The following is a 72,089-nucleotide window of genomic DNA, read 5'->3' as shown; positions in this document are numbered from 1 at the left end:
AGGCTGGGCCGTGGCCGCGCAGCTAAGCCGGGCCTCAGCAGGAGAACGCTGCAGCTGACAGGCCTTGAGACCGGTGACATTGGGCCCATCTGCCTGGATGTGAGGGGGCTTTCTCTGTGCTGTGCGGCTGGGCTAGACCCCTGTGCAGCTTGTGTGTGGGTTGACTCCGCACCTGCTTCCCTGCCTGCCGTGTAGTCGACCACTATCTGGATTGCCTGTTTGCTGCACGGAGCCCTTCCCCTCCCCTACCCCTCCAGTGCTCCTGCCACCATGACCACTGATTTGTGTGCGAACGTGCCACCTACTGGCCTCTACAGAAATCGGCACTGTGAGGGTCTATCCGTCATCGCCAACGATGACTCGAGTCAAGCTGCAGAGTACCAAGCAGAGCATGCCCAATCGCTATGCCGGCTCTGGGGTGCAGTCAGTGGATCCACTGAGTCAGGTCTCTGCTGGTCCAGACAACACTGTGTTGATGGCGGCAATCACGCAGTCCCGAGATCCACCGGAGGCCACAATTAGGACGGTAGGGTCGGACGTGATGTTGATCCGCCAAAATCTCAACAAGGAGGTGGACAGGATAATGGAGGCAGAAACCCGGATCTCAGCCAAGGAAGACACAGTTGCATCCCTCCACAAAAATGTGTCTGCTCTGAAATCCATCACCAAGGGTCTGGCGCTTATGGTGGAGGATGCCGATGGCAGAGCCCGGGGGAATTACCTCTGCTTTGTCGGCTTCCCTGAGGGCTGCGAAGACAATAATGTGGAACAATTCCTTACCACATGGATTATGGGCTGGATCCCTCAAACGCCTCTAACTAAGTGTTTTATTATTGAAAGTGCCTTGATGCAAAAACTCCGCCAGTGGCCAGGCCTCGGCCCATTATAGCTTGGTTTGTAAACTTCCATGACCGGGATGCAATCCTCTCACAAGCCAGATTGGTGGGCAAACTCCAATATGACTCCCATTACATTATAATCTTTCCTGACTACACAAGACTGGTGCAGCAACGTCGACAATCGTTTACGGCTGCTAAAGCTCCGCTGCGAGATCTCAAACTCCAATTTGCACTGCTCTTTCGGGCCTGGCTGAGAGTCATTTACAACTCACGTACACTTTTCTTTGACATTCCTGAGGAAGCTTTTGCCTGGGCAAACGAAAGACAGAAACTCAAACCAAACACCCCGCCACACCTTGAGTTGGAATAGTCCTCTGGGGAGGCCCCTCGACAGTTTCCCAAACCTAAAAGGAAACTAAACCGAAGATCACGCTTGCGGCGCCGCTTACACTCTCAAGGCGCTTCCAGCTCCTGGATAGATAGAGGTCAACGAAACTCATCACCATCTCTTCATAGAGACTGAGGGCCATAGACGACGTCCATATGTGGACCAGATGCACCAGTGAACTCTGACTCACTTTCCTTGTTTTCTTCACCTCTCTTGACTATATGATATTGGTGTTGGGGCCTGAGAGCTGAGACTTGTTTATTCACTATGCTGATGTCAGGTTCACGGGAGGTTTCCTCCTCGTGACCCTGTTGTAGCCCTCATGTCTCCCCCTTCCACACAACATTCTACCTTTAAACCTCATTATGCCTTGAGTAGGTGAGTATGCTGGCGACGTTGGACATCTAAGATGGCCACCAGTATACCCGCAGTTTAACGGTCTAGTCTTGATCCGACTGCTAGAGAAGCTCAGGTGAAGCGCGCACCAACATTCTATGGCGCACTTCACTGAGAGCTTTCCCGGGTTCAGACCTACCACTTACTGCATCGTGAAGAAGTCATTCAGGAATTGTTCTTGAGGGCGTCAGTTCATCGGCATCGGGTTCCGGAAGTTCAGAAATTCCAGGGTAGGGAATCCAGCTAGCCTATGCTCAAAAGAGAGCCAGTGAGCAGCGGACGGGTCTAAGGAAGTAGTGTTTCTTTTCCGAGACGCGTACCTCAAGCAACGAGAATTATATAGTGGGACTTAGTGCAGGAGCTAAGGTAGCGTATCTTTATTTTTGTCTACTGTAATATAGAATATATTGGAGATATTTTCACGATTTTCATCAAATATAACTTGCACATTATTTTTTGAGGAACTAGGTCAGATGTATATTCCTCGACAGTTTGAGACGGCATACGAGAAATTCATTAGTGCTGAAGTGCGTGTGAGCAGTATCACACGACTGAGTGCTAGTTTCCTGACAGCAGAGACAAATAAGTATTCTGCTATAACTGCAGTGCGTGTGAGGAGTATCACACTACTCAGTGTTTAATTCCTGGAGCTAGAAGAGATTACTGTTGACACGTAAGATTCCCTGTTCCACTGCCATGAACCGTTATTAAATTCATTCAGAGTCATTTGTTCGTACCAGTTTCTTGAATTAACTATAGAAGGAAGATCATAAAGGAATAAAGCTAGGACTCAACCCAAGTAAGTTAGAGAGAGTTAATGGAGTAGACAAAGGGTTAAATTCTCAGTGAATGTACACTTACCTTATCCTTTTCCTTGTTGAGAAACAGTCAAGAAGAATCCTGGCATCTCCTGTAAATAAAATAAGAAGCACTAAATAAAAGAATTTTCACCAATGAATACAATTAATCATCACAAGCAAAATTAGAAGAGAGGCAAGCCCACAGAAAGTTCCTGGTAAGATAAGTTATTATATTTGTACATACATGAGTTTAATGGTAAAGTAAAAGTATGATAGCAATGCATTTATCTACAATCTAATAAGAAGAAAGAAGATGAGTGTTGGACTTGGCCTTTTTCCCCCAAAATTTTTCGCTTTTTGCCCCCCTAATTTGAATGACTCCCCCATGGTATTAAATATGTATGGACCATGTGTGGTAAGAGTTGCCCTGTTGTGAAATTAAATGTTATTAAATGGTGTGCAGAAAAACAATCCCCATTTTAACAATGTACCTGACTAAAATGTACTGTGTTCTTAAAATGGATGCCATGGCCCTGGGTAGTGCCACCTGACTGCGTTAGGTCAGCGGTCTAGATAATATTACCCAGCTACCCCTAGCTTTTGGAGGGAAAGCCTAGCACCCAGGGTGCTCACCCCCTCAACTAGAACCAGTTTAGGCTAGATTTGCCAACATTCTAGAAGGTCCTGGCACTGCCTGGGAGGAGGGTATAAAGAGGGAGAAGTGCCACCAGAAAGTCAGTCAGCGCTGGGACAAGGAAGAGAGGGGACATGCTGTGAGGTGCTACCGCCACATGGGCCTGTGAGCTGGGCCCTGCACCCCTATAAATCCCCCTCTACTGTCCCCATGGGCCCCTGACAAGGGAGGGCCCCTATCCAGGTCACTGACGCTATTTGACCGGGTACCACGCCAGCGCTGTGTGAAGAAGCGCCCAGGAGGTGAGGAGTGTGCCCCTGAGAAGGACTGTGGGACTGTTCACCCCCCTGTGAGGTGTGCTGCCAGGTGCTGTGCTGCAATAGCGCTGTTTTGGGGAGGTTGATGCCCCCAAGGAAGCTGTGGCCCCTTTGGAAGCGCTGGGCTGTGAGGTGCCTACGGTGAAGGGCTGTGGACAGCTGACTGGCGTAAACTGCAGTATCGCCCCCTAAGCGCTGGGAGTCTAAAGACTGTTGCTGCCTGTGGAGCTGCATGGGGAGGATTGTGCCCCCAAGGGACTGTGCCCTGTGATTGGTGTGGCCCCCGAAGTGCTGTCGGCCCTGAGGATTGTGTGGGCTGAGGGAGGAGCTGTCCTCCGAGAAAAGCGCCCCTTTTGCTGTGGAGAAGAGCGACAGATAAATAATTAATTAAAAGGGAGCCTACCCCTTATTGCCGCCGATTTCACCGCCGCAGCCCGAGGAGTGTTGGCGCTGCCTTGCGCCGGTCGTAAATTGGTGAAAATCACCACCGCGGCCCGGCGCCGCCTTTAAGGGACCCCCACCGTTGTGGATACCGTTGCCGCGACCCCCGGTGTGAGGAGAGGGCTGCTGAAGTGCAGGGAGGGCCGCGCTAGGCCCTGAGGCCGTCAGGTTCCCCCATCACATGACGGGGGCCCGGCCGCGTCATCGGCCCGCCCCCGCCGCGCACTGATTGGCCTGCGCGGCCGTGACCTTTGAAGGCCGCGCAGGGATTGGCTATCGGCCGGGAAGGCCAGGAGAAGGGGAAACGAGGACCCGGGTGAAGCGCTGGTGTGGGGCCCCCGTGGACGAAGGGGGAGCCCCGAGGATCGAGCGACCAGAGCGGTCTGTGCCCGCGCTGGAGGGAGAAGCAGAGTCTAAGCCCCGGGTCCCCGTGAAGTAGGAGGGGGACCCGGGTGAAGCTCCGTTGCGGGGCCCCCGTGCCAAGGAGGGAGCCCCGAGAGAAGCGACCGGAGCGGGAGGCCACCCCGTCGGTCTGTGCCCCACGCGAGGGGCTGGTGAAGAAGGCGGGGCCGGGGCACACTGTCGGTGCCAGCCCCGCCTCCCGACCTGAGGCGCCCGGAGCAGAGCAGCTGCGAGGCTCCCGTCAGGATGAGGGAGCCCCGATTGAGCTGTCCAGGCCCCCGTGAGAGGAGGGGGGCCCGAGTGATGCCACAGGGAGGGAGGGGCCTCGAGGCACATTGCCGGTGCCTGCCCCCCTCCACGGAAAAGAGCCCTGCAGGGGAAGAGGACCCCCGGAGTAGCCCGGTGAGTGGGGCCTTAATTAAACTGTGTGGGGAGTGGAGAGGGCACCGGGGCACAGGGTCGGTGCTCGCCCCCTCCCCTCCCCCTCCCCCCCCAGGAGACATTGTAATTGAGCTCGTGGGCCCTAATTACACCAGAGCCCCCCGCGAGAAGTACCAGCCGGATTGCCAGGCCTCTGAACTGGGCCACGACATTAGTTAATCCCTGCCTGGGGTGACCAGGTGAAGGCCAGCTAGTGTAGGCCCTGGGATTTGTGTTAGTGTGGCAAGGCAGTGCTTTCGCTGAATTTCACGCCCAGTGTGTCAGTGTGGTTATGACCTAAGGGCACGCCCCCATATAGGTTGGCTTGAGTGGGCCGGGAGGGAACAGATTAGTAAGGGAGCCTTCATTAGATGAGGCACCAGTGTGGGTGGGTTAGGCTCATGCTCATGGGTTAATGCCTAACATCGCTCTATAATGTGTACGCTTAATGTTCATGCAGAGGATTGGCTGTTGTGTACACCCTGCTGTTTATGTTTATAGTGATGCCAACGTTCTGCCTGATGCTTGGAGAAGGTTCCATGCCAGTGGTTATTTCCCCTTGCCAAAGAGGAAACTTTGTTGTGCCTTTTAATACAGGTGTGCCCCTATGCTGGCCTGACGAGTTATTCCAGGCCCCTGGCTACGCCCCAAGTTTGTGAGCTGGAGTACTGATTTCTTACAGGTGCTCCTGTCTAATATGTGCTGTGATGCTCTGTTGTACTTCCCTTACAGGGGTGGGGTTTGGCGTTATAACGCATGAGGTGTATTTATGCATAATGTTAGAGTTTGCAATTACAGCCTACCCCGAGGATGAGAGCCTGAGTTGGCCCCGCCAGATTGGCCCCAGGTCTAGTGTTTAATTAACCATCCTTTTTCCTTTCAGCATGGACTTTGGACTCAACCCTTTTTGTCCCATGTAAATAATCCCCCACCGAAGTACTTGGCTCTGGTGCCAGTTGGCGCCTTGATGTGACTACCACTATTCTGTTCCTTTTTACCTTGCAGGTTGTAGACATCACTAAACGTAATCTTTTTCCAACCAAAGGTGGTGTTGTGACTCTTTTGTGGTGTGATTGGTGTGTCGTCTGTGGGTACTGCGTGAATGCTTCACATGTCCTCGAAGTTTGGCCTGCCCGCTTGATGCCATGCTACCCCTTGGAGATCTGGGTAACCCCCATTTCTTACATTGGTGGCAAGCGGTGGGATAGGACTTGTGTTTGCGCAGTACCACAGCGGCCACGGGTTACACTGCAAATAGAGCTTTGGATGTAATCCGAGCCTTGTTGTGGGGATTATTGTTGTTTGCTAAATTGCTTCCTCCTGAAAGAGTTTGACAATTGTGTCCCCTTGGTCCACTGTGGGTGTGTCCCGAGAGTCCTCGCCACAATGGGGTTGGTTTATGAGGAGGTGGAACTCATGGAGTACACCGAACAGGAGGTGATAGACTTCCTCCTGGAGAGAGGGATACCCCCAGTAGGGAACATTAGGAGGATTTTTTTTCTCTATGAGGCCCTCAAGAGGGGAGAGCCCTTAGAGATTGATGGGGACTTGTCTGACTACCCCCCCCCTGAGGTTTTGAAGGGTCAGTGGGTTAGAGACCAGAGAGAGGGCTCCCCATCCAGAACCCTGGGAGGTAATTGCTCCGATGAGGAGGAGGAAGAGTTTGAGAGGGCGGAGACGCCAGTAGCTGTGGAAGACACCAAAGATAGGGAGTCTCGCACTGGGTCCAGTCCCGGGGGCACTGCCCCATCCCTTTCCCTGTCCCCAGAAGAGTGGGTAGATAGGAGAGAAGAGAGGGAGTATCAGCTGGCGCTGGCAAAGCTCAGACATGCCGAGGGCTTAGCGCAGCTCAGGGTAGAAGAGCAGCGACTAGAGACTGAAAAAGTCCTAGCGCAGGAGAGGATGGCGGAGGCGGAGAGGGCCTTCGCCAGAGAGAGATCAGCTCAGGTGGGTAGGTTGTCCCCTGAGAGTGGTTTTAGGAGTCTGGATTCACCGAGAAGGGTGGGATCCAGTGGTGGCAGCGAGTGTAGGTCCAGTGCAAGGAGTCCCACTCCCGAAGCCCAGGAGACCGTGCCTGATTCCCCGGAAGAGGAGGACGGGTTAGTGTTCAGGGGAGGGGAAAGCTGTTCCATCAGTCCTGGGGAGAGTTCGAGGAGGAGTGTTGGACTGTACTGGAGGATTGGGTGGTGAGGAGAGCAGTGGAGGATTGGGAAGGGCTGTGCCATGCCGTTATCCGGGAGCACATGCTGAGGAGTTGTTTCCCAAGACTGCGCCACCATCTGTTGCAGTGCGGGTTCTCAGACCCCAGGGAACTTGCACGGGAGGCAGACCTCTGGGTAAGTGCCAGAGCGTCTGGGAAGGCTGAGGGGAGTGATCCTGAAGGGAGTGAGTCGGGGAGGTGTCCCGAGGTGCCCCAGCTGTGGTCACCGGGCCTGGAGTGTTCTTTAAGAGAACCCCAGGTTGGGAGGCTAGGCTGTCCCGATGTGCCATCCAGAGGGAGGGATCCCCTTATGTCAGGAGAACCCGGAGCATCAATAATCAGAGCTCCAGTGGTTCGGGGGTCTGACCAGTCACAGGGTTTAGATCCTGGACTGGGGGTTCAGGGTCAGGAGTTGCCTGGCCTGGAGGGTGGAATTCCTGTAATGCAGGTCCCTACCAAATTGACTCCCAGGGGTACCACTCCCATTGGGAGGGTGCGGAACTCTGGGAGGGAGTGCAGAGGGAGGAAGGTCTCTTCTCTGTCTCCAGCTCAGCCACAGGGCGCAGACCCCGGGTTGGGTGGCTAGGGACAGGAGTTGCCTGCCCTGGTGGGAGGGACATCTGTAACCAGAGTCCCCCCGGAAGTGACTCCCAGGGGTACTTCTCTGGGTAAGAGTGTGCGGAACTCTGGGAGGGGGTGCAGGGAGAGGGAGGACTCGCCCCTGTCACCGGTTCAACCTGAGGGTTTCAACTCCAGGTTGGGGAGAGAGTGGTTGTGTGAGGGTGTCCCCAGGCGTAGGAGATGGAGGAACCCTAGGAGGAGAAGTAGGGGGAGGGGAGCCTCGCCCCTAAGGGCTGGTCAGTCTGAGGGTGTAGACCCCAGATGGGTGGACCAGTGGCAATTTGGAGAGAGGAGAGTGGTTCAAGAGAATTACAAGCCTGAGGCTAGAGCCTCCCACTCTAGGAAGGAGAAACATCCCACTGGGGAACACCCGTGGGGTGGTTTTGTTAGTGAAGGGAGGGTTGCGAGAGAGAACCATTGGGTTCCAGAGTGGAGGAGAAACTGCGGGTGCTCCTGTAGTTGCAGGCCTGCGTCCACCTTTTTCCGCCTCAAGCAGGGAAGCCCATCAAGGCATTGATCAGTCTACCCTGGCTTTTGGCTGGGGGGAGTTGTGTTGGACTTGGTCTTTTTCCCCCAAAATTTTTCGCTTTTTGCCCCCCTAATTTGAATGACTCCCCCATGGTATTAAATATGTATGGACCATGTGTGGTAAGAGTTGCCCTGTTGTGAAATTAAATGTTATTAAATGGTGTGCAGAAAAACAATCCCCATTTTAACAATGTACCTGACTAAAATGTACTGTGTTCTTAAAATGGATGCCATGGCCCTGGGTAGTGCCACCTGACTGCGTTAGGTCAGCGGTCTAGATAATATTACCCAGCTACCCCTAGCTTTTGGAGGGAAAGCCTGGCACCCAGGGTGCTCACCCCCTCCCCTAGAACCAGTTTAGGCTAGATTTGCCAACATTCTAGAAGGTCCTGGCACTGCCTGGGAGGAGGGTATAAATAGGGAGAAGTGCCACCAGAAAGTCAGTCAGCGCTGGGACAAGGAAGAGAGGGGACCTGCTGTGAGGTGCTACCGCCACATGGGCCTGTGAGCTGGGCCCTGCACCCCTATAAATCCCCCTCTACTGTCTCCATGGGCCCCTGACAAGGGAGGGCCCCTATCCAGGTCACTGACGCTATTTGACCGGGTACCACGCCAGCGCTGTGTGAAGAAGCGCCCAGGAGGTGAGGAGGGTGCCCCTCAGAAGGACTGTGGGACTGTTCACTGCCCTGTGAGGTGTGCTGCCAGGTGCTGTGCTGCAATAGCGCTGTTTTGGGGAGGTTGATGCCCCCAAGGAAGCTGTGGCCCCTTTGGAAGCGCTGGGCTGTGAGGTGCCTACGGTGAAGGGCTGTGGACAGCTGACTGGCGTAAACTGCAGTATCGCCCCCTAAGCGCTGGGAGTCTAAAGACTGTTGCTGCCTGTGGAGCTGCATGGGGAGGATTGTGCCCCCAAGGGACTGTGCCCTGTGATTGGTGTGGCCCCCGAAGTGCTGTCGGCCCTGAGGATTGTGTGGGCTGAGGGAGGAGCTGTCCTCCGAGAAAAGCGCCCCTTTTGCTGTGGAGAAGAGCGACAGATAAATAATTAATTAAAAGGGAGCCTACCCCTTATTGCCGCCGATTTCACCGCCGCAGCCCGAGGAGTAATGGCGCTGCCTTGCGCCGGTCATAATTGGTGAAAATCCCCACCGCGGCCCGGCGCCGCCTTTAAGGGACCCCCACCGTTGTGGATACCGTTGCGGCGACCCCCGGTGTGAGGAGAGGGCCGCCGAAGTGCAGGGAGGGCCGCGCTAGGCCCTGAGGCCGTCAGGTTCTCCCATCACATGACGGGGGCCCGGCCGCGTCATCGGCCCGCCCCCGCCGCGCACTGATTGGCCTGCGCGGCCGTGACCTTTAAAGGCCGCGCAGGGATTGGCTATCGGCCGGGAAGGCCAGGAGAAGAGGAATCGAAGCCCCGGGTCCACGTGAGGTAGGAGGGGGACCCGGGTGAAGCGCTGGTGTGGGGCCCCCGTGGACGAAGGGGGAGCCCCGAGGATCGAGCGACTAGAGCGGTCTGTGCCCGCGCTGGAGGGAGAAGCAGAGTCTAAGCCCGGGTCCCCGTGAGGTAGGAGGGGGACCCGGTGAAGCTCCGTTGCGGGGCCCCCGTGCCAAGGAGGGAGCCCTGAGAGAAGCGACCGGAGCGGGAGGCCACCCCGTCGGTCTGTGCCCCACGCGAGGGGCCGGCGAAGAAGGCGGGGCCGGGGCACACTGTCGGTGCCAGCCCCGCCTCCCGACCTGAGGCGCCTGGAGCAGAGCAGCTGCGAGGCTCCCGTCAGGATGAGGGAGCCCCGATTGAGCTGTCCAGGCCCCCGTGAGAGGAGGGGGGCCCGAGTGATGCCACAGGGAGGGAGGGGCCTCGAGGCACATTGCCGGTGCCTGCCCCCCTCCACGGAAAAGAGCCCTGCAGGGGAAGAGGACCCCCGGAGTAGCCCGGTGAATGGGGCCTTAATTAAACTGTGTGGGGAGTGGAGAGGGCAACGGGGCACAGGGTCGGTGCTCGCCCCCCTCCCCCCCCCGGGAGACATTGTAATTGAGCTCGTGGGCCCTAATTACACCAGAGCCCCCCGCGAGAAGTACCAGCCGGATTGCCAGGCCTCTGAACTGGGCCACGACATTAGTTAATCCCTGCCTGGGGTGACCAGGTGAATGCCAGCTAGTGTAGGCCCTGGGATTTGTGTTAGTGTGGCAAGGCAGTGCTTTCGTTGAATTTCACGCCCAGTGTGTCAGTGTGGTTATGACCTAAGGGCACGGCCCCATATAGGTTGGCTTGAGTGGCTGGGAGGGAACAGATGCCTAAGGGAGCCTTCATTAGATGAGGCACCAGTGTGGAGGGTTAGGCTCATGCTCATGGGTTAATGCCTAACATCGCTCTATAATGTGTAAGTTTAATGTTCATGCAGAGGATTGGCTGTTGTGTACACCCTGCTGTTTATGTTTATAGTGATGCCAACGTTCTGCCTGATGCTTGGAGAAGGTTCCATGCCAGTGGTTATTTCCCCTTGCCAAAGAGGAAACTTTGTTGTGCCTTTTAATACAGGTGTGCCCCTATGCTGGCCTGACGAGTTATTCCAGGCCCCTGGCTACGTCCCAAGTTTGTGATCTGCAGTACTGATTTCTTACAGGTGCTCCTGTCTAATATGTGCTGTGATGCTCTGTTGTACTTCCCTTACAGGGGTGGGGTTTGGCGTTATAACGCATGAGGTGTATTTATGCATAATGTTAGAGTTTGCAATTACAGCCTACCCCCGAGGATGAGAGCCTGAGTTGGCCCCGCCAGATTGGCCCCAGGTCTAGTGTTTAATTAACCATCCTTTTTCCTTTCAGCATGGACTTTGGACTCAACCTTTTTTGTCCCATGTAAATAATCCCCCACTGAAGTACTTGGCTCTGGTGCCAGTTGGCGCCTTGATGTGACTACCACTATTCTGTTCCTTTTTACCTTGCAGGTTGGAGACATCACTAAACTTAATCTTTTTCCAACCAAAGGTGGTGTTGTGACTCTTTTGTGGTGTGATTGGTGTGTCGTCTGTGGGTACTGTGTGAATGCTTCACATGTCCTCGAAGTTTGGCCTGCCTGCTTGATGCCATGCTACCCCGTTGGAGATCTGGGTAACCCCCATTTCTTACAATGAGGCAGAGAACTACTGAAGAATTACGGGCAGTCTTTTCTCTATCCCATGCCCCTTTCCCCCCTTGGTACTTACGTGTAAAGGAATAATCAAACCTGACAGGGACGTATTGAGGGGATGTAGGAAGGTGGATATCTGACTATATGGTTACCTCAACTTTTTACCTAGTGTTTAGCTGGTTTTTGACTTAGTTGGCCTGGGATCCTGCTATTCAGGGCCCCAGGCTATCTGCTCTATCTGTAAAATGGACTCCATTTACTTTAGGTATATACTCGATTGGTAATTGGGTCAGCTTTGTGAGCACCTGTATAGTGTACCATAGGTACCCAGGGCATAGGTGCATCCAAGGCCTACCCGGGGCTGCAGCATGTATTATGCCACCACTGGCTGGCCATCCAAACTGACACCACAAGCTGATCACTCAGCTTGGGCAAGGTGGTGTAATCACCCCTTGCTTAGATATAGTATACCTATATCTAACGTTATATATAGACACATATATACCTATAAGTCACTCCTATGGCAGGCCTTGACAACCCTGAAGGCAGAGTGCTTGGTTTTATGTGAGAGGGTGCTCTAGCATGAGCTGAGCCCTTCTGCAGCTTCCGGAACCATGTCCTTATAGCTGTTCTATGATATAGCCATACCATATACTCTTAAGTGCATTATAATCCTCCCGGTTAATGCTAACTTTGGTTTGGCTTTATCAAAACATGTTGTGTAAGGTGTCAAACACTTTGGAATACTACCCCTCCCCCGCCAGTCCTGGCGGCGGGGGTAGCATTCCACCCTTCTAGAGGGAGAAGACATGTAGTTACTGTTTTACCCAGTTAAAGTTAAACAGAGCCTCAGCATCACAAAATGGATGCTGCTGCCACAGACACGAGTCTGACCTCCTGCAGCTGGACGAAATTCCCGTGAGGGAGGCCTGGACAATAGGTTTCCTGTCGAGGGAGGTGCTAGCACCTCCCCAGACAACCTGTAGTGTATTGGGGCAGGGTGGGTTCAATGGAAAGATGCTTGTCCATACACTGCCTGGGGCACACAAGGTGCTCAATGCATAGCCCGGTTCAAACCAGTTGTTGGGGCACTCCAGCCCCAGCTCTGGCGTTAAACTGGACAAAGGGAAAGGGGTGTAACGACCCCCTTCCCAGGTTCCACCCATAGGAGGGACCTAGCAGGTAATCCAGCCCCTTAGTTTATTATAAAGATATGAGCTGTGTCTAGAGACATTAGATTATCCTGGAAAGAAACTCTGAAACGAAACTCTTGGACCTTCGACGTTCCATATCGACTGGAAGACTGAAGACATCTCCCTTGTGGTCAAGGAGTGACCACCCTGTGCCAACAGGCACCACCAGTAACTTGCCAGTTTACTTTGTCGGCGCTCCCGCCAGAACCCGAGGACTCCGTGACTCAGGAACTGGACTTCCAGACTTCTCCGACTCCGATCCACCTTAACAGCAAAGCTGAGACCTGTGGCGGACACGAGAGACGTGGGCCCGGACACCCTGGACTACCTGCTCTTTGCTAACCGTGCAGCTTCTGAGGTACCCTTGAAGTCGTGCATTGGGGTTTGAGAAGCCCCTAGACCGGAGCAGCATTTGCACCGAAGCTCAGCCCTCCCCACTCCACGAGTGCTGCGTGGGGCCTGTGCCTGCATTTCAGCTCACCCCGTCTTCCCGGTTGCTAGCCCGTTGGCTAGTGAGCCCTATGAAGACTTCCTTTGGAAACAACACCCCTTGCCTGGTTGCTCCGGGCTTGCTCCAGCTTCCCTGCAAAGGAGAAGCTCCCCAGACCTTGCTGTTCTGACCTGAAGCCAATATTCCCATCCTACGTGGATTGCGTTTGCCAAGGCATGTTGAGTCCAATCCGGATACCGACACTGCAGTTGATGGAGCAAGGATTTGCCCGTAAAGCGCCTTGCTCGTATGCAAACCCTTGTCTAAACCGCATAATAATATTAACACCATTGTTCGTCATTTATAAAGTGTTTTCCCAACACGCGGGTGTCCCCAGGATGCTTGCTTGTTTGTTTTTCCGTACTAAAACGAAGCTTGCACTTAAAATGGCTGCTTCGCTGAGATTCAGTCTGCGCATGCGTCGGTCATACCCATGTGATGTGACGCACTCGCATTCTGGAGGGATTCTGTGCTCATGCGCACTGATGCAAAATATGGCCGCTTGTCTCTCACCACGCTCTCTGCTTGCTACTGCTGCTTTAGCCTATCTGTCTTTTCGCACTAATCCATAATGCTATAGTCATTATAAAGTAAGGGTTGGTTAGATTTTATCATGGTATACAGTGCGATCATTTTTATGTATGATTTTAATTTGTTTTCGCTTACTTTTCATGTACCGCGTCTTTGTGGGCTGGGGCATACATGAGCGACGCCATGCTGAGGCTCCTCTGAACCCTGTCAGCTGACCAGGGAGAGTCCTAACTGCGCAGAAGCTAAAGCTAGCCAGCTGGCTCCTGGAGCCCGATGCGCCTGGGAACCCATCCCGAAGATGCAAGATTACACCTTGAATTGTCATACACTGTTGCTATATGCTGGACTCTTGCATTGTCTTCTGTATTCCTATGCCTGGGAACGTGAACCAGGGGGGCGGGTGTGCAAAATTGAATAATTATGATGGGAACGTTGAATTCTAGGAGGTGGTAATGACCGCACCACCTCTCCTGACCAATCACAATGTGGGAAACTGTCACTTGCAACATTAGTGGGTGGTCTAAGGGTCCCCAAAACAGTATAATTGCCCTAGTTTAGCTTAGGAAAATTGTCCGACTTGTCCGAGTAGCAGACCTGTCACTGACCCTACGATCTCAATAGGTGCTCATTCTGAAAGTGCTGCGGAGCACTTTGTCCATACTTTCCACAATCTCCTAAGGGGTGGAAAATCCTAAGTGCTGGCGAAGCACTTTGCTGGGGAATTCGAAAATCCAATCGGGGTTTCTGGCGGATTACTTGCAGGAGGGGGTAACGCAGGCGTTGCTGTCCGGAGCTGTGGGTGTTGGTCGTACCCTGGGAGGCCCAGTCCTTTGACCTGAACCTGAGGGGTATCCTGTCCTTACTGTCCGTGAGCTGTACCTGCTCGCATTCTGGCATTCCTTTTCTGAGGGTCCCTGTCTTCCCAACTGACCCGTGGCCAGGGTTGGTCTTCAATCTGAACTAGGTAATTATTGATTGTGGGTTTGCGTATCTCTCTCTCTCTCTCTCTCTCTCTCTCTCTCTTTTGTCTGATCTGTTGAGGCATTCTTACCTGTGTTATTGCTCTATTGCCATTGCAAATATATGTGTCTGAATTTTAGTTGGTTCCTTCTCTCCCCCCTCCTTTAGAGATTCATTGATTTTATAAAGCAATAGCATGTTCCCGTTTTTCCCTTTCCTTTAGTGGTTTGCAGTGAACTTAGCAAGAATAGCTTAAATACTTAGGTTAAGTACATGTTCTAGGTCTCATCCCCATTCCTACGTTCTAGTATAAAATTGCAGTGACTAGTTTTGTTCTAAAAACTTCTACCTTTAGTTTCCCATATATCCTAATGGTCTTATTTTTGATGCAAAGTTACCTATTGGTGTTGATTTTAATGTTTGATATATTATTCTGTGTATCGCTTATTATCTTGGCATCTTCTCTTTGAATTCTTATATAAAGTTTCAAACTTCATCAGGTGTCTGTGGTCATTTTACAGAATTGTGGAAAGTATTTTTCTGATTATAAAGAGTACTTGATGTTAGGCCTGTCTACTATTTTCCCTAATAGCTCTAGGTCCGTCGAAGAATTGTGCCTGTGGTAAGTCGGGTACATGGTAAGCAGAGGTAAATCCAAACTTGATTACTCTTAGCAGCGTGCAGGAGGAGAAATCCTCACCCGGTTCACCCAAACAAATTAGTGTGATAATAAAAGGTTTTTTTTCACGCCAAGGGCCCAGTGCGTGTAAAAGAATTGGTAACTCGGGTGACCTGGGGGAAACTGCGCGCTCTAGCAGTAATTTTCTGGCAGCCAGAGGATGGTTTGGACTAGTTAGATTAGGTAGACAGGATAGGTCATAAACAAACCGTGAAGATTAAGTGTGCTGCTGATTTTCTACTGTATTGATTCAAAATTTTGAAATGTTTTAAGGATTTATATGTAAATGTGCATGATTTTGCATTGCTGCTATAAATATTACATGTTGAATTAACCCAGAATTGTTTGTAAGTGTTCAGTGTAGTCTGAATCCCCGGGGAAGTATTTTAGCTAACGGTGAGTAGAATCCGGTTAGCTGTTGAAGTCACTAAGTTTGAATCATTAGTGCAGGGTTAAAGGAGTAACTGGAAGCACTAATTAGGACCTTTGTTTCTGGAGTGAATGATAGCTACGAGTCCGTTATAAAACTTTCATTGCGATATCACCTAGTAAGGGTCGCATACGGAAGGAGTAGTAGGGTCTCCGAGGCTTGTCTGGTAAGTAAAATAGTTCGCTGGTGAAATCCTGGCTCAGTACATATCCCCGACTAAGGTGGATGAGCCAGAAGAATAACGGGTTCTATGTTACTAGTGTGAAGGGACAGGCAAAGAAGTCTATCCAGAGTGAATGAAAAGTAGACAGAAGTGGTTTACTAGTAGCGAAAGAAAAGTCTTTTCTCTCTTTAGAACACTCAGACATAGTGGCAAACGTTGCGTGTTATTAACTAAAACTTGCACTCGCACTTTAGAGAGAGTAAAAAGTTTCCGTTACCTTGTGAAGGAGGGAGTCAGTCGGAGAGCTGCTCTGACGTCACTCCGTGCCGCGCTGGTATTGGTCAAAACAGCGGGTGGGTAGTGGAGCTGAATTTGTAAAGGAGGGGTGAGTGCCGAAGCGTGAGACTCTGTCTTGCGAAAAGGCCGCGCACCCATTGGTTAACAGTATTTGTATTTTCTGACCTGATTGGGTGGTGCGAAATAAAAGTCGCGCTAGCATTGGAAGCACAAAGGTAAACAAAATTAATCCAGCCGAGCTAGAAGCGAGTCTGGAGAGTTGTATGTGGTATCCAGACTTCATACCAAATCCCAAATACCTAGGATTTCATAAGGAGCAGATTGTACGAGGTAGACCGCACATGATGTATGGAATAAAGAGAAAATTGTCATTCTCTGATAAAGTAAAGAATTTTTTCAAAACTGACAAGCCCATTAGAACGAGGGAAGGCGTACTCATTCCCCCGCCAAATACCCCTGCTTCTTTCATGTTGTTTGATAAAGGGTATCACACTTGTGTCTGGCTAGAAAATTGGGCAAAGTATACTGTAGATGACGGAGTCCTAGCATTCCCTGTTAAAGGTACATTTAATGGTCGGATCCTGTTTAACTTAAGGACCCGCATGAATGAATTACACCCTAGACCTAGGTTGACCCAGTACGAAGCTTTGGAGGAATGGGAGATTGAGGCTGCAGAGCGAGATAAACCCCGAATGGATAAGGGAGTGAGTAAGTGGTATCCCAGACTTCCAACGCCAACTAAAGAGCAGAAAATGAAACAGTGGAGGCAGTCTATGTTAACTGAAGGGCTGTTCCCTATGATGGGGGTATTAGAAGAGAAGAGAGGAAAGTGTAAAGAAAAGACCCATCACCTAGCACCTATGGGGGACATAGAAGATGAACACCTGGAGGACTTGTTAATGAAGAATCCACCTCCCTATGTTGCAGAATCAGAACCGGTGCATTCTCAAAATCCCTTTACAAATTATCCCAGAAGTAGGAGGGACAGTGATACAGATGGAACAGGTACAGGCAGTAAAACCAGGGAAAGGGATGGGTTTTGCAGACCTAAATCCACAGTCCCGAATTATCAGCCATTCGGAGAAAGTCCCCCTCGATTGGTTGCTCCGACTGCCCCGAGTATTTATCCGTCCTTAGTACCTCAGGTATTGCATGGCAATTCTGCTGAAAGGGGGTTGCAGGAAAAAGAGAGAGAAGCCCTGTCTAAACAGCGAGAGGAATTGGTTAGAACCATTGCCCAGATGCATCCCCATCCTGATTCCTTGACTATTCCGGTAACTATTGGTCCTGCTATTCCAATGTATAGAAATGACCTGACTAGTCCCCATCCTCCTGTTATCACCCCAATACTGCCTACTCCTAGCCTCCAGACCCCGAGGAAGGAAGTATTCATAGATGAGGACCAGGAAAGTGAGTGTGAATCTGGAAGTTTGATGGATCTGCCCATAAGGGAGTCGAGGGCCAGTATAGCAGGGACAAGAAGTCAGCCCAGACAAAAGGAGGTGGTGATTGAAAGTGCAACTGGAGTTAGGAGTGCCACTTTAGTTTCCCCTGAAGAATTGGACAGATGGATAAAGGAGCTAGAGAAGGAGACCACTCCCCAACCTAAAGCATTGGAAATATATAAATTAAGAATAGAAATAGAAGAAATGATGGCTGGGAACGTGGGAGTTGAGCGCCTAAGCTCGTATAATGAAGAAGAGTTACTATTCATCAGTAAAAATCTTACCCGGAGTGCTAGGGTGCTCCATGAAAAGATAATGGATGCCGCCACAGAAATGGGAGTTGATGTTAGTCGCTCCAAAATTCTTCAGAAACCCTACAGAGTGGACTTCTCAGACAAGGATTTAGAAAGCCTGAATGTGATGGGAAAACAGATCCAAGTAAGAGAATTGTTGAAAATCTTGCAGAAATGGGGCGAAGTGGGGAAATGGAGAACCAGGTGGGCAAAGAAAAAGGAAGGCAGCAGGGCTGGGTCAGTAACTTCAGAATTCGTATTAAAGGAAGTAACCCCAACAGAAAAATTGTGCCCCATGAGAGAGGTCCCGGGAGGAAAATATGTCCATGTCCCTTGGTCCAGACAAGACATTGTGTCATTTACAAACGACTTCCCGAAATTACGTGAGAAACCAGTTGACTGGTACAGACAGGTAGAACGTTTCATAAAAGTTCAGAAATGTTTGCTGAAAGACCTGGATGGGTTTTTCGACATTGTGGTCCCTGTAGATTTGTGGACCGACTGTAAAATTGAAATTGATTGGCCCAGTGAGGAATTTCCCAGAGATGAGAAAACAGGAGCTCCCGCACCTGAAGTAATGAGGAAATATGAGCAAGTCATACAATACCTCAAGAAAAAGGTACCAGCAAAAGAGACAGATTGGACCCGTATAGATAGAACCACCCAAGAACGTGATGAAACGGTGCATTCATTTTATGAAAGGTTACTGCAGGTATTTAAAACTTACAGTGGTATCGATAATGTAGACATGAAAGACATGACCCATTTCAGTTATAGGTTTGTGCTAGGATTAAGGCCTGAAATCTCACAATGGATTCGAGATAACAAAATCAGTTGGCAGGGAAAACCCATAGATGATGTCCTGAAATATGCAAAATACTGCGAAGATGAAATCGAAAATAAAAAGAAGGCCCTCAAGGAAAAGGTCATTTGGGCACAGGTGAAATTAGCGGAACAGCAAGAAAAACAGTTAAGTAAAATGACTTCTGATAATAATGTTCAGAATACCAATACTGGGGGGGGAGGAAAGCCCAGACCTAAAATGAGTCGTGAAGAGGCCATGAAAAAGTTTCCGTGCCATGGGTGCGGCCAGATGGGGCATTGGAGAGACGAGTGTCCACACCTACAGGCCGGTAATGCCCCTGTAAATGGTTTAAATCCACAGGTGCCGAAAGAGGGGACAAGAAAAACCCAGCAACAGGTAAAATTACCTCCAGTACCCCGCGCTCCAAGACAGAATTTTAAGAGTCAGGGTCAGCAGAATGAGAGGGCGGAAGTATGGGAGGTTGAGAGTGAAAGAAACGCAGTCATTCCACAGTACTTGCTAAATGATACTTTCCTTTGTGAGGATCAAGATTGACGGGGCCTGAGAGGGGAGGATGAGGAGTGCGTACTTGGCGCCTCCTTACCGGTAGACCAGACTGGACCATACATTGAAGGAAAGGTAGAGGGAAAAGACGTCACCTTTCTGTTGGACACTGGTGCTACCCGATCTACTGTAAGAACAGTGGATGTTCCTAACCTACCCCTCTCGGGAGAAGCAATCCAAGTAGTGGGAGTCTCAAATCAGATAATAAGTACCCCTGTAACTGAACCAATGGAAATTTCTATAGGAAATTTCAAGGAAATGCACAGATTTGTGGTCTGTGATTCCAGTCCTGTAAACCTACTAGGACGTGATTTGTTGTGCAAGATGCGTTGTACCATTTTCTGCACACCAAATGGCGTCGAAATTCAGACCCCCGATGAAGATGGCCTGTACAAACTGATGTTAGTCAGACAAGATGCTGATATCAAGCCTTTGACAATTGAAGATTTACCTGAAGAACTCCAGCTAAGAGTAGTACCAGAAGTGTGGGATTTCACAGGAAAAGATGTAGGCCTGATGGCAAATGTGGACCCAGTTAAAATAGCAATAAAAACAAATGCTGTATACCCCAAAACCAGACAGTACAAAATGAGTGCAGAAGTAAAGGCGGGAGTAGCGACTGAAATTACGAGGCTGCTCGAAGCAGAAATAATAGAAGAAGTGTTGAGCAGCCCCTGTAATTCGCCTATCATTGGGATCAAAAAGCCTAGTGGGAAGTACCGGGTGGTGCAAGATTTGCGCAAGGTAAACCAAATTGTTGTGCCTTGCTGTCCTATTGTACCCAACCCTGCAGTAATTCTATATCAGATTCCCTGGAACGCAGAATGGTTCACTGTCATTGACCTATGCCACGCTTTCTTTTCCATCCCATTGCATCCAGAAAGCAAATTCCTTTTCAGTTTTGAATTTGACAGCCATATCTATGTCTGGAATCGTGTCCCCCAGGGGTACACTGAAAGTCCATCGATTTTCAACCAGATACTGAAAAAGTGCCTTGAATCCCTAGTGCTGCCAAGAGAGTCTGTTTTGGTACAGTACATAGATGACCTGTTAGTGGCATCTAAAACCCAGACTGACTGTATCACTGACACAATTGCCTTGCTGAATCACCTAGGAAAAGGAGGACATAAAGTGTCGCCTGACAAATTACAATTCTGTAAAAACTCAGTAAAATATCTGGGGCACCAGATAGAAAAAGGAATCAGGAAGGTCACTACCGAAAGGATCAAAATAATCAAAGCAATGGAACTGCCCAGAACACAGAAAGAGGTGAGAATGTTCTTGGGAGTTGTGGGTTACTGCAGACAGTGGATTGTAGGATTTGCGGCTCTAGCCCGACCCCTGATAAATATGACAAAGAAAGGAGTAGAAGACCCCGTCCACTGGGACAGTGAAAGCATGAATGCTTGGGTAACTCTGAGAAACTGTCTATGTACCGCACCTGCATTGGGTATGCCTGAGTACACTAAGCCCTTTGAGCTGTTCTGTGACACGAGAGAGAATTGTGCTCTTTCAGTCCTGACCCAGGAGCACGGATTAGTCAGAAGACCAGTGGCCTACTTTTCGGCCACCCTAGATCCAGTGGCTGCTGGACTGCCTGGATGCTTAAAAGCCGTTGCTGCTACTTGCGTCAGTCTGGAACAGAGTGAGAACATTGTCATGGGACATCCCGTCACTGTCTATGTTCCTCACTCTGTTGTCATCCTATTGACTAGAACTAAGACCCAGTACCTCACACCTAGTCGGCTGACTAAGTATGAGAGAATTTTGATTGGTGCTGAAAATGTAACTATTTCCAGGTGCAATGTCCTAAACCCTGCGACCCTGTTACCTATCCCTCTGGATGTAGACTCTGATGAGGACGGGGAACATAATTGCATCGATCTAACTGAATATAGCACAAAACCCCGTCCCGACATCCGTGAAATAGCACTACTTGACGGGGATAAAACAATGTTCGTGGATGGCTCGTGTTTGAGACATGAGAGTGGGAGTCTGAGTGCTGCCTATGCTGTGGTTACACTGACAGGAACCATCGAGGCATCTTACATGCGCGAGGTGAAATCTGCACAAGTGGCAGAGCTCATCGCGTTAACCAGAGCCTGTAAGAGGGGTAAGAACAAGAGAATAACTGTTTACACAGACAGCCAGTATTGTTTTGGGGTCGTTCATGACTTCGGCCAACTGTGGTTACAAAGAGAATTCATGACTTCCTCAGGCACACCTATCCGAAATGGGAAGGTGGTGCATGACTTACTGGAAGCTATCCAATTACCCAAAGAATTGGCTGTGGTCAAGTGTGCGGCTCACAGATCTGGAAATGATGATGTGACTGCCGGTAATAGGTACGCTGACCAAATTGCACAGTTTTGTGCCCGACACCATATGTCCCTACAAATTGCCCTGTGGGATGGAACCAGCTGCCAACTTATGTTGTTTGAGAATGTGTCAACGTGGGAAGAATTAAAGGAGATACAACAAGCCACAGACAGGCAAGAGAAGGGCAGGTGGGCCGCAAACGGATGCGAGTTGAGAGAAGATGGTGTGGTGGTAAATCCGGATGGGGTGCCTGTACTGCCTGATAGTTTGATCGACCCCATGGTCAGAATGATACATGAGCCAACACATATGGGAAGAGACGCGATGTGTCGGGTGTTTGAACAGGTGTTCTGTAATTCAAAGTTCAGGAACCAGGCGGAAAGGCTTTGCCAGAGGTGCCTAGTGTGTCAGCAATTCAATGCAGGAAAGAAGACTGTAGTGGAACAGAGCACTATTGGAAAGGCAGTAGGGCCCTTCGTTAGAATGCAGGCAGACTTCATAACCATGCCCAGATGCAAAGGATATAGATATATCTTGGTCATAGTTTGTCTATTCTCCAGGTGGGTGGAAGCATATCCAGCTAAGAAAAATGACGCTATCACCACAGCCAAATTATTGCTCAGGGAGTTGATACCTAGGTATGGGATCCCAGAGACGATCGAAACGGACCAAGGTGGGCATTTTGCCAACGATGTCCTATTGGAACTCTGTAAAGCATTCAAAATGAAGCAAAGATTGCACTGCGCCTACCATCCAGAGGCTTCTGGGGTAGTGGAACAAATAAATGGCACCCTGAAGTCCAGATTGGGAAAAATGTGTGACTCCACAAAAATGAACTGGATAGAGGCTTTACCCCTGGTGCTGATGAGTTTGAGAAGTATTCCGAACCGAAAGACTGGCCTAAGTCCCCATGAAGTGTTGATGGGAAGAGTGATGCGCCAGGCATGGGAGCCCGGAAACAAACTGCTAAGCATTTCTGATGATATGGTGCTAGAATACTGCAAGCAGCTGGGTGACCAAGTGCGTTCTCTCTCTCAGCAGATTGGAGAGACAGAAGACGAGTGGCCAAAGAATCCAGCACACAATCTGCAACCAGGAGACTGGGTGGTGTTAAAGAAACACACCCGGAGCAGTTGCCTGAAGCCAAGGTGGGGAAAGCCGCGACAAGTGATCCTCGTCACTACCACTGCTGTGAAGTGTGCTGGTGTACCGAAGTGGATCCACGCCAGCCACACAAAGCGGGTATCTGGAGAAAACGCGACTGGAGCTGAAGGCAGCGCAGCTGAAGAGGCTTCCGAGGAAGAGAGTCCGGAGCTAGCTGACATCGAACTGCCGAGCACAAGTCGAGACGTTGAATGGTATCCCGCCGACGAACCAGTTCATGATCCAATACGAACCAGGAAATATTCCTACTTAGACAGTGAGTGGGATAGTCCAGGTGAGTCAGAAATAGAAGAAGAAGGTCAGGTCAACGAAAGCCACAACACACCTGATCAGGACATAGGCCAAGTAGGGTCAGATCAAGACCTCGAGACTCCTCCTGAAACTCCGGAGCCGAGAAAGGGACAGTTAGAAGTTAGAGCTGACGTTCATGCAGAAGAAAGCGAAGAGATCGAAGAGCATGAACAGGAACAGATAGAACTAGATCAAAGTGCTCAGACAACGGAAACAACAGTAACCAGAAATAAGAAGAAGGTGCGTTTTGAATCTGAGCAGGGTCAGAATAGGGACCAGGCAGAAGAAATAGACGAAAGACCTGGAACTAGTCAGACAGGCAGGAAAACAGAGGTGCCACCCCAAAAAGTGAAAAGAGTGCACGAGGAAGGCGAAGTTTCCTCAACCACTGGGAGGCACGGAGGAAGAAGTGCACCCCGATACGTCAAGAGACTAAGGCTCAGACTAAAGACAGTCGAAGAAAACGATAAAGACTGGAAAAGGGCTCAAAGTGAAAGAAATGCAGCCCAAGGCAAATCGCTGAGAAAGAGCGACAGAATAAAGAAACAGAACCGACTGTATCGGAGCCCTGAGTGGACGTACTTTGTGTTGGAGGAAATTGACGAGCCACACCACAGTGGCAACAGTGACAACGAGTCCATTGCTGATCGGGGTTCGGACGAAGACCCTCCTTGAGAGAGCCCCGAAGTGAGCCTTTGGTGCAAAGAAACGAAGAGGGGTAGCAAAAGCCACCTGTAAGCTAAATATGTCTGATCCGAATGTCTCTGGGAGATCCCGGTGTGGGTGTTTCAAAACCTGTTGTAAGATATGCTTATGTAGTATAGCCATGCTAATAGTAATGTGGATAGGACTAACTGTTTTCCTACCTTTTATGATAAGTAAAGATCCAAACTTGTCCCCTACTGAACCCGAAGCAGTAGATGTAGGGGTTGTACAGACTGCAGAAACACCACGAAGCCTAGTAAGACACGACAAAAGAGTAGGACTGACATACACACGACCTAATTTAGAAGCACCAGATGAGGATGGACTACATTTTCACAAAATGAAAAACAGGACGCATCTAAATGTTTTTGCTAACTTATTAGTGCATTATGTAGAAGCTATGGAAATAGAGGACTGTTATGTCTGCATGAAGCTACCAACCTCAGTGGCTGAAGGCGTGACATACCACCATCTACCTTTGACCTATGGAATCTCCTGTAGTATATTAGCTAGCTTGTTCTATAGGAGCACCTTGCAGTACTATTATTCAAATGATGACGTAGTATTTTCTGAACTTCCTGTTAGAGGACACTTGAACCGTGTACATACTACAAGTGACGTGACCCGCTATATGGGAGAATATTTCCTGACTATAGGTAACATAGATTTAGATCAAGCAAGAGAAGACAATCTGACCTGTTCACTGCAAGAGCAGGAAAAGATGTTTATAAAGATGGCAGACAGAAGGAGAGAAAAGTTTCAGAAGAAAGCAAATGACGAGAAGGATAGAATCCCTAGGTGGGCTGAGCACATGGATAACACCTCGGAAGGCGAAGCTAGTCCTGCCTTGTTGCTGGATTTTGAACGAAAGGGGAAACTTTGTATCCATAGGGAGAAGACAGAGTACTATAACAATGTATTCATCGGTTCCAGCGAGTGTGAACATAATTACAAGGTAATTGGAGGTTGGGGATTCAAAAATGGGTCAGAACCTGTGTTTCCCGGAATATATTATATATGTGGGAACAAGGCTTATTTCAAATTGCCGGATCACTGGTATGGAAGCTGCTACTTTGGCATCGTTTTCCCGAAAATATACCATGTGAATAATGCAGCTGGAAGCGATGAAGAAACTAATGGCTTAGTGCGTAGTAGACGTGAAAGTGTAGGTGAAATTATAGGTGATATTTTTAGTGCACTGATACCTGGAATGGGGGTAGTTCTGAACACCCATAGAATCTGCAAACTGTCTACAGTAGTGGACCGGTTATCAACGGACACTGCTGCTGGTTTCCTGCTGGTCAATACGGAAATGGTTGCGATCAGATTGATGGTTTTACAAAACCGTCTTGCCCTTGACACCCTATTAGCAAAAGAGGGCGGAGTCTGTAGAATGCTGAAAGCGCAACATTGTTGCACTTACATTCCTGATAAAAGTATCGAATTAAAACAATATGTGAAGAACATAACTAATTTGGAAAGGGAACTAAAACCATTGGAGGTTGACAGTGCCTGGACGAGACTGACTGGAGGTCTCTCCTCTATAGGTAGTTGGTTTACTAACTTAGGTAAGAATCTTTTGTGGAAAATACTGATGCCAATAGTTATAATAGGTATGATTGTATTGATCATTTTTATTTGCTGCAAATGCCAAACGTGCAAAAAGAAATATACAGTAAATCAGAGGGGGGTGAAAAGAAACATTGACGAACTAGAACTAGAAGAGCTAAAGAGTGCAATTTACAAAAAGGCGAAAAATCACCACTCTCATAGGGAAGCTGAAAGAAAACTAAACAATAAGTTTGTTGAAATTGAAATGGACGATGTGGATGAATGAGAAAAGTTGGCATCTGTTTCCTTCATGTAGTGATGATAGTAAATATCATCAAAGAGGGGATTGATGGAGCAAGGATTTGCCCGTAAAGCGCCTTGCTCGTATGCAAACCCTTGTCTAAACCGCATAATAATATTAACACCATTGTTCGTCATTTATAAAGTGTTTTCCCAACACGCGGGTGTCCCCAGGATGCTTGCTTGTTTGTTTTTCCGTACTAAAACGAAGCTTGCACTTAAAATGGCTGCTTCGCTGAGATTCAGTCTGCGCATGCGTCGGTCATACCCATGTGATGTGACGCACTCGCATTCTGGAGGGATTCTGTGCTCATGCGCACTGATGCAAAATATGGCCGCTTGTCTCTCACCACGCTCTCTGCTTGCTACTGCTGCTTTAGCCTATCTGTCTTTTCGCACTAATCCATAATGCTATAGTCATTATAAAGTAAGGGTTGGTTAGATTTTATCATGGTATACAGTGCGATCATTTTTATGTATGATTTTAATTTGTTTTCGCTTACTTTTCATGTACCGCGTCTTTGTGGGCTGGGGCATACATGAGCGACGCCATGCTGAGGCTCCTCTGAACCCTGTCAGCTGACCAGGGAGAGTCCTAACTGCGCAGAAGCTAAAGCTAGCCAGCTGGCTCCTGGAGCCCGATGCGCCTGGGAACCCATCCCGAAGATGCAAGATTACACCTTGAATTGTCATACACTGTTGCTATATGCTGGACTCTTGCATTGTCTTCTGTATTCCTATGCCTGGGAACGTGAACCAGGGGGGCGGGTGTGCAAAATTGAATAATTATGATGGGAACGTTGAATTCTAGGAGGTGGTAATGACCGCACCACCTCTCCTGACCAATCACAATGTGGGAAACTGTCACTTGCAACATTAGTGGGTGGTCTAAGGGTCCCCAAAACAGTATAATTGCCCTAGTTTAGCTTAGGAAAATTGTCCGACTTGTCCGAGTAGCAGACCTGTCACTGACCCTACGATCTCAATAGGTGCTCATTCTGAAAGTGCTGCGGAGCACTTTGTCCATACTTTCCACAATCTCCTAAGGGGTGGAAAATCCTAAGTGCTGGCGAAGCACTTTGCTGGGGAATTCGAAAATCCAATCGGGGTTTCTGGCGGATTACTTGCAGGAGGGGGTAACGCAGGCGTTGCTGTCCGGAGCTGTGGGTGTTGGTCGTACCCTGGGAGGCCCAGTCCTTTGACCTGAACCTGAGGGGTATCCTGTCCTTACTGTCCGTGAGCTGTACCTGCTCGCATTCTGGCATTCCTTTTCTGAGGGTCCCTGTCCCCGTCTTCCCAACTGACCCGTGGCCAGGGTTGGTCTTCAATCTGAACTAGGTAATTATTGATTGTGGGTTTGCGTATCTCTCTCTCTCTCTCTCTATCTCTCTCTCTCTCTCTCTCTTTTGTCTGATCTGTTGAGGCATTCTTACCTGTGTTATTGCTCTATTGCCATTGCAAATATATGTGTCTGAATTTTAGTTGGTTCCTTCTCTCCCCCCTCCTTTAGAGATTCATTGATTTTATAAAGCAATAGCATGTTCCCGTTTTTCCCTTTCCTTTAGTGGTTTGCAGTGAACTTAGCAAGAATAGCTTAAATACTTAGGTTAAGTACATGTTCTAGGTCTCATCCCCATTCCTACGTTCTAGTATAAAATTGCAGTGACTAGTTTTGTTCTAAAAACTTCTACCTTTAGTTTCCCATATATCCTAATGGTCTTATTTTTGATGCAAAGTTACCTATTGGTGTTGATTTTAATGTTTGATATATTATTCTGTGTATCGCTTATTATCTTGGCATCTTCTCTTTGAATTCTTATATAAAGTTTCAAACTTCATCAGGTGTCTGTGGTCATTTTACAGAATTGTGGAAAGTATTTTTCTGATTATAAAGAGTACTTGATGTTAGGCCTGTCTACTATTTTCCCTAATAGCTCTAGGTCCGTCGAAGAATTGTGCCTGTGGTAAGTCGGGTACATGGTAAGCAGAGGTAAATCCAAACTTGATTACTCTTAGCAGCGTGCAGGAGGAGAAATCCTCACCCGGTTCACCCAAACAAATTAGTGTGATAATAAAAGGGTTTTTTTCACGCCAAGGGCCCAGTGCGTGTAAAAGAATTGGTAACTCGGGTGACCTGGGGGAAACTGCGCGCTCTAGCACAGTCAACAAGATTCTTGGTGGGACAGCTTGAATCCAGCACCTGGTTGTCGTCGACGCCTCCTGGTCCTCGTGGCTGCAGAGACAAGCTTCACCTCTTCACCTGATTGCATCTCGACATTGCCTGGTTCCTTCCTGGTTCCTTCCTGGTCACTGGCTAGTGACCCAGACTCTGTCCCCTCTGCTTTCAGGTTCTTCTCATCTTTGATCCACCCTTGGATCCACCCAGACACTTTTCTTCTGGTCGCCTGCAGCACTTCTTTGCAGCTCTCCATAGGAACAGCGACGAAACCCGAAACGAAAAGACACCTATGCACCCGACTTCCCTGGGCGAGGTAACTCGAGTACTCCGTTGCTCCCGTCGGTGTTAACTATCCAAGTGTCCTAGTTTAAAAGGGTTTTACCGTAGTCCATCCGGAAGTGTCCTGAATCTACTACTTTGTAACTTTTACGTTCCCATTCTAACTCTATGGTAACTCGCATGTGGGTTTAGGCACTGCACACGCCTCCCGTGGGCCTCCTACTTCCAATCCCTTGGTTGTTCAGCGTAGCCCCAGCGATTCCCTAGGCCAGTGGTTCCCAAACTTTTTTGACCTGTGGCTCCCTTGACCTAATCGGCAGTTGGCCGTGGCTCCCCACCATTTTTTTACCGGTGGGCGGGATGTAATCCGACCTCGGGAGTACTTCCTGTTGTCTTCCTTAAAGTAATTGGGACGCAATGAAGGTATTAATATCATATTTGTAACAAAACAAGAAGATAACAGTTGTTTAATAAAAACTTGTTAAGTGAGAATCAATACAAGATTACCATGGCAGCTATGTGAACCGGACTATAATTTACCCTCACAAGTCACCTTTTCTGTGCGTTTTAGTTTAATGAATCACGAGGAGTGCCGGCAGAATCCGCTTTAAAACAGCACAGGCCAGTCAGCAAGCCTGTTGTAACACACTGCACATGTAAATCTGCAAACCCCTGGTCTTACACATTGCACATGTACTACTAGTAAAACGATCAGTGTTATTAAATAAAATGGATGTCTCTGTACTCATTTGATTAGGCCAGATTTATAATGGAGCAGTCATGAAAGCAATTGGGTAAAGCTTATTTTACTTCAGTCAGAGCAGCAGACAGCAGAAGAAATTAAAGAAGAACACCTACTCAAAATGTCGGTAGTGGAGTCTGCAGTGCACCGTGGCTACATTCCATACCCCAGCAAACGTTGATGTGTTTTTTCAAGTGAGGAGACCCATGAAAACAGTGCTTATCCGCCTCCCTCTCTTTTTATCCCCCACTACAGCAGTTATGCTATTCTCTACTTGAGGTGAGTAAGTGGCAAGCAACTGCGCTGTTTATTAAAAAACATAATCTAACCCTATTACAATAATTTACCGCTAAAATTTACAGAAGCATTCTTTTGTTTGTAGTGGCACGGCGCACACTGCAAATCACTGGTGCAGACCGGAGTCCTTCAGTTTCTGGTGCTTTGCTGCCAGTTTTAACATTTTCTTAGAATGTCTTGTTGCTCAAATGGGTTTAACTGCTCATATTTATACGTTTTCCTGGTTTTCATTGCTTGATTTTGGTTGCGACAGTGTCAGTCATAGTTGTTGAAATGTCACACATAATTGTACTGCATTTATGAAAATGTTACACACAGCAATCTGAAACCTTGGCAGCTATGTTTATGTGCATTTTAGTTCAATTACGGCGGTGGACTTCACTTACCAATTTCCTAGAGTTCAGAATCCACGAGGCACGGCGGGCAGGCAGCACAAACGAGGCTCAACCGCTGCTGAAGCTGAAGTCCAGAAGAGGGTTACCACGAGACACGGCGGGCAGGCAGCTCAAACGCTCAGAACAGGTATGGCCGTATGCCAGTAATGGCGGAGACTATACCTGTAGAAAACACGTACGCTCATGGCTCAATCCATAATCCAGGATAATGAAGGCGGGTATTTCTAACTCAACCGTAGGTTCCCAAGTTGTGCGCGGCACCCCTGGCCACTCATTGCGGCGCACCGGGGTGCAGCGGCGCACAGTTTGGGAACCACGGCCCTAGGCCCTAGGCCTATTCACTATTCCTGAAGTGGTTCTTATATCACTTACTTATTATATGGTTTGTGAGGCCCCTAGGGAAGAATTGTATTTGTGCAACTTATAGTATGCTTAATGAGTAACTTGTAACGTATCTGGAACTCTGACCTCATAAAGAGTGCAGAGGGGTTGTGTTAGTAATAAATACATATATGTTTGATATATACCTTGTGTGGTGTACTTTCATTTGGTATTCAAGGGATTATAATTGGTAAAACAGCTGGCTTCACATGCTCTCTGAAGTTTTAGCCTGAGACTGCTTTGTCCATGCTACCACTAGGATAGCTGGTCTATAAGGTTGACTTTACAACCAATCACCATAAGGGTCGTTTGGACTGGTGCAAGGTGCTTACTAGAATAGCGGACATCATATACCAGGTCAACTTCTCACATGTTGGGAACAGGCATCATTCTGCTCCTGTCCTGTTACGAAAGTCACCTAGTCCTGACAGCTGATGTCACTATGCATGGGCCTACATGAGGCCTTCCCCCATCCCTCTTTTCTCAGTATTTGAGGGATATAATATTTGTTTTGGGGACAGTTCTATGGGGAATCGTTGGTGTGGTGCTGTGCCTTACCCTCGTTGGGGCGGCGGTACGACACTCACCGCAAGAGATACTTCTATTGTTTTGAGGTATTGGGTGAGGTATGTGGGAGATGTTTTTTTTTAACTGTTTGATGTTATTTATCACTGCCACTAATTCCCCCATCATATGTGCTCCTGGGATTGCCACTGTCACTCACTTTGTTAGTTTCCTGTGCACATGTCACTACCGTCTATGCCGCCGAATTTAGCAGGGGCCAGGAGTAGAGAGCTCCGAATCCTTAATTGGAATGTCAATGGTCTACTTGATAAGATTAAACGGGGGCCGTGCTGAGCCAAGCAAAGAGACACAGAGCAGATGTCCTCCTAATATATGGAGACCCACTTGGTGGGCACTAAGACACCTTGCCTAGGACGATTTGGATTTGCTCACACGTATCATGTTGGCTTCACTAGAGGCTCCTGGGGAGTTGCAATCCTCATACAGTGTCCCCTTCGTTCACAGTCGTACGTGGTCAGACCCACAGGGTAGATTCATTGTGCTATACAGGACTCTATAAGGAGAACCTATCATTCTAAATAGTTTATTGCCCGCCCCTCTCGTGGTCCATTGATGAAAAATTGACACTGCTCTGGACTGACCTTCCATCAGGGTTGACTATCGTTGGAGGGGACTGCAATGATGCTATGTTCCCATTGCAAGATAGGTGGCGCGCCACGCCCCAGGCTGCAGAGCCTCCAGACTCCAAATTGTTGCCTCTGGTTCAAGGCCTGGGGTGGGCTGACTCGTGGAGAATCATACACCCTGACATGAGCGCTTACACGTATTTCTCTGGGGCTCATTCATCGTTCTCTCGTTTAGATTACATTTTCCTCTCAGGCGCGCACACACATAGGTTAATCGAGGCTGTGATTCTCCCCAGAGGGCTCTCTGACCATTCACCGGTGTCCATTCTCCTGTCCCTAGACCCCAGGTGTTCCCAATTTCTGTGGCATTTGTCGCCGTGGTTGCTGCAAGATGATGACTATAGAGCGCATATCCATACATCTTTGGCGGACTGTCTATTACTCAACACAGACACAGTGGAGTCTCCGGTCACCCTGTGGGAGGCAATGAAACCCACTCTCAGGGGAGCAGACATCGCCTTCTGCACCGCACAGCGCAGACAGCGACGTGATAAACTGTTAAAAATCGAGGCCCACTTGCTTGAGCTAGAGTGTCTAGTAGAGACACAATGGGGCGGGTTGCACGCAGACAGTTGCTAACTGTTCAACAGACATACGCCAGTGAACTCCTAAGCGAAGCCCGCCTTTATTGGCTTGCCACATGTAGCCGGGTATACCAATGGGGAGATAAATCCAGTGCTCTGTTGCATCACCTGTGTCAGCAGACACTACGCCCTCAGACACTCCGAGTATATGAGGCCTGGATGGAACAGCTTCTATGGACCCATCTGTCATTGCAGGCAACTTTGCCTATTATTTGGCAGACCTGTTTGCCCCCCATGAGGTACTTCCTGCTGCCCTGATATAGAAATGTATTGACAACTTACCTCCCCGGGCACTATCGGAGGCAACACAAGATGCACTGGACGCCCCCCTGTCGGTGGATGAACTACTGCCCGCATTACTAGCTATGCGAGCCGGAAAAGCAACAGGCCCGAACAGCTACCCTTGTGAGTTTTTCCAGAAATATCACCAACAACTCTTACGACCCTACCTAGCGGCGCTGGTAGCTGCTTGGGAGAGTGGTGGTCTCCCGCCAGATTGGCGGCATGCTGAGATTGTCGTGTTCCTGAAGCCGGGTCATCCACCAGAGCACTACTTGTCTTATCGCCCGATCTCTTTACTAAATTTGGAAGCTAAACTACTGGCCAAAGTGGTAGCAAACCACCTAGTCCCCTATATTGCGTACCTGATTCACCCAGATCAGACAGGATTTATGCCTAACCGTGCTACATGGCACAATATCAGACGTGCCCATAATGCTATTGCTGTGGTTGATAGACTCAATGCCCCTGCCACGCTCTTGTTGGCGGACATGAACAAAGCTTTTGACTCCCTAAGCTGGACATATCTCTTTGCCTTGCTTAATTGCCTAAATATCAGTCCCCGATTATTGAGACTTATTCGCTTGCTCTACATTGACATAACCGCTGCAGTCTGAGTAGCCGACTCAGTTTCCCAAAGCTTTCCTATCAGGCGAGGGATGCGCCTGGGTTGCCCGCTCTCCCCCTATCTCTTTGCTCTTGCTATGGAGCCACTTGCGGCTTGGATCCGCATAGATGCACAGCTGCGCTGTTTCGAGTGGGCACTGGGCTTGTCTAACATCATAGTGCTCTATGCGGATGATGTATTGTTTTTTCTCACAGACCTTGACTGGACTGGTTCACGCCTTCCCCGCATTATGCAGATCTTCGGCGAAAAATCCGGCCTCTATATGAACCTGGGAAAATCTTATTTGTGGCCGCTGAGGGGCGGAGACCAGCTGAAAGACTGGTCGCGGGAAGTGGTAGTGGTCCCAGACGGCTTTAAATATCTGGGAGTATATCTCTCATCGTCTCTGGCATTGGCGTGGAACAAGAACCTCACCCCCCTATGGATGCAGGTCGGTTATCAGACGTGAGTGTGGTTCCATCTCCCCTTCTCCCCTTATCTCTCTTTGGTAGATCCGCTATTTTTAAAATTATTTTCCTACCTCGTCTCCTTTGTCAATCACAGAACCATCCATATTCGATAAAACCGACATGGTTTCCGCAGTTAAATACTGTCGTGGCCCGTTTTCTTGGGGGGGGGGGGGTGCATCTAGAGTGGGCCTGAGGACTTCTTTCCAATCTACCTACTCCGGCGGATTGGCCACTCTGGACATCCAGGCATATTACATGGCCTCTTACTTACTTGTCCTCAATGTTTGGGGGTATGGCGACCGCAGGGACCCGGCGTATGCTGTAGAACGTTGGCTGCTGGGAGACAATGCTCTCCATATGGTTCTTTATTCAGGGGCATTACTTCAAGAATTACCATTTGCCACAACCACAGTCTTCAAGATTTGGAAGTCGGCGCTCCGACGGATGGGTTGGTGGGAAAGACTCACTAGGGAAACTCCACTATGGAACAACCGACAGCTACCACAGCTCACACAACTGTCCGGCTTTTGAGGTTGGGAGACCATTGGGATAGATACAGTAGGGGGCAGTTGTACGGGGCTGCACTCTCAAGTCCTTCCTTGATATACAAACGGAGTATGGTATGCCCCGCACGCAATTTTACCGCTATCTCCAATTCTGACCTGCCTTTACACCATATATATCCCCTTTAACAGAGATCCCTGAATTTAACCCCATTGAGGCTAAAGTTTTTATGGACGAACTGGGGGGAAAAAAACCCAAAATATACTGCACACTTATCAACAATACCCCTACTACACTGCACAAAACTAGAGAGGCTTGTCAGCAAGACTTAGGGACTTTAGAGGAGGATGACTGGGTGGAGGCTCTGAAATCTCCACAGAGCGCAGCAATTGCGGCCCGCCTACGTCTTATTCAATTGAAATACCTACGCAGAGCCTATTATACCAGACACAGGCTTGGCGTGCTGGGCTCATCACGTCCCCACATTGCTTGCGCTGTAAATCCATGGAAGGTACCTTCCAACATACTATCTGGTCCTGCCCAACACTGTTAAGGTTCTTGAGTGGGGTGTTTGTATGCTTGTCCGAGGTTTTGGGGTGGGACACAGGAGTGTAACACAGGCCCCAGCAGCCACTGCGTTGCGGGTGGGCCCCCGAGCTCCAGGGGACCTCTGAGAGAAGAGCACTGCGACGGAGTAGTGGTCTAAAGACCCATGACCGTGATATATCACAAGGTGGAATTTTGGCGCCATCTTTCTTGTAGCTACCCAGCGTGACGAACAACTGAAAAGGAAAAGGTGAGCGCATACTTAAAAGAAATGACAGTGTTGCCTGTGAACCAAGTGGCATCTCAAAAACTATTTTAACTTTTGATAAATTACTAATATTTGAGTTCTCTGCCAGCCTTTCACCAAACCAGCAAATATATAAATGCAGTGCAGTGTTTTACGACAGTACTTCAAGCAACTCGAAACTTGCATTTCTATGTACTGTGCAACTTTCAGAAGCTTGGAACTAAGCAGTAACCAAGGAAGTGTTACAGGCCTGAGTACAATTGGGCAGGATGGAAAATATGAATTATGTGCCAATTTAAAGTCAAATTATGACACCAAGTTGATTAAATTATGCGGCAAAATAGGCCAATTAAGCGGTATAATGCTGCGTATTCTGGGGCAGTATTAGTTTTCTACTTTGATATTTTAATGTACATTAAGGCCTCTCTAGGTAAATTCAGGTTTCATCTCATTTGATACCTGAATACAAAAAGAAAGCATTTGAAAGATGAACTGTTAAATTTTTCAAAGCGCCTGTCCATGCGTAACACTACAAGTGGCACTTAAAAAAAAATGTATAATCCATTGGAGTTAAAAGATTTTGTGTTGAACTCTGCATGTTAGGCATCAGTTGGTGGATTATATACCAATGTGGGAAATCCATCATTAAGCAGACATTAACAAAGAATCGCATAACTCTAGGCAGGGCATTAAGTGGGCCGGGTCTCATCAGTGCTGCTCACCGACAGTTTTTTAAAGGGTGCCTTGAAACAGGTGTCTATCGGGCTCTGTGTTGTGGTCCATTTTTTTCCGGACTGCAGTGACAGCAGGCACATCGATGTGCGCGTGCTCACACTGCTCGTCTGCATGACGTCATGCCAGGTGAGCGTGGTAGGGGAAAGGAAATCCTTTAAAGAGAATCATTTTCTCTCTGGATTTCCATTCTCTTTTTGAAACTCAGGAGCAGCAAAAATTGTCGGGCGGGGTCACCAGGGCTTTAAGTAGAAGCTTTTTCAATATTATATACACACCATAGTTGCTGCTTATTTATCTTTTGCAACTAACATCCATTGACAAAGCCAATAGTCCTGACTTGTAGGTATGATGTTGCTTGTTGTATCACATTCTGGATGCAATGACAAACAGCAAAATACTTTCGGGTCCACACTATGCTAAGCACAGATTTTAAGCCAATCCAATCCAAAAATCTTTATTTCGGCCATTTAGACCCTAAAAGATACATGAAAATACATATAACAATATTAAAATCATCATTGAAATGCATACAAAAACAAGTAACAACATTTCTTGCCATTTAAAATCGAATAAATAAAGTGCATAAAAGGAGGAACAACACAATTCATATCAGTAAGAATAAAATAGGAAATATGATGGAAGGCATTACCAACGGGGGCCAAAAGTTACAATAAGACAGTGGCAGAGACATTCATCCTATGTTGGTTTAACCTTAATCAACTTGGACCTAATGCACCACATGGCGAAGAGATATTTTGAGACTGCGAAAACAATGTGGGGGGAGGAATCAGATTTCAATATTCTGTAGGATGTTAAACAGTTCCTTATTGCCATGTTCCTACATAGGGGCACCAACCAATATTTCCTTGGAGACTTATAGGTGGGGCAAAAAAACAGAACATGGATTTCCTCCTCATCACACGAATTACAGCCAGGGCATAATTTGTCCCCTCCATTGGTCCATTTACTAGTGAAGGATTTGATAGGTAGGGTGCCAAACCGCCACTGTATGAAAAGCTTCCTTGCCGTAATCGGGTAGATGAAGTCCATAAAAGTTTCAAACTTATAAGAATTTTTGGATTGAGTAAAACAGTGAGTTAAGGTGCCGATACTAGGTGCAGTCATGTGGGATGCAAGATTTTGTTTCTTGTATGCTTCCACTAGTCTTTTCCGGGGGACCTTATTGCAACCAATTTCTGGAGCCACCCACAGCTCATTAAAACCAAGCCGGAACAATTATTTTTTAACAAAGGCTAGCCAAGGGATCTTGTCATTGTGGTTTAGGTTCATAACATGCACAAGATCTTGCCTATAGTGACTAAGCTCCTTTGTTGACCAGAGTCTATGCCAAAATCTTATGGGTTTGGATTCAAGGTCCTCCCTGATGGACGATAAACCCAGATCAAGACGTAAGGGAAACAAGGGAGTTGCAGTTGGGAGGGCCAGAAGACGCCTCATGAAGTTATTTTCAACACGTACCAGCTCAATTGCAGCTTGGTGCCCTCATAGTTCGCTACCGTAAAGTGCAGCAGATTTCGCTTGTGTTTTGTACATCTCAACTGCAGGAGCTATAGGTTTGTATGTTGAGGTATTTGTAACCTTTAAAATAGCCCCAGAGAGTTGAGAAAGCCTTATTCGCCGACTTGCGATCTGTGGGCCCCATGAAAGGTTCTCTTGGAGGGTTACGCCCAGGTACTGAAATGTTTTGACCCTCTCTAGAACCGTTGAATTTAGGGATGGATTGGGTCTAGTTGTGGAGGAGGGGTTAAAGATCATGTACTTGGTCTTCCCTGCGTTGATCTCAAGGCCATACTGCCTACAGAAAAGATCAAAGCCATCAAGGATTCTCTGGATTCCCATGGGTGATTTGGAAAGCAGGAGGGTGTCATCAGCAAACATAATTGCCGGTACCCTCCTGCCTGCCAAGACCGGGGCGTCATTGTCCCTAACGTTAGCTAAGTGTGAAATGACGCTGTTCACATATAGACAGAAAAGAGTAGGGGCAAGGACGCAACCCTGCCTGACCCCCCGGGAAACAGGAAACCTTTTTGTCAGTGCTCCACCCCGCCCACATCGTACCTGGGCAAAGTTGCCCTGATGGAGTCTTATTATGGCCTGGAGTAGATTGGTGGGCACTCCCATCTCCTTCAGGACCTCCCAGAGTTTTTTCCGTGGTACCAAATCGAATGCTGACTTGAGGTCTACGAACACCATGTACAATCTCCCGCCCTCGATGGTCACCGTTTTCCAGAAGAGGAGGACGAGGCGGAAGATTTGATCCATGGTGGACGTATTTTTCCTGAAGCCAGCCTGGAGAGGACTTAAGATTTCATTTTCCTCCATCCAGTCCATGAGTTGATCCAACAAGAGTCGTGAATAAATCTTCTGGGGGACATCTATCAGGCTGATCGGCCTGTAGTTGGATGGGAGCAGAGGACAGCCCTTCTTGAAGATTGGGACTATCTCTGCCCCCAGCCAAGTACAGGGGATCGCCATTCCACGTGCAAGTGAATTGAAAAGGATGTGAAGGTAAGGCGCCCAGATCTCTGGATGGGACCTAAAAAGGTCACCTGGTAATTTATCAAGGCCAGGGGCCTTGCCCAACGCTAGACCATCTATTGCGCTAACCACTTCCCCTAGCGTGAACTCCAAGGTATCTCCAGGAAGGGAGAGGAGTGTTGCAACAGTGGCATCGGTATTCTCTAGGACATCTGCATAGAGTTTCCCGAAATGTTCTTCCCATATATGTGCTGCTATATTGGGTTCAACTGCAGCTTTGGGTTCCCCTGAGCCAGTAGTGACTAAGGACCAAAATCTTCTTGAGTCCTTAGTTGTTAGGGCTGCTGAAAGATCCTGCCATCTATCCCAGTCCCAGTCTGACCTCGCACGAGCCATTATGTCCTTATACTGTCGTCGCAGAACGGACACCCTGGTACGGGGTACGCCCTCTTTGACTGCGGTGATAAGGTCAGATTTGGCCTTTCTGCACTCAGAGTTGTACCAGGTGGAAGTTCTAGTCTTGTGCTTGGGCTTAGGCACCTCTGGGTAGAGAACCTCCCCCAATGCTCCCACTAAGTCTTCGTGTATAAAAGGTAGGGTTTTATGTAAGTCCTGGGTACTGGATTGACTAATTAGTTCCTCCAAAGCCTCAAATTTAGGCAGCACCAGATTGTAAATTTTCCCAATATTTTCTTCCGACTTGGGGAATTTCTGCCATCTCACCCTACACCTGTTTGAGGTTAGTACCAGGTTTCCCCGTTCATCTCTTTCCTCCGGGGGAGAAGGTCCGGTAGGTTCAGGAAGATAGGCCAAGGAGAGTAAGAGGGCATTATGATCACTATCAGTGCGGGGGATTATATTAAAGTCCTCTACCTTTGGCCAAAGACTGATATCAACAAAAATGTAGTCCAGTCGTGACTCATGATTTAGTCTGTTGAATGTACATTTTGAGGGGGTGTCTGAGGGTGTGCGTCCGTTGCAGGCTCTTAGCGCAAAATTAAGAGTTAATGACATGATTTGGACCGCAAGTGGAGACCAGGATCTGGGATGGGGCGATTGACACACTGGAATACCCCAGAAATCGTCTTCTGCCGTGAGGGCCCCTTCCCTCAAGCCCTCTAAGGGCTCAAAATGGCAGTTAAAATCACCACCCATTACCACCTTATAGTCAGTCGGCAACTGACCCAAGAAAGACGCAAGGTCTTCAAGTGTAGTGGACTCCGCCGTTGGGCCTACTGGGCGGGAATAAACATTTATTATTGCCAACTTGGGGGCGCCCGTCCAGTTTAATAGAACGCACTGGATATCTTGGGAGAACGTGGCTATAATTTCCGCTGTGCAACCAATATGAGATGCTATCCACACCGCCAAACCACCCGAGGGCCTCCCCTTGCCATTCCAGGTAGCATGGATTTCAAATATAGCGTAACCAGTTTTAAGAACCGGTTCCCTCGCCCATGTCTCTTGAAAGAGGCAGATGTCATTATTTATTATTAGAGAGTCCCATTCTTCAGTGTGTATTTTATTAAAAATACCTGCAACATTCCATGATAGTACCCTCAGGGCTCTAGAAGGAGTGTACAATGTGGGTCCCTGCCCCCCTGAGGTATCACTACCACTGCATACATATGAGATAGGAATCCCTGGAGGGGGAGGTGGACTGTGATTGAATGTGACTGAAAGGGTTTCGATTGTGCCATAGGAATCACCTGGCAACTGACGAGGGGAGCTAGCACCGGAAACATAAAAATTACCATTCTGTACACTTAAGCCCCTCTCTACAGCAAAATGACCAGGGAAGGACCCCAGGCGTCAATCACAGGAATCCAAGCCAGAGAAAACTTCAAATCTGTTACTAACTTCCAAAGGTGTAAAAGGAAGCAAATGGTCCATCCCCCCTGTTTGAGAAGGATAGTCCGAACTCCTATAATTAGTACCATAGCCCCTTTGTGGGACAGGTTCCCACCCATGAGCATTCTTTGGGATCATGGGGCCTGGGTGCAAGGGGAAATAATGGTTGATTTGTTTTGGACCATTAATGCCTGTCAAGGCCATAGGAGGCCATGGACATGACAGGGGAGCTACTAGGGCTCTAGGGTAAAAATAGGTATGATCACACGGCATAATTGATTTGCCTAAGTTCCCTGGCATCCAGCTCAGAATGTGCCTAACAGCTTCTGGGTCCCTGAAGTTAATCACAATCAAGTCGCCTTCTATATCTTTCTCCCGCCCCCCCAACCAGGAGAGTCGACGCACGTGCACTATGTCCCCATTAACATTCTCCGGGAGTGGTCTATTTTTAGACAACCAGTACATGGTTTTATTTTTAAGTTGCTGTGGACCTTCTCGCTTATCAGGGTCAAGGGTGGGAACACCCGTAAGCACCACTACATAAGGTAGTGATTCCGGAGGAAGTTCAACCTGGGGGATCCTACGTTTTGGTACTTTGGTAGGGGGTTCCCTCTCTCCAGCCAGCTGGATTGGTCTTGTAGCCATACTGTTTCCACCCTTCGGGATGGCACCATTCATGTGCATGGCAGGTCTAGAAGGAATGGCAGAGGTTGTAATTCCTAAGGGATTATGGGACACTGTTTTAGTAGGAACATTGGGCATAGGAAATGAGGCCGTTGTAGTGGTGTTAGAAGTTGTATGGGCCGCCTTGGCTAGATTAGTAGATGTTGGATGGGCCATCTTGGGTGCAGGAGGTTTAAAGCTATTAAGTGAACTGACTGCATTCAGTGCTATACTAGGTATAGAAGGGGCCTTCTGGTTGTCCGGCTTATTAAGAATAGCCTGTTCCAAGTTCCCTAGCCATTGTTCAATGGCCAATAGTCTGTCTACAATAGGGGAAGTAAGCGTCCTGAGCATTTGCCCAAGAAACTCCAGGGTGGGGGCGAGCGGGAGAGTCTCCTCGGAAATTGCACTTGGAGGGGTAGTAGCTAGTGTAGGTGGTGGTGTTTCTTGTATAGTCACTGTAGAAATAACAGGTCTTGTACCCACAGTTGGTTTAGAAACAGAGGCTACACCCCCCCTTTCCCCTTGCCAAATTCAGAGTGACTAATTTTGCCCTTTTGAATAGAACCCCCCTTCCTCATTCTCTTTTTGGGCGGAGGACCGTGGATTATCTGGGCCTCAATCTTCCTCGGTTGATTTTTGGCGGTGGTTTTTCCAGTAAGGATGGGAGCTGGCGTTAATTTCTGGGCTACATCAGAACTGCAAGGTGGTGGGGGGGCGACAGTAGGTGGACTAAATAGGTCCCCAGGAGAAGGTGGTGTGGGAGTAATGTCCCTTAGAAGTTCTGGAATTCCCTGGGATGTGAAGAGATCCTCAGTGATAGAGGTCACCTCTGTACTAGGTAATAAAATATGCGGGGATGTAGCCAAGGGGGGTCTGGCCTTATAACCCTCGATGGAGCGACGACGCTCCACCCTTCTCTCCGCTAGAGCTTCTTCCCTTTCAATTTCTGAAATAGATTTCTTAAAATAATTGTCTAGTGTGCCCTTATTAGGGTTTACCCCCACTGTCCCAGGTGAGGCCGTGTCCATGATGGCAAGGGAATACACAACTGTGATAGTTAAACAGGAGTAGCCGTTCTGAGAATTACCTAGCCAAGCAATAAAAGTGGAACTATACTAGCACAGGATAATAAGGTCAGGTGCGCGGCACAACACATAGAGAGAATGTACAAACAGTGTTATACGTAGAGAACTCAGGTCTGGGTAACACACATAAGAATGAAAGGGACGGGGCCCAGCCCAGCCTCTCCAGCCACCTAACGGCCACACAACGGCCCGCTCTTTGCCCGGTCTTCGCCCGCGCTTCCGTCCGCGCGCGTCCCGCGTACACGTGCGAAAGCTAGGCTAAGTAGGAGGAGAGGGGGCGGGAAGAGGCACCAGGTGCGCGCGATTACCTGGCGCTAGCACCTCTGGGCCTCGCAGTCCCGCTCCCGCTGGCAAACTCAACTCCCTCAGCAGGTAGTGAAGAGCTGGGATGGAATACACGGGCTAGCTCAGGCAGAGTTCCAAAATCCCCTGGGGCAGTCACTCAGCTACGGTGGAGCACACGGGCTCAGGCAGAGTTCCGGTTTCAGGCACAGGCAATACAGGAACGATGGAGCACACGGGCTCAAAGTGCAAGGGTCCCAATGGGGAAATATACGGCAGCAGTTAGAAGGGCTCACCACACTTCCAGCAACAAGCACGACTGCGAGCGGCTCCCACGAAGCGGGGGCCGCGAGTCGTTAAGTGCTTGCAGGGAGGAGGGTGCGGGAAGAGGCACCAGGTGCGCGCGATTACCTGGCGCTAGCACCTCTGGGCCTCGCAGTCCCGCTCCCGCTGGCAAACTCGACTCCCTCAGCAGGTAGTGAAGAGCTGGGATGGAATACACGGGCTGGCTCAGGCAGAGTTCCAAAATCCCCTGGGGCAGTCACTCAGCTACGGTGGAGCACACGGGCTCAGGCAGAGTTCCGGTTTCAGGCACAGGCAATCCAGGAACGATGGAGCACACGAGCTCAAAGTGCAAGGGTCCCAATGGGGAAATAGACGGCAGCAGTTAGAAGGGCTCACCACACTTCCAGCAACAAGCACGATGGGTTGATTGGAGGAGCACTTTCCAAGCTCAGGGACATTCTCGCTTTGCACGCGGACACAGGACCAAGGAAGGTGGACCTTTTCACGGGCGTGCAGTGCTGATCACCGACAGTGTTTTAAAGGGTGCCTTGAAACAGGTGTCTATCGGGCTCTGTTTTGTGGTCCTTTTTTTTCCAGACTGCAGTGACAGCAGGCACATCGATGTGCGCGTGCTCACACTGCTCGTCTGCATGACGTCATGCCAGGTGAGCGTGGTAGGGGAAAGGAAATCCTTTAAAGAGAATCATTTTCTCTCTGGATTTCCATTCTCTTTTTGAAACTCAGGAGCAGCAAAAATTGTCTGGCGGGGTCACCAGGGCTTTAAGTAGAAGCTTTTTCAATATTATATACACACCATAGTTGCTGCTTATTTATCTTTTGCAACTAACATCCATTGACAAAGCCAATAGTCTTGACTTGTAGGTATGATGTTGCTTGTTGTATCACACTCTGGATGCAATGACAAACAGCAAAATACTTTCGGGTCCACACTATGCTAAGCACAGATTTTAAGCTTACGTGTCTTAAGCCACGCCCTTAATTACATAGGCCACGCCCCTTCCCCGTTTTTTCCATCCCACTTAAAGCCCTGACTCTAGGGCCCTTACTGTAGCTCCGTCTTTGTTGAAATCCAGTTCCGGATAGTTTTACTGTGAGGCTACGTTAACAGATGGTGCTGCAGAGTATTTAAAAAATCTTTATCTCTTGCAAAATGAAATTTGCTCAGTTCTCTGCAACCCCGCTCTGCACAATCCCTGAAAATGTAACAGGGTGATGCTAGTATTGTTACACTAGGGAATTTAACGTTGCTGAATTAATGGCAAATGGGCAGGCAGTAAGCCCTATGGTTGTAACAGATTGTTGAGTGCATAAGAGAAGTACATCACAATTTCGTTTTCATACTCCTAGCCCAGCCACAAGCAAAGAAATCAACAAATAGAGTTGTGTCACGCAAGCGTTGAAGTCTGGGAGATTTTGCGCTGACACATTCATTTTTATAATTATCCCACTCAAATTGTATATATTTAAATACCTGTGTGTGTGTGTGTGTGTGTGGTTGTGTGTGTGTGTGTTTGTGTTACTATCCTTGTGGGGACTTGAGTATGATAACACACTCACGCTGTGGGGACTTGATTGCACTGTGGGGACCTGAACCCAAGTCCCCACAAGGTAAAGTTTACTAAATGATTGGAAATGACTTCAGAAACATCTGTGCCAATTTTTACAACTTTTTAAAAAATTGCCATGTGGGGACCTGTGTTTCACCATGTGTGTTTATTTTTTTGCTCGCTCTGCCCCTGTAGACAGGAGGTGGTACTGCAGCCTCAAACACACTTAGCATATTTAACACACTTTCTTTATCAGCAGAAAGAAGAATCGTTTTAAAGGTTACATTTTGCTGAAAACAATGATCTTGTGACAATTTCTCGGTTTAATAAAAGACTGTACAATTGAAATGAAGGCCATGACTTTGCATTTTCTGCATTTAAGAATGTTTTTTCAGCTGTTTTTAAAGAATTTTACTAACTAATTTCATCTAGTTTCTTGCATTAACAGTACATTTTAGATTTATTGTTTCACATGATAAAGCAATTACTGATTGCAGTTTAATCATTTACTGGAACTGAAACATATCTGTCAAATATTTCATGACACAACAGAATTTCTGCCCTCATGTTTTTGTAGTTAAGAGAATTGTTGTTCACATTTGTATTTAAATTTTAGTAGTGGGAATTTGAAAACTTTTAAAATGAAGTCATGTTTTTTACCTATTTGGTGCTACATTAAAGACTCATCCTATGATTTAACTGCAAAATATTTTTTTGCACAATGTTTACGGCGTTCTAAGGAAAACAGTTAATTTTTTCACTTTGCCCACTTCCACATGGAAAGTTTGGCGTGTGTGACAATTATGATGCACGTCTCGCATGCAGCAGATGACTAGGAGAAGCAGGCCAGTCGTACATGCTGTCAAACCCCAAAAGCAGACTTCCTTCACAAGACATGGTCCCGTCCGTGCCTCAAGCCCTCATGTGAGGGAGTGACACTGGAAATTTCTGTGGTCCTGCAGCATAATATTGAACTGGGCCCCTGAGAGGTATTACTGGAATTATTGGAGGGAATCAGTGAGTCCCGGGCTGAGAGGAGATTCATTGGGGTGGTATATCTGGTGGCGAAAAGAGATATAGCCCACTGCCAGAGGTACCTGGAGGTGTGGCAGAGGGTTGTCGACTGGTGTGGGTGCCAAGAGTGATCCATCAAAAAGGCCTGTGGTTGCCCTCAAAAGCATGAAAAGAAATGGGGAAAAGGGTGTGCTCATTACGGACTGCTTTTCTAATGCTATATTGTGGTTGGGGAACTGCTGGTGCCCCTGGATCAGACCCAATGGAAAGTTAATTAATTATTGTCCTTGTATGTGGATGTAGCTGTGTAATACACACACACATGTAATATTTTTTTATTAAAAAATTATATTTACATATATATTTATTAAAGACTTGGAGATAATGTTGTTCTAACTGAAATATTATGAGCTTGGTTTAAAAGGAAACATTAACAACATTGTAAGGATGGATGGTAACGTTGGTCTTGCAGGGATTCAAACATGTGACCTGTAGATCAAAGATGTCAGTAAAAAGTGTTTAACTCACTGAGCCAACTTGTACCTCACCTACAGATGGTCTATTCCACATTAGTGCTCTAGGAAGATGACTATACTGGTGTATATTCACTACCATGGTGGCGTGATAAACCTGATAACATTCCAGAAATTGCCTGCCCCCTAAGTGCACAACTAGGGCAACCAATGCATCATCATATGTGAAACCTGCTCTTCTTGAACTGTAATCTAATGCCTAATGTGTTCTGACTCTGACCTTAACTACCCTCTTCTCATTCAGTATTCAAAAATATATGACTTACACAATCTACAAAAGAGAGAGGGCACAGTAAAAAAAACAGTGCAGCAAATTGCACGAAAAAACACCTGCTAATCAAAATAATGCTTGCCCTGTCTATATTTTTTTATACACCGAGAGCACTGAAGCTTATTTTCAGACAGACTCATTTTGGTACAGTCTTGTATTATTAAAGCAGTTTTTTTGCTATAGATGCCTTCCCTTGTCTGGGTTTTTACTGCATTTAAATGTGTGTAGATTTGTATTCCTGTTGTGCACAATGCACTTTTACCCCACCCACCAAATCTTGAACAGAGGTAGTATAGGGGAAAGTTTCATACATTTTCGTATTCTGACAGAAGAATTAACAGGTGGGGGAAGGCCAGTGATGCAGTCAGGACAAAAGCGGGGTTTTTGTTCTGTTTCTAGGGAAAGTCCCGGTTTAGTGCACTGAGTGGACTTTGGGTAAGCACTTGTCAGCCACTGCTGTGCAACTTAGTCAATCACATAATGGACCAGCTGTTGGCTGTTAGGTGTACGTTCCACCACCGAGTGGTCATAAAAGAAAAGCACAAGGGGAAATGTACTTTATTAAAATGCAATATCACGCTTTTTTCGCACATTGAAAATACAGTACAAAATAATTGTTTTGTTCCTTTGCCACAACACTCCCCCTTCCAACTACTGCAAATAGGTGTTCCTTTCACTCTGCAACAAAGAAACGTTTTCTTTTCTGCCCTGGAGTATTAGGGTGAGCAGTTAATTCTACGGCCCACAATGTCCAAATGTTTGTGGTTATGCAAATATCCTGTTAGGGCTTACTTAATTTGCACTTGCTCACATTCTCAACTTCCCACAGCTGTTCTTTCCCAGAATAACAGAAACAACTAAATTAAGTTGCTAAATAATTTTTAAATAATGATCGTGCGAAGACTAATTTTTTAACAGAGCAAGCAGTAGATTTCTAGGTCAATTTGATTAACACTTCCTCGTTTCGGTTTCTTGCTCGCAGGATAGGTATTAAAACATGTAGTGCTTCAGGATTGTCCTAATAGGAACAGAACACATACATTTTGTGTACCATCACAGAGACTTTTTTCTTTTAAAAATAAGAACCCCTTCAGTGCCCCATCCACTGTGGCAGCCCTCCCCAAACACAGGTTAATGTAGTGGGTGAGAGCCTCCGTTGTCATGACCACGGCTGAGAATCAGGTGTGAATGGGCCTCTCCCAGGTTCAGCATAACAAAGGCCCGAGAGCCTGACCCTCCCAGCTACATCTCGGCCTGCTTCACACCCTGGCAGCAGTAAGTGTTCACAAAGCAGCAAGCTACACAAGGCAAACCCTGCACTACGGGAATATAGCTTTGGGGAGAGGAGGTCGAAGTGAGCTAATGTCTAAGGCTAAAATTTGCATCCTCCAAATGAAGTTGTCAGTAGGAGCAGTTAGTACGCAAAACACTCTTTCTATAAACTGCAGTAGCAAAGTATTTCTTTAACTTTATTCTACTATGCGAAAACAGTCAGTAATTCAGGGACCGGTGTTCAACAAGTGGACAGCAAACGCACGATTTAAAGCACCTTTTGAAGACTATTTCTTTGCTTGATAACAAATTATATTTCTCAATCGAGACCGTCTTTCTCCACAATCTGTGATATTGCCAACCTCTAGTCATATTACCGAACCCAGATGAAAATAGAAAATGTTTAAGGGTCTAAAAAATCAATTATGAATGTGATAAACCTAAACCGGGCGTTACAAGAAGTCTGTGCATTCAGACGCATAGAATCATTAGTATTTTACACAAAAACGATGTATTTATATGCAATGCTACATGTCCATAAAGTGCTGTTGACTTTTGCACCTGGCTGGTCTTGCTCCTATTTTTGTTTGAGCTTCTAATACAATACCAGTGTTCTCTGCACATCGTTCCACTGTTCCCAGACATTATATGTGTTCACTTAATTGAACACTAAGAAATATCAGGTAATAAAACTTGATTTTGACAATGGATAGCATTCATACACAGAAGATTGGAACATGAGATATGAGAAGGTTGACATAGAAAGACTGAAAATGAGTAAATGTGGGGAAGACACAGACATACACCAACACAGGGTGGCAGGAAAGGAGACAGGAAGAGAGGGAAAAATTACAAGCGATTTTTTACACTAATTTAGAGAGACATGAACAGCAAGACACAGACACACGAAGACCAGAGGAGATCATGCAGTGAAGTGAAGATGAAAAGGACCAATGGGAGCAACGAAATCAGAAAGACATGAATAATAGACGCATTTGCTTTTCAAATACCATGTAAAGTAACATAACTTAAAATTATTCCTAACCATGGCGAATAAGTATCTAGTTGATCAAAAGCAAAGTGTTGGTCCAGTCCACGAAAAGTTTAAAAACACTGCAGGGAAGGGGTTTTGGAGGTTTTCCCATTAAATATATTTCATTCCAGCAATAACGACTTGGTAATGTAAATTGCAAAATCAGTAGACATGTTTAAGATGTGCCATTGAAGGTACTGCAGCTCTGGCTACATGCCCAAGGGGTGCTTGTGGTGTCTGTGAAATTTGCACAATGTGCCTTCTTGCTTTGTATGTGCTTTGAAGGTGTTCAGGAGAGGGAAACAAAACTTATAGTGGACTCCATGAAGAGGAAATATAGATCTCACTCTAGAGGAAGACCTAAAACATGCTCTCACACCACGACTAAAACAGCTTGTCAGAGACATAAAAAGCTTGATGGAGCATTGTAGATCTTTTCAGCATTATGGTGTGAACTGGAAGAGGCCTAACAAAGATAATTCTTATTCTTCTGAGCTGGTGCCAGTATTAGAGCCCATGTCAAAGTTAGCTTTCCCAGCTGTTAGCATGTCTTCTGAGCAGGAATTCTTTTTTAAACAGGCCTTGTTGGAGATCTTTGGTAAAGGCCATTATTGTTCCCCAGTTGATGGAGCTACATATCTAGTAGTGGAGTCCATGAGCAATGGACCATTGAAGTCTACTTCGGCATTTATTTATTTGGTGTCAGTGATTCCTTTGACTTTGAAATTGGTACCAGTACTGTCTGTCAGCGTCAATTTTGGCACCAGTGATACTGGTTGTGAAGCCAGTTTCAGCAGCAAAATAAATCTGAGGCTTCCCCAAAAAAAGGATTATACTTTTGTTATTTGTTTTCTAGCGTAAAACTTGTTTTGCACTTGATAGTTGCCTAAATGTAACACCAAGCAGCATGAAGCACTGCATTAACAGAGCATTACATAGGTGCTTCAGAGGCATTCCCATGCAACCACCCAAGAAACCCTATCTACTATCAGTAGCAGACAGGGTTTTGCATCAAAAATTAACACCACTTTAAAGCAAGCGTTAAAAGGAGAAATGTTTTCATTTACTTTGCATGTGTGTTGCAGAGTACAGCACACAAATAAGGAGTAGGAAAATTTTCAAAGTTAGTCTAAGCATAGTATTTTGTAATGAAAGGGAACCCTTACAGTATAAAATCTATGCTAGACTCACGCACACGTCCTTGCACTGTGGAGCAACGGTGTGTGAGTGGCGCTTGGCAGCAATATTTTGCTCTTGCAATATAAAGAGGAAAGGAGAGTGCCATATATCCGTAGAAATGGCACTCTCCTGCTTTCTCCCTGTCACGCAGCGCAGTACCACATTTTTGCCTGCTGCACTGTTGGGTGACACTTTCGTGAATCTGGTCCTCAGTCTTTTGTAAAAGAGATTTATTTCCTGGTAAAAGCAAAGTTTATGACTAAGCAATCTATGCAGAAAAAGCATGACTCTTTTTGATCTGATTCAAAGTCAATTCAAGTGCACTTTTTTGTTGGAAATGGATGAAGATGATACAAGTAAGGTAGATAACTTGGCCCTTCCTCTTGATTCAGGCTCTACTTCCTTTGCACATCTGAAAGACATATTGGTGGATAGAGTGGGTGTGGACTTTTAGGGGGCAAGGGAAATTTATGGTTTTGAGGGGGTATGGGTTTTTGGATGATTATGGAATTTTCAGGGATTAGAGTGGATATGTGTTTTTGGGTGGTAAGGTACTTTTTCGGGTTTAGGGTGGGTATGGTTTTTTGGGTGGTGTTAGACCTGACATCATTGGCTTGAGTCTCTCCTCCATTTTTTTTCTGTTTGCCTCCTCTGTTTTCCGATGTTTTTGCTGGTATATCGCTTTGGGCACTGTGCCACTGCTGATCAGTGCCACAGTGCAAGTGCTCCCTATGTAAAATTACTGTATTGATTGAATTCCATGTTTGGCTTATTTGGTTTACTGTCAGTCCCTAGTCTAGTGCACCAGGAGTGCCAGGGCTTGTAAATACAAATGCTGCTCGTGGGTTTGCAGCACATGTTGTGCCACCCACAAGAGCGGCCTAGTAAAAGTATGTCTACAGGTCTGCCATTTCTAGACCTACGTGCAGTCTGGTACTGTCACGCTGACTGCACAAGTACACCTACTTGCCAGTCCCCAAACCTTCCCTTAACTTCATGTCAGTCACCCCTATGGTCGGCCTGAGGGCAGGGTGCATTGTAAGCATAAGGTAGGACAAGCCTGACCAAGTTGGCATGTCCTAATAGTGAATTACAGCCATATTTGTTTTTCACTATTGTAAGGTAACCTGCTCTCCATTAGTTAGAATGGGCTGCCTGGGTTATTAATGCTATAATCCTAGCTGACTCGGGAGCATGGTGCAATGTCGAGTTTGGTATCCCTGAACTCGGGGTTTAATTACGCATCCGTTTGTGTGGATGGTTTTTGGACTCTGGGTTTGAAAATAGCACTTTTAGAAAGTGGCTATTTTATTGTCTAACTATTTCTAGTTTCTGCTGGTTTGGTGTGTGTGTGACAGGAGCTGGGTGGCTCCAGAGATCTGATGAGTCAGTGTGGGATGAGTGGGACATTTGCATTGAGAGTAGGGGGAGAGTAGCTTCTGATAGCCTGCCCTACCTGATACAATGCTGGCTCCACCTCCTGCCAGGCGACTGATAGCTCTGCTCCTGCCAGTGACAATACTGGCTCCCCCTCCTACTGGGCGGCTGAGGACTCTGCCCTGCTCAGTGAATAGGCCAGGTGCCTCTGCCTGGCTACACCCACAACAGACCCAGGATGTGGGGAAATTCCCCTGCATGGACAAAGGGATCAAAGCCAAAAAGGGATATAAGAGAAGGACCCCATAACCAAGAATTTACATCACTTCTGACAAGGAACCCTGAAACCAAGGACAAGAAGCCTGCTGATCCAAGGACTTGCCTACCCCTTCTGCCAGTGTGCTGTTTGCTGGGGGGAATCCTGCATGTGCTTTATTTTTGCCAAGGAACCAGGAGAGAGGAAATGTGTGTGTACTCTCAAACTTTGCTAAGAAAATCTCCAAGGACTGGAAGAGTGCCAGTCTCCTGTTGAAGTCACAGGGCTAAAGGACTTCATCATTTGCTAAAGTGCTTGTTGCTGGAACTTGTGAATCCAGCCCCTCTGAAAGAATCCAGCAATCTCGACGCCGACGGACGCCGCCAAATCCAGCTCGACATCGTGAGTAACAGCTCCAGTGTCCCGCTTCCTCGACGCCGGCCGCCGGGCCCGATCGACGCCAGCAGCAACGCCAGTGAGTAGTGAGTTCGGCTCCAGCTCCAAGGGACCTTGTGTCTGCACCGCTGCTGATCGCATCGACTTCGTGCCCTCTCGACGCCGTGAGCGCTGCTCACTCTTGCAACATCATCATCGACATCGACGACGACGACGCCGTATCCTGCTTCACCTCGTGAGCGCTGCTCCTGCCTGACATCTGTCGACGCCGCTGCAGGTCGCCCAGACTCCGAGGCCGGATCGACGCCGAAGACGCGACGCCAGACATCTCGGCGCCGCTGATCATCGTGTGCTTCGCTTTTCCAAGGTACTGTGTTGTTGGGGTCTGCTCCACTCCGGGCTCGACGTAGCGCTCTTCGCGGTCGACGCCGAACCTTTGGATTAACTTTGCCTCAACGTCGTGTGACTCCCGTGTGGGTTACATTGTTGCCAAGAACTGTGTTTTAAAGAAGAAGAGTTGCTTTTGATACTAAAGACTTTTGTGCTAAGAAGAAACTACACTTGAACTATTATTTTTCCTTCCAAGAGTATTTATTAAGATTGTGATATATTTTTTGTCGTTATTTGGTCTTGTGCTAAGCCTTATATAAAAATCCTTATTTTTATAATACTACTGTGTCGTGTCCATTTGTAGTGTATTCACTTTATTACTGTATGTGGTCATAAATGGTTAACACACAGCTTCTGAGATAAGCCTGTCTGCTCTGCCAAGCTACCAATGGGGTGAGCAGGGGTTATCAAAGGGTGTGATCCCCTTGCCCTGACTAGAAAAGGTGTGTCCCTATTTGTCAGAAGTGCATACCTCTGCCAACTAGAGACAGCCGGTTCTAACAGGTGGCCAGTGAATTTTTATGGGGTTAGGGTGGGTATGAGTTTTTGGGAGGCGAGTGATTTTTTAAGGTTAGAGTAGGTCTGGGTATTTGGGTGGTAAGGGATTATTGGGGGTTCGGGTCGCAAGGAATATTTAGGGTTTAGCGTGAGTATTGTTTTTTGGGGTGTTGAGGGAATGTTTAGGTCTTAGGATGGGTATGGGTTTTTGGGTGGCAAGGGATTTTTTAAGGTTTAGGGTGGCAAGGGAATTTGTATTTCTTGGGTGGGTATGGTTTCTGATTGCAATAATGCAGTGGCTGGCCAAGACTCACAAAATATGTTGATCATAGCCATTATTATGCCCGTTGACAAACACAATGCCAGGGTTGGCCACCATTGGGGAGGCACCAACTGAATTCTGATTTCCATTTCAGACAATGCGAAGACCAGCATGGATAGGACCAGAGTTGCTGAATTCTCACTGCTAGTCCTAACTGCTTCTTTTGACACAGTTCACCAGCACTCCTTCATAGTAATCCCAGATAAACTTAGCATCATTACAAGTATTTGTGACTGCCTCGCCTCCTAACTTTCCATTAAACCCAGCATAATCTTGCTGTTCAATTCACATCACCAAATGTCAACATCCATAATGCTGTTTCTTAAAACTCACTCATCACATTATTACCCTTTAATGCCTACCTAAGACCACTACCTAAATTCTTCAATTCCCTCAACCTGACATGCTACAGGTGCACTGACCCCATGTAGGACATCTTAAAGTTGAAGCAACAGAGGGACCTGGAAACCTCAGGACTAGACCACTGTCTTAAGTCAATTCCAATGAATACTGAGTATTTCCCTTAAACTAACCTGGTCCAAAACTGAGATTCTATCCTAACATGAAGCAATTGGTAGAACTACTGGCCTACAAGCATTTGAAATCAGGAATTTAGTGCAGCATCAGCCGTATTGACAAAAGTGAGAAACCTTGGAGTGACTATTAATTGTAGCCTTTCCCGTTGTTCCCTAAATGAACCAAGTCACAAGAAATGCTTTATACACCATGCAAACTCTAATATGCAGTTTTCTGCATTTCACATTTACCTCACATGCACCTGGCTGCTATCTCACTCACCCTTTCTCCTCTTGATGACGAAAAGACACTAGTCTGGGGCCTTGTTCTGTCTGCTTTGAAGACAGCAATGAATCCATCTACATGACCACATCTACTCTGTCCTCCAGCACTCTGTTGATTCCTAATTGCCAGATGCTCTGCCTTTAAGACTTAACTTCATTACCTATAGAGCCATCTATAGGAACAGCCACTCAGAAATTAGATCAACCAGGAGAATCAAAAACAACATATTCAATTGCTTGTAATTCCTCATGCCGCAGAGTTTCAGTGGGGACTTCTCCTGCTTTCAGCAGGCAAAGTCGCTAGGGGGAAAACTACAGGTCTTTTGAGGTATTGCGGAACCCATATTTCCGATGCTGAACAGTAACTTTAATTGTAGTTCCCATCGGAAATAATGAGGCTATTCATAATGAGGGCCTCTCTGTCCTTTCTCTCCTTTTGTTTCACTACTTGCTAAGGTACAACAACAATAAAAAAGATAAAACACAACTATGGTTCTCATGCATGACATTGAAACACTATTCAATTAAGCCACTTGACACCCACACTTCCATGAAGTAGCATGCTACCCCTCTTGAATTGAAACACTTTATAAATGCAACTGCAACACATTATCAATAACAGCCATACACACACTAAACAAAGAAGCTAACAAAATTCTTATGCAGCCCAAAAACATGCCATATACTCAACTATCACAGTGCTTCTTTCGATAGCACTCACTTTTTTCAAGTCCCTCAGCACTTCCTCTATTGATTCTGTTTTCTTTCAAAACTGCCCTACTGTGGCTTTGAAGAAGGTGAGCATGGAGTTAGGGTTGAAGTGAATCTCCTCTGTGTGGGTCTGCCAGTGTCAGGCACTGCCTCACTTGATTTTGATACGATTGTCAGAATGGTGTTGGATGGGAGAGGAGGGTGACTGTGGTGAACTACCAGACATTAGTGATTGACCGAAGAGCTGGAAATGCTGTGACAAGAAAACTTTGGGCCAGGCAGCTACTGACTGAGCAAGATAGCGACCAGCAATTGTCGGTCACCATTCACCTTTACTGAGGAGGAGCAGGGCCTCCGGCATGATTCCAGGACCTAATATAGCAGAACCTCTCTGGGTGACTCCCACTGCCTGTGGGACGAGGAAAAACGGAGGAGGTCCAATGTATAGAGACCCTTCACCTAAATATGGTGGTAGTTCCTGGTGATCAGTGCTGCTGGCCTTTGGCGGAAAAGGCAGAGCTGAAGACTTGGAGGCAGCTGAGGTCCCATAAGTGATAACCTATGGGTTTCCATGTGTTAAGGTTGCTCTCCTCTTTGGAGTCTTTGCCATCCTGAGGGAGGCAACATGGATGCCTGCAGGCACACATAAGACATCTGCTGATTGGGAAAGGCAGCCCCTGAACACTGACACAGCATGGAAGATAGTGATGAGAAAGGAGACAGTCAAGTTTTCATAGGTGTCCATATACAGGTAGCATAAGACTGTCATGCAGCAAGCACTGACGAAGGTACATCCTCTCACAAGGAGATAAGGGGTGGACTTTCCTGCTGCTTATAGTGACAGAGTATGGGGCCCGTGGCTGTCCGGTCATCAACAACTGTTTCAGCCAAGGGGTGGCTGGTGAGAGTGAGGCAGGGTGGTGGGTGTTTAAAAAGTCATGCAAGAGTCCTTTCAGGATTGGACTTGGGTTGACACGCAAGTCCTGGGTTTTGCCCAATAGGGCAAAGTTGGGAAAGTGTATTTTGTGCTTGCTACAGCAGTTACATGGAGAGGTAAGCTTGCAATTAGGGAGGAGTTTTTGTTAGTGATTCATGTGGCTAGAGTAATTTCCACAAGTACACAATATGAGATGTATAAGATGAGTACAAATATTTAGATAGGACAAAGATCTCAAATCAGCAAGGGACTGCTGGATTAAGAAATTAATGTAATCTCCTTTAATGTACGAGTGGTGTAATGCCCTCAAAGTCTAATGACCCTTTCAATGGAAGAAAATATGTAGGAACCACAAGTCAAACAGTAAAATATAATTTTTTTTGTAACTGTTTTGTTTCACATCCCCAATGGCCTGCAAGTGAAATGTTTTTTTGTCATAGATACTGGCTTTTGCCTCTAATGGACATTAGTTTCAGACATAGGGAACAGTGGCCTATTTCGTTGAATGGGATCATTTGAGAGTTTATTGTAACAAAAATACATTGTGACAGATTTACAAGCCCCTTGCAACACTTTTGCACTGCCGTTGCCTCACTTCTGCGACGCAGCAGCGGTTTAAAAAATGCAGCCAATTTAAAACGCGATGCATCTAGGGAGATGTGTCACGTTATGAAGCCCTGGTCACATCATACCTGCATCAGGTATAATGTATGCAGGGTGGGCGTTCCCACGCAGGAAAACCTTGTAAACGTGACGCAGTAAAATCTACAAGATTTCACTGAGTCACTTCTAGGACGCCACTGCATCAAAACCATACGCCTGCTAGTGGGAATAGGCCTCAAAATGCATTGCTGGAGTTGTGTCGTGCTTGCGACACAACTCCAGCAATCATGACTTTTGCCCCAACAAATGCATCACAATTTTTAATGCATCTGTCAATCCTTGCGCCATGGTGTGCCGCCTACTTTCTTGTAAATCTACACCTATATTTTTTGTCAACGTGCAGAAAGAGACTTTTAAGATCCTGTCGGAGTTGACCAAAAAACCAGACAGCGTTCAGTCTCCCATAAACTGCAATTGCTTTCAGGATTATTTCTTGGAGAAAGTAAGAACCATCATCCAGGACATAAAAAATGGGCCGCTTAATGGAATGGCTACACCTATAATCCCCCAAAATCAAACTGACTGTGCTATCACACTGTTCCCAGAGATTGACATCTTGAGCCTGCAGCAGTTGATGGCCAGAATCAAATCTGGATCTTCAGCGGACCCTTGTCCACCTAAAGTTTTTCAGGCAGCCCGTCCACTTTTGGAGGAGCAAGTCATCCATCTCCTAAATAGATCCCTGGAATTAGGACAACTACCAGCAGCACTTAAGGAAGCGCGGGTAAGACCGCTGTTGAAAAAACCTGGCGCAGACCCCGCAATACTAAAAAACTATAGGCCGATCTCTCAGCTACCATTCCTCTCTAAAGTACTGGAGCAACATGTATTAAAATCTTTGTCCATGTACTTGGAGTCCCACTCCCTGCTTCACGAAAGACAAGCAGGGTTCCGAGCACACCACAGCACCGAGTTGGTGATGCTCTCGGTGCTGGATGAACTGAGAGGCTTGGCTGACGGTAAAAAACAGAGCGCCCTGATTTTATTAGACCTTTCAGTGGCGTTCGATACCGTCAGTCATGCGCTGCTACTGGAAAGGCTGAGTGACTTTGGCATCAAAGGCCGGGCTTTCGAGTGGTTGCAGTCCTTTCTGTCAGGAAGGACACAAAGAATACAACTCGGAGAAGAAATCTCCGCAGTGGGAGAAATAGAATGTGGGGTACCTCAGGGCTCGGCCCTATCCCCACTGCTGTTTAACCTATATCTGCAGCCTCTGATTGCCTCCCTGGCGAGTATGGGCTGCACAGTATATAACTACGCAGACGACACGCAGCTGCTGCTGAGTGTTGACAATACAAACATCGCCCAACTCCACACTCAGAATATCTTGAGACACACGGTCCAGTGGATGACTGGAAACCTCCTAAAAATTAATCCAGACAAGACTGAGGTCTTGGTTATTTCATCTACCACCTCACCATGGTGTGACCTCTACTGGCCCGCAGAGTTAGGTCCAGCCCCAAAACCCAGTTTGAACGTGAAGAGCCTGGGGATCAAACTGGATTGTGACCTCTCTATGGTCAGCCAAATCTCTTCAGTGGTGGGCAGCTGTACTAATATCATCCGACAGCTACGGAAATTAGTGCCTATCATTTCCCAATCTATGCTACGTTCCATCGTCGCAGCTACTGTGATTTCACGCATAGATTATGGAAATGCCCTCTACCTTGGCCTACCAAAAACCTTGATAAATAGGCTACAGGTGGTGATGAATGATGCCGCTCGTCTTATCTTCAGACAGCCAAGACACACTAAAGCATCCCCCCTGCTACAAAGCCTCCACTGGCTCTCTATTAAGGAGCGAGTGGAATTTAAAAATCTGTGCATCGTCCATAAAGCCATCTATGGCATGGCACCTGCTTACATCAAAGATCGCCAGGCAATGTATAGCCCAAAGAGAGCTCTTAGGTCCTCAGACTCTCAGCTATTAGTCTGCCCTCGGTACAAACTTGCCACCAAGGGCGGTAGAGCCTTTTCGGTGCTGGTTCCGCATTTATGGAACACACTACCTGAGCCACTACGAAAGGAAGGAAACCTCCTACGTTTCAGAAAGGGGCTGAAAACGCTGTTGTTCAGGAGAACCCTGTGAGCCACGTAGGCTAGTGGATGCCCTCTGTACTGTCAAAGTTGTTGTTTACCATCGATTCCCGAGCGCTTAGAGGCCTGTAGGTGATTGAGCGCGCTACAAATCAAAAATAACAATAACAATAACAATAACAATATTTTTTGTGATTTTATTACTTTAGGGATTTTTTTGTAAAATTCGATTTAGCATTTATTGATTGATTGATTGTTTAGTGGTGTGATATGGCAATCCATGCTCATTCCTAGCTAAAATGTGGTTAATTTAACCAAATATAGCATCTTTTTGGTATTCTAGACTGAGAAGCATATGGATTTTGAGCAATCAAGTTATCTATTAGCAGGCGCCGGCCTTGTGTTATATTTTATATTTTGCATTCTGAGCCTTGTTGTCGAAAAGCTAAACTACAGGCTACAAAATATAAAGAGTGAAACCAATAAGTTTGAGATTTAGCTTCTAAGGGCTAATCTTCTGAATTAAAAAAGCCTAGACTTGCTATAAACCTGCATCCATAAACCAGTCCTACAGTAGGTCATGGAAAACGTTTATCATTTTACAGATACAATTCAAATCATGGAAAAATCACGACTAAAGCAAAAGGAGTATATATTTTTCAGGAACATACTCTCTTTAATAAAGAAGTTCAGATTGTATTATTTTTCAAAAATAGTTACAGATTTTAAATGCGTGTGTGCATTTTTCTAGGTGTGTTTAATTTCCGAAAAATGGCTTTCTTTAAATTTTTGCAATTGATTTCTAAGTGAGCTTTTTAGCGTGCTCAAATGCCACTTCTCCCAGTTCTGAGAATTAAGGCACTCTCTCGCTGTCCATCACTGCAAAAGAATGAACTTCATCTGTTCCCCATCCTCCTTGGCGCCCCTCCCCCTCCTGTAGATCAGCAGGTGAATGCGTCTTTTGTCTTGTCTGAGGCTGAGGAGCAGGTGTGAATGGGTCACTGCCAGGGGCGCTCTACATGACAAAGTGCCTGGGTCTTTACCCTCCCAGCTTTGCCGAGCCCCTTCCTTTCTCTTGCCCAAGTTAATGTTTGCAGCTTTATGTAGCGCTTATTCGACCCGAAGCTACACGGGCGCTTTACATTTTTTAGGCAATGTCTGTAGGTGAAATGCAGACACCTCGACAAACACACAGTACACCAGCATGACATCAAGGTTGCTTCTACATTGAAAAATAAAAAAAATCAATTATGTCACCTTATCTTTGACTTACATAAAAAAACGAACTTGCCTCCGAGTCAGATGTCCTACAAAAATATTGTATCTCACTTCAAAGTGGAGACGGTTTTCCAGAAGCAGCGACAATATCAGTAACTCTGGCTTAAATAAATACGTGCTGTACACGTTCATGCACAAAAGCTGACTGAATGCCAAATGTGTTTTTTTGAGAGTGGGACCTTTCCAGTAATTAAATGTTGGCATTTGTCATAAACTAACCCTTTACTAGAGCACTCTACGAGCTGCATTTCTTTTAGTAAAACATATTTCCGTCTAATGGTCTTTCCAAATCCAATATTGTTCTGTCAGAAGTAAAGCACCTAAAAGGCACTGCAAAGCATCTTTGCGCTGCCCACTAGGCAACTTAAAACATAGGCAGCTGCATCTATGGATGGCTGTGGACCTAAACACATGCTGTACATGTAACTGGAACACAATTTTCAATAAGATTTCAAATCAAGTTTTGGAATTCTAAAAGGCATGAAAAAACAAACAAATGAGATGTATCAAACAGGACCATCATTTAACTTATGCTGGTGCATTTTGAGGTTTTAATTCTAAATCCCCTCCTCTAAATCAGGTAATTTTAAAAGATATAACACAGTCCGAGATTGATTTTATTTGTGTGAGTATAATTCATAGTGTTTTTGAGTTCTAATCTATTTAAAATCTTCTGAACTAAGCCTTGACTACTCGCTCCTGCAACCTTTGAGACAAGTTTAGAAAATTAACAAAAAGGGGTAGATTTACAAGCCCCTTGCGCCTCTTTTACGCCGCCGTTGTGTCACTTTTGTGACGCAGCGGCGGTGCAAAACCAGCGCCATGCTGCAGGGTATTTACAATGTGACGCATCTGGGAGATGCGTCACGTTGTAAAGCCCTGCCCCAGAAGTAGGCGTTCCTGCGCAGAGGGGGTGTTCCGGCGCAGGTACACCTCCTAAAAGTGGCTGAGTGAAATCAACAAGATTTCACTCAATCATTTTGGAGCCCATGCTGTGTCAAAACCCTGCGCCTGCTTGAAGCAGGCATGAGGATTGACGCAGCATTGTAACGAGAGGCACCCCAGAGCCTTTCTGGAGCTGCGTCGTGCTTGCAAGGCAACTCCAGCAATGCGCCGCCTTTACAGCACAGATGTGTCACGCATCTGTCCGTTTTTGCCCCATTGTGCGCCGCAATGTAAATGCGGCGCATCCATGGTGGCGGAGCCGTGACGCACAATAACTGGCGCATCCCTGCTGATATGCAGGGATGCGCCAGTTATTGTAAATCTGCCCCCCTAGTCTCCAAATTTTATGAAATAGTTGCAAGTTTTAAAACAGTGGTGGTACATTTCAGTATCTATCAAGAATACTACCCAGTAGTCACCTACTACCATGGGACCTGATCCATTTGGTACATCCTAGTCACGGAACTAGGATTATTGGCATCTATTTTCAGCTTTACTGTAAGAGGTCACTAGTACTGAGTTTTTGAGGTATTACATAATATGGGTTCATGAGTAGAATGGCATCTAAGCCCTGTGCGCCAATGGAGCGTAATTTTTTTAGATGCTTCAGTGGCGCAGATAAGGTACCCTGCTTTGTTTTTCATGGCCTCTTAGATATGGTGTAAGGCAGCGCAAGTTGCTGTGTTGCCTCAACCCGCATCAGGGAGTGGTGACGTGGGCGTTTCGGTGGGTGTCCCAGATGGATTTTAACACATTCCCAGATTTACAACGTAGCATAAATCTGAGAATGGGGTGGCATAAAGAGCAGGCCACATTGAAAGAGCAAAACACTTCCATTGATTTTTTTTGTGCAGGGACGTATACCTTCCGGCACAAAAATAGTAATTCATACAACGCACAAAACCTTGCACCATGGTGCAAGGGTGCATGCATTGGGGCAAGGAAGCCACTTGTGTGCCAGCGCAGTGTAAGAGGACAGGAATGCACCATATCTCATAAATACTGCACATTCATCCTTTTTTCTTTTGACGCAGGGCAGCACAGCAACACGCTTTGCGGTGAGGCCCTGATGGAGCAGTTGATGGTGTAGCGAAGCTTGGCACAATGGAGGCGGCTGCTCTATGGAAGATGTGGTATGAGCAATGATCCAATGTGGCTCCTGAGTGGATGCTCTTCATAGTCTTGAATGTGTCATCTGTGGTTTGCAGAGTTCATTTGAGCATGATCTGTTGGGGTGTGGTGTGGTTGCGTGAGGTAGTGGCGGACATAATGGCAAGGTCTTGGGTGTTGAAGCTGTAGTAGATATGCCTGATCTTGCAGTGGAAGAAGGTGCCAAGTTTGTTGCAGAGGTCTTGGCAGGCTGGGATGTCTGTGGTGTTGATGGCGAACTCCTCGATGATGGGAATAGTTCTTTGCTGTTGTGTGCATTAGTGTTTATTCTGTATTGTAACACAGTTTTCTTTGTGGTTTTGAGGAGAAGGTGGTGTGCGCTGACAGCCGATTTGAAGGTTGCGTGGGTTTCCGGGTTTTGTTGTTTCTCCATCTCTTCTTAAGTTGTCCGGACTCATGGAGGGCGGGAGTGAACCAGCTGGCTTTCTTCGAGTGTTGCTTGCCTGGTGTCTTCAGGAGGAGGCCAGAGTGTTGACACAGTTGGAGATCCATTGGTGTAGGTTTTGCGCTGCTGTGTTGGCGTCTCTTGGTGTTGGCGGAGTGGTTGTGCTGAGGAAGTCGACTAGAAGATCTTCTGAGGCCTTGTTCCAGCTACGACAGGGATGATGAAGATCGTAGTGTATGGTGGGCATGACAAAGGCGAGATGCACGTAGTGGTGGTCAGTCCAGCAGACTTCGGTGGTGTATTGCTGTAGGTGATGTTTCCGCTGGCAGAGAAAATGGGGTTGAGCATGTGTCCAGCTGGGTGAGTCAGTGTGGTGACTACTTGCTTGAATCCAATTGTGGCAAGGTTCACAAGTAGGGAGGCGGTGTTCTGGTCACTGGGGTTGTCCAGGTGCCAGTTGAGGTTTCTGAGTCGGATGTAATCGGTGGATGCTAGAGGTTGGGGTGAGATTAGGTCTACGATGGTGTTGGTGAAGAGCGAGCAGGGGCTGGGGGGCCTGTAGATGAGGGTGTTGTTGGTCTGATTCTGGAAGTAGAGGTGTTACATGGTTGTCATTGGGTCATTTGAGTTTGTGGTCAGTCGGAGGGTGTTCTTGTGGATTATGGCAATACCTCCTACTGGTCGGTCCATGCAGTCCTTGCAGGTGATTTTGTAGCCGTTGGGGATGGTGATGGCGATGTTAGGTCTGGATCAGGGGTTGATCAAGGTTTCCATGAAGAAGGTGATGTAGGGAAAGGCCACGCTGAGGTTATCCCAGAATTCTTTAGCGTGTTTGTGGAGGGATCGCCCATTGAGGAGGATGCAGTTCAGTCGGTCGAGTGTGCTGTTGGTCAGTTGGGTGGCTAGAGGATCTGGAATGCTGGCATGAGTGTGGCTGAAGTTCTGGCAGGTCTTCTTTGGTGACACGAGGTGGCAGCCAGTATGGCATCCTGAGTTGTGGGCGAGGAGGGTGCTGGCATCATAGTGGTTGAAGGTCCGAGAACCAGGGTCCCCGGCGCTGGGCATGGGCCAGGGACATTTGGGTGCAGACAGGCCTGCCTTTAGCACACCTACCGGTGCAGCCAACATTAAGTTGTGCTGAAGGGCTGGACAGCTGGAAGGCAGGAAATGCGGGAGCAGGAAGGGTCACTGGAGGGGACCACAGCAACAGGGACAAGAGCGGCAAACAGAGGAAAGTTAAAGGTAAAAGAGGAAAAAACTGAATAAAGGCAGAAAGGCGGAAAGGCGGAAATCAGAAAAGAGGCTGAGGGACAGCACAGCAGCAGAGCAGTGACGCTCTACCACTAGATCACCTAATATGAGGCGCAGGCAGTGCCCTGCGGGTGGACGAGGCAGAGCTTCACTGTGAAGGGAGCAAGTCCACTAGAAGGTCCTTGTTTGCTATTTCCACTCCAATCTAAGTAAGAGTAGGGAAAGTGTAGGACTTCAGAGGGGTTCAAAGGCCATTTCTATTCTACCCTAAGCAAAAGCAGGGAAAGTGCTGAATTTCGGAGAGGATAGATTTACTATCCCCACTGCAATGTAAGCATTAGCTGGGAAAGTGTTGGACTTCAGAGGGATTAGATTTGCTATTCCCACCCCAATATATATAAAACAGAATGAGAAGTATTGGCCTTCAGAGGGGTTATATTTACTATTCTCAATCCATCCAAAGCTTCAGTAGGGAAAGTGTTGGACTTTGTAAGGGTTATATTAACTATTGCCACACCAACTAAGCAATAATAAGGAAAGCATAGGAATTGGATGGACTAAATTGATTGTTCCCACTCCAATTTAAGCAACAGTAGGGAAAGTGTTGGACTTCAGAAAGGTTACATATACCATTCACATACAGTCATTTAAAAAAAAAATATATATATAAAAATATGAATTAACTCTGATTTTACAGTTTTAATTATATTGGTTGTTTTAATTTGGAAATATTTTATCGTATTTTATATACTTGGTTTTAAAAGCATATTTATATGTCTTTTAGCTAGTACTTACGATTTATCATGTGATTTATCATGTGATTTGGATCCAGGATTCTATGCAATTTCAATAGTATTTTGTCTGTTTTTACTTGTGAGGCAATTTAGCCTAACCAGGAAGTGTATGTATATATACTGAGCACTAAGTCCGGGGTGTCATGTGATCAAGGCTGCTTCCTGCAGCCAAAACGCGTCATGCTGGTGAACACTCTGTTGAAATAAAGATTCATGCACTGAATTGCTGATTTGGAGCAAGTTTTTTGTGGTCTGTACCTGTTTCAAGTGCCTGAAGAGTCCAAGGATTCAGGATTTGTTCTGTTCTACAATTTTGGCGGAATACGGCCATTTCCGCCAATGCAGACCCTCCTCTTGTTTGTAGACTGGCTTGTTCAGCGGTCGATTTCGCTTCCCCGAAGCACAGGACTAACCCGGAAGGAGTTACAAGCAGCAAGTCCCCCGCCAACGAGCATGGAAGAGCACGCTTGGTAGCCGACACAAGAACACGTATGGAGAACCGGACAGGAGTCGGAGGACCCCTTCGGGAAGACCTGGTGTCTCTGTGGTAAGCTGCTGTTGCTCGATATTGCTTTCCTTAAGTCTGGCGGGTGAGAGGATAGTGCCGACAATTTATGGGAGAAACGCAGCGCGACTGCAGCTTTTTTCTCGAGTGCTCAGTTTAATCTTTCAAATAATGAGATGTCAGCAGAAACGCTCCGGAACAGAGAAACTATGGCAGTTGCTCTATTTGAAGATTTACCTGATACTAATAACAGTAATAATACTACTTCTAACTACTCCAGGAGCGCCAGGCGGGGTTTCGTGCACACCACAGCACCGAGCTGGTGATGCTTGCGGTGCTGGACGAGCTGAGCGGTATGGCTGACAGTAAGAAACCGAGCGCCCTGATACTTTTAGATCTATCGGCGGAGTTCGATACTGTCAGCCATTCCTTGCTATTGGACAGATTGGCTGCTTTTGGGATAAGGGTTCGGGTCCACCAATGGCTCCAATCCTTCCTGACTGGCAGGACCCAGAGGATTCAATTGGGTGATGCCATCTCTGAGGTGGGTATTCTGGAGTGCGGAGTCCCTCAGGGCTCCGCACTATCCCCACTACTCTTCAACCTCTACCTCCAACCGCTGATTTACTCTCTAGCGAACATGGGTTGTCGTGTATTTAACTACGCTGACGACACCCAGTTGCTGCTGAGTATCGACAACACGATCCTGGCGCAAACTAGCGCACAGAACATCCTCAGACATACGGTTAGTTGGATGACGGCAAACCTGTTGAAAATAAACCCGGAGAAAACGGAGGTTTTGGTGGTCTCCACCTTAGCCTCACCCTGGAGTGACCTTTATTGGCCCCAGGAATTAGGTCCCTCACCGATACCGTGTGATAAAGTAAAAAGTCTCGGTATCAAGATTGACAATGAGTTGTCAATGGCCAGTCAGAGCTCCTCAGTAGTAGGGATGTGCACTGGTTTGATCTGACATTTACGAAAACTGGCCCCTCTTCTTTCCTTTTCTGCACTCCGTATGGTGGTTTCCGCTACCATTGTTTCGAGGCTGGATTATGGGAAAGCCCTCTATCTAGGTCTGCCTAAAATCTTGACCAACAGATTGCAGGTGGTCCTGAATGATGCGGCGCGTCTGATCTTCAAGTTACCTAGAAGATCCCACGCCTCTCCTTTACTGCTCAAGCTACATTGGCTTCCCATTGAGCAGAGGGTGGAGTTTAAGAGCCTGTGTACAGCCCACAAGGCTATCTATGGGCAAGCCCCTGCCTACATTAAAGAACGCTTGGAGGTGTATACCCCCAAGCGAGTCTTGAGGTCTGCTGAATCCCACCTTTTGGTCTGCCCTCGTTACAAGCTAAAAACCAAAGGAGGGAGATCTTTTTCGGTTCTGGTTCCACAGATCTGGAACAATCTACCAGAATCACTTCGGACAGAAGCGAATCTCCTGCGCTTCAGGAAGCTGTTAAAAACGTTTCTATTTAGGGAGGTACTCGGCTCAGTTAAATAAGTTATATTAACAAGCTCTCTGCCTCTCTCTTGTTCTCATTCACGGTTTGTTTTGTTATCTGGTCTTCAGCGCCTAGAGACCTGCAGGTGAGTTGGCGCTATAGAAAACTAAGTTAACAATAACAATAACAATTGATTTAAAGACAATATTTAGGAAATTGGGAACGCTCTCACGGACAGAAATAACAAAATGTTGGGAGAAGCGTTCTCTAGAGAAATACAAAGAAGTTGGACGTGTCCCTAAGGGTTTGAGGGTTCTCATAGCACCATCATTTGAGAACCCCAACCCCTTAATGTTAAAAAATGGGCATCAAATAATCTCGAAGCATCAATGAATATGATCTGCATATTACTTAAATATGCAGAAATTGACCGCATGGCAATCTTGAATGAAATAGAGACATTAAATAAGGAAATAGAATCACAAGATAACAGAGATTTGATTATTAAATTTAGAGGAGAGATGGAAACCCGTCTGACAAAGCATGAAGAAAATACATACCCACCCTAAACCCTAAAAATCCCTTTCCACTCAAAAACCCATATGCACCCGAAACCCTTAAAATTCTTTACCACCCAAAAACTCATACAAATGCTAAACCCTAAAAAATCCCTTGCACTCAAAAACCTATACAAATGCTAAACTCTAATACAATTATTATTGCCCAAAAATCCATACCCAACCTAAACCATACAATGTCCCTTGCCCCACAAAAACCCACACCCACTCAAAACCATAAAAATTCCCTTGCTACCCGAAAACCCATACCCGCTGCAAATCCTACGAAATCCCTTGCCACCAAAAATACCACACCCATCTTAAATGATAAAAAATCGCTTGCCAACCATAAATCCTATACCCACGCTCAACCCTAAAAAATCCCTTACCACCCAAAAACCTACACCCACCCTAAACTCTAAAAATTCACTTGCCACCCAAAAATCATACCCACCCAAAAACTCATACAAATGCTAAACCCTAAAAAATCCCTTGCACTCAAAAGCCCATACAAATGCTAAACTCTAATACAATTATTATTGCCCAAAAATCCATACCCAACCCAACCCAAACCTTACAATTTCCCTTGCCCCACAAAAACCCACACCCACTCAAAACCATAAAAATTCCCTTGCTACCCAAAAACCTATACCCACTGTAAACCCTACAAAATCCCTTGCCACCAAAAATCCCACACCCATGTTAAATGATAAAAATTCCCTTGCCACCCATAAAACCCATACCCACCCAAAACCCTAAAAAATCCCTTAGCACCCAAAAACCTACACCCACCCTAAACCCTAAAAATTCCCTTGCCACCCAAAACTCATACCCACCCTAAACCCTAAAATAGCTCTTACCACCCAAAAACCTATACCCTCCCTAAAACCCAAAACATCTGTTTCCACCCAAATACCCATACCCATCCTAAATCTAAAAAAATCAGTTGCCACCCAAAAACCCATACCCACCCTAAACCCTGAAAAATACCTTACCACCCAAAAATCCATACCTACCCTGAACCCTAAAAATTCCCTTTACCACCCAAAAACTCATACCCACCTTAAACCTTAAAAATTCCCTTGTCACCCAAAACCCATACCCACCCTAAACCCCTAGAAATTCCCTTGCAACCCAAAAACATGTACCTACCCAAAACAAGCATTTGCAATGCAATAGGTCTCGCATTAGGAAAGTGTGAGCTATTGGCATTGTAAATGACAATTTTTTTTTATATGTGTTGGCTTTGAAAATATATAAATTAATAGCATTGGTATTCACAAAGCCAATAGCTTACACTTTCCTAATGCGATTCCTATTGGCTATGGCAATGCTTGTTAGTAGCAAGCAAGGACAGTGCTGTTGTGGTGCTGAGTGATGATGTGGTTGGGCTGAGTGATGTGGTGGTGTATTAGAGTGATGTGGAGGTGTCCCAGAGTGATGTGGAGGTGTCCCCGAGTGATGTGGTGGTGCCCCCGAGTGATGTGGTGGTGCCCCCGAGTGATGTGGTGGTGCCCCTGAGTGATGTGGTGTTGTCCCCGAGTGATGTGGTGGTGTCCCTGAATGATGTGGTGGTGTCCCTGAATGATGTGGTGGTGTCCCTGAATGATGTGGTGGTGTCCCTGAATGATGTGATGGTGATCCTGAGTGATGTGGTGGTGTCCCTGAGTGATGTGGTGGTGTCCCTGAGGGATGTGGTGGTGTCCCTGAGTGGTGCCCCTGAGTGATGTGGTGGTGCCCCTGAGTGATGTGGTGGTGTCCCCGAGTAATGTGGTGGTGTCCCCGGGTGATGTGGTGGTGTCCCCGGGTGATGTGGTGGTGTCCCCGGGTGATGTGGTGGTGTCCTAGAGTGATGTGGTGGTGTCCTAGAGTGATGTGGTGGTGTCCTAGAGTGATATGGTGGTGTCCTAGAGTGATATGGTGGTGTCCTAGAGTTATATGGTGGTGTCCCTGAGTGATGTGGTGGTGCTGTGAGGCGTGCAGCAGTGTGAGGCATGCAGCAGTGTGAGGCGTGCAGCAGTGTGAGGCGTGCAGCAGTGTGAGGCGTGCAACAGTGTGTGGCGTGCAGCAGTGTGTGGCGTGCATCAGTGTGTGGCGTGCAGCAGTGGATAACATCGGCCAATGGGCGCAGGTAAAGATTTAAAAGAGGCACTCCCCTCTGCAACGGGATAACATGCAAGGTATATAGCTTCTGGATGACCTGAAACCAATGTTTATGAAGGAAGTCTGCAATCCTATCAAAGGGTCGACCCCTAATTCCCTCTGTCCACAATTAATCCAGTAACGCAGTATGCAAGACTGTATCCAAGGCTGCACTGAGATGTAGCATAATGAGTGCCCCAGATTTCCCTTCGTCAGCCACCTTGAGTAGTGACTCTGTGGCCAGAAGTAACCCTGGGTGTAGTTCGCGAAGTAGCGCTACGTGTAGCTACGCGAAGGGCACTTCGCACTACGGGAACTGGGCATAGCACTACGCGGACTGCGTAATACACTGTTTGCACTGTGCAAGATGCCGTTTTCAATGATTGCACAGTGCGGACAAGCATCTGCACTGTGCAATAATTAAAAACTGCATCTTGCACAGTGCGAGCTGTAGTTTTCTGCTGCTAGAGGAGATTTTTACTCGAGCAGCAGCAGCGTTTCTCAACACGGACTGGTAGTTTCTCATCTAGAGCGGTCGCGAGCAAACGCGACCACTCGCAATGAGAAACCTTGCCTCCCCGCATTGAGAATCTTGCCAGGAGGTTTATTTTCCACGCTCACGATCGGCAACTTGATGTTGCTGATCATGAACGAGGAAAAAGTCTCGGCAGGATGTCATTTTGCTTGCTCGCGGTCGCCAACTTGACGTTGAGGACCGTGAGCAAGCAAAAAATGACCTCTACGCAACGCTACGCGTGTTCGCACTGTGCTACATGCAGTTCACGTAGTGCGAAGTTGCGCAAACTACGCAAGCGTAGCGTAGTGCTTTGCCCAGGGTTAGCCAGAAGTAGGGCCGATTCTGTACTATACTGAGGCCTAAAGCCTGATTGGGTCTCGTGCAGGATTTGCTTCTCAGTGATGAACTCTGTAAATTGTGAGTTGACGTGCCTTTCCGCCAGTTTAGCCGCATAAGGTAGGAGAGAAATGGAGCAAAAGTTCTCTGGTTTAGAGGGATCCAGAGAAGGGGTTTTTTTAGGAGCGGGATCACCATGGCCTGTTTCCACTCAACCGGGAGTCTTCCGGCCTCAAACAACATGTTGAGCACTGCACACAGTCCGGGGACCAATGCGGGTATTCCCAGTTTCCAGAAAGCTGGAGGCGTTGGGTCCAGTGGTGAGCCAGATTTTATTTTAGTCACTAGAGAATCTAGTTTCTCCACTGAGATGCTCTCAATCTTGAAAGCGTCATTGAGGAGAGGTTCAGAATTTCTCTTGGATGGACAGTCAGAGTTGTTGATAGCGCCCAGAAAGGAGGCGTATATCATTGAGATTTTAGCTGAAAAAAATATGGCCAATCTTATTGCAGCAGCTTCTGCTGGGGTCCATGCCCGCGGATACCGTATCAAGGGAGGTGAGGATTTCACAATTCTAAAGATCTCCCGCGGGGGCGTTTTTGACTGCATTGAGCCGTCCACGGCACCCTGATTTTTTGATGGTATTCTTTTAGCAAACATAGGTAAAACTCTTTGTCTTGCAAACCATAATATGTCCGCCATTTACGTTCTAAACGTTTGCAAGATTTTCTAGTTTGTGCGAGGTCCTCTGGGAACCAGCCTGCTGAGGATCTGGACTGTAAAGAATTAAATGTTCTGCACAGTGCTATCTTATCTAGTGCCACCCATAACCATGTTGTAACTTGCAGGTTAGTGACCTGTGGGCAATATTCTAGGCAGGGAGGACTATGATTCAGGGCAGAGGTAAGTGCCTCCTGATTGATCCCAGTACAGTTCTGAACTTTGAGGTGGGGGGCCTGGGTGGGTTAAGGTAGGTAGTGGGTATCCAGAATCTGGGAGGGGATAGCATAGTGATCGGACCAGGTGATAGGAAACAGGGTGTCGACTTTCACCAGCTCCGGGTTAGCAAAAATGGGGTCAAGGATGTGCCCCTGGACGTGGGTGGGTGCTTGTACCAACTGCGAGAGCTGAAGCCACTTTCGGTCTTCCATTAAATCTACACTATTATGTCAGGTAGGATCATGAGGTTAAGATCTCCTAAACTTATGGACTTAGAATGTTGAATGGCAAAGGACGGAATCATGTCCAGAAGTGCTGAGATAAACGCAGCAGCTACTCCTGGCGACCTGTAAATCAACAGGCCATTGAGAGAGCAGTAGCCTAAAATCGCTAGAAGACAGAAGAAGCTTGTGTCCCACTGATATGGACTTCAGACAGGCTGCAGCGTAGCTGATTCTTGTGTATAACTGCCAGCCCGCCCCCTCTCCCCAGAGGTCTATCCAGTCTGGTTATTACATAGCCCCTATGAACGGCGTCTACAATGTCTAGGGCAGACTGCACATGAAGTCATGTTTCTACTAGGAAAAGGGCAGTCATCTGTCCCTTCACAATCAGGTCTGTAATTTCAAATCTGTGCTTAGGGAGGGAGCGACAATTTAATAGGAATAATTGGCCTTTTTTAGGGTTGTCAGGGGAGTTTACCATTATCGGGCATAGTTTAAAGGAGCTTCTCTTGCAGGAATTATGTCCCAGCTCCACCTGAACCAAATGCAGACAGATGGTGTTGCGCTCGTGGTTTAGAGTGTGTAGCTTGTTCCCAGAATATTGCATCAGACCTGGCCTGCAATTGTCAGGGTTTCTGGCCCCTGGTGCCGTTTATTAACCATCGTTAAACTATAAAATATATATTGTATACATTTAAATGAAATGCACAATTTATTATAAATATACAAAATAAACATATAATTCAATGAAATTTTTAAATCTACAAGGAATAAAGGCTGAGTGGTCGCCCCAGGATTCAGACAGGTGAGAGAGTGGTCAAACACATTTTCCTCAAGTGGATTATTTCATTTAATAAGCCATCAGACTAATACAATCTGTATGGGTTCTTCAACACACCTATCATTGCAAACATCACGATGGAGACTTGAATATGACTGTAATCATACATTATCACTGTGGGCACTTAAACATCACTATAATCGCATAATATCTCTGAGAGGACTTGTACATGACTAAAATCACTCGCTATAACTGTGTGCTATCTCTATGCATCCTACTATTCACACGCTATCTCTGTGTGGACCTGGACATGTCTATAATCACACACTATCTCTGTGGGGACCTGGGCATGTCTGTAATCACAAACATTCTCTTTGGCAACTGTAGTAATACTTTAGTCACACACCATCTCTGTGGGGACCTCGCCATCTCTATAATCACACACTATCTCTGCGGGGACCTCGCCATCTCTATAATCACACACTATCTCTGCGGGGACCTCGCCATCTCTATAATCACACACTATCTCTGTGGGGACCTCGCCATCTCTATAATCACACAATATCTCTGTGGGGACCTGGGCATTTCTATAATTACACGCTATCTCTGTGGGGACCTCGCCATCTCTATAATCACACGCTATCTTTGTGGGGACCTGGGCATTTCTATAATTACACACTATCTCTGTGGGGACCTCAACATTTCTATAATCACACACTATCTCTGTGGAGACCTGGGAATGTCTATAATAACACACTATCTCTGTGGGGACCTCACCATCTCTATAATCACACACTATCTCTGTGGGGACCTGGGCATTTCTATAATTACACACTATCTCTGTGGGACCTCAACATTTTGTGGGGACCTGGGAATGTCTATAATCACACACTATCTCTGTGGGGACCTGAGCATGTCTATAATCACACACTATGTCTGTGGGGACCGGGGCATGTCTATAATCACACACTATGTCTGTGGGGACCTGGGCATGTCTATAATCACACATTCTCTCTAACAACCATGGTAATACTATAGTCACAAACCATCTCTGTGGGGACTTGAGCGTTCATGTATTTACACACAAGCTCTGTTTTGGCTTGAGCATCATCAGCTTCGCATTCCCTGTATGGGGCTTTGTGAATACTGATAAGTAGTAAAGTTAGACTTTTGGTCTAAGTTTACATTGTTGAAACTGAAAAGTAGAAAAGTTATATTTTTTGTCTAAGTTTACCATTGTGAATTGGGCCCTATATTAATGAGGACTTAAACACAATCATCTTCATGAACTATATCTGTGGGGACTTAAACATCGCTATAATAACACAATATCTTTGTGGCAGCTTGAAAAATACTATAATAAAACACTACCTTTGTGGGAACTTGAACATCACTATAAAACATATCATCTCTGTGGGGACGTGAGCATTCCTGTAATTAAACACAAGCTCTGTTTTGACTTGAAGCACTATGGGGTGCCAGGAGGCACAGGGTTAAGGCTGATTTCTATATAGCTGGGTATGAACTGGGGTGATAAAGTGAGCTAAAGAACGATGGTGGATTCAACCCAGATCTGTGACTGGGGGTGAGTGACAAACATTTCAAAACTCCGTCCATAATCTCTTTGTGTTTGATTTGTTCCCCCTAAATTGGCAGGGTAGGCCCAGATGTGGGTCCCTTGTTCACTTTGCCACTGGATTCAAGCTAGCATGGTTGATGAGGGGTGTTACCCTGAAACTGGTCGCAGGATGCTTGTTTCCAGTCTCTGGAAGACCTGGCTTGGCAGTTTGAGTTGGACTGTTCCCAATGAGGCACAGGGTCAACACTGATTTGCATATAGCTGGGTCAGAACTGGGGTGGTAAAGTGAGCTAAAGAACAAGGATGGATTCAACCCAGATCCGTGACTTGGAGTGAGTGACTAAAAAGTTTAAGCACTCCGTCCATCATCTCCTAGTGTTTGCTTCGACTTGATCAGCTTAACATTCTCTGTATGTGTTTTGTGAATATTGAAAAGTAGTAAAGTTAGACTCTTGGTCTAAATTTACCTTTGTGAATCGGGCCCTATTTTAATGAGGACTTAAACACAATCACCTTCATGCACTACCTCTGTGGGGACTTGAAAAACACTGTAATTACACACTATCTCTG

The sequence above is a fragment of the Lissotriton vulgaris genome, chromosome 1_1, assembly GCF_964263255.1.
Source record: "Lissotriton vulgaris chromosome 1_1, aLisVul1.2, whole genome shotgun sequence".
In the NCBI taxonomy this organism is placed as follows: Eukaryota; Metazoa; Chordata; class Amphibia; order Caudata; family Salamandridae; genus Lissotriton; species Lissotriton vulgaris.
The sequence above is the reverse complement of the archived record's forward strand: the minus strand, read 5'-3'. Positions refer to the sequence as shown.